Raw genomic sequence first — 60948 nt, forward strand, 5'->3', positions numbered from 1 at the left:
TACAAAGGTTTTGGGATGAGGTTTGGTTCGATATGGGTTTAATACTAGTATTTGGTTGGTTTTGGAGTAGTCACTGTGGTCAGGAATGGTGCTATGAGCATGCGAGTTGTGTAATATGTTAGGTGATTATGTCCATGGTTATGGTTATGGTTATGGCTTGATACAGCTTGTTCAAACACATACAAGGTATAAATATAAGATTCGTGTCTTGAACGAAATTCTTAAGGTTGGAAATTAAATTCTAAGGTTTATGGGCTAAAGTTAAATCAATGATTTCAGTTGTATTGAGTTGTCAAACTCATATGGAATAGGGTGACATGGGTTCACCCCCGGGTACGTGTGTGGTAAGATGGAATAGAGATTTGAAGGTTAAGAACAACTCTTGGCACATTCGAGGACGAACGCATGTTTGAGTGGGGGAGAATGTAACGACCCGACCGGTCGTTTTGCGTATCACAGCCCCATTTTCCCCATTTACTGCTCAATTTATGCCTTACAATTGATTTATAACTTATTGGGTTAGTTGGTTCGGGCCCGAAAGGATTTCGGAGTGAAATGAGACACTTAATCTCATAATTGAAAACTTAAGTTGAAAAAGTTGACCGGATATTCACTTATGTGTAAACGACCTCGGAATTTAATTCTGATGATTCCAATAGCTCTGTATGGTGATTTTAGACTTAGGAGCATGTCCGAAAAATTATTTGGAGGTCCGTAGTAGAATTAGGCTTGAAATGACGAAAGTTGAATTTTTGGACAGTTTGACTGGTGAGTTGACTTTTTGATATCTGGGTCGAAATCCGATTTTAAAAATTTTAATAGGTCTGTTATGTAATTTATGACTTGTGTGCAAAATTTGAGGCCAATCGGACGTGATTTGATAGATTTCGGCATTGTTTGTGGAAACTTGAAATTTCAAAGTTCATTAGGCTTGAATTGGGGTATGATTCGTATTTTTAGTGTTGTTGGATGTGATTTGAAGAGTCTACTAAGTTCGTATGATGTTTTAAGACTTCTTGGTATATTTGGTTGAGGTCCCGAGGGGCTCGGGCATGTTTCGGATGGTATTCGGATTATTTTTCCTTCATTTTTGCACTGCTGGTAGCTGCTAATTTCTGGTGTTCCAAACCTTCTTTGCGATCGCAAAGATTGGGACGCGATCGCGTAAGCTTATTTGGGGCAGGGGTATATTTGTTCTATGCGTTCGCAGAGAAAGGAACGCGATCACGTAAGTGTATTAAGCCGTGCTTCGCGAACACGTGGATGAGGTCGCGTTCGCGTAGAAGGATTTGATCAGTAGATGAAGGGAGGCAATTGCTCTACGCGATCGCATGGGGCTGAACGTGTTCGCGTAGGTTTAAGAGGCACTGATCCGCGTTCGCGTGAGTGATTTTGCGTTCGCGTTCGCGTTCGCGTAGGGTAAAATGTATGGGCAGTCTGCTTTGTGCTTCGCGATCGCGAGGTCATTTCCGCGATCGCGATTAAGAAAATCTGGTCAGTGGAAAACTATTCTTCGCGATCGCGTGGGGATGTTCGCGATCGCGTAAAGCAAATGATTGGGCAGAGAGTTTAAGTTCTGAAAATGGGACTTTGTCCCATTTTCCATTTTTGACGGATTGAAGCTCGAGAAGAGGCGATTTTTGATAGATTTTTAGAGAAAACAACGGGGTCAATGTTCTTAACTCAATATTAGTTAAATTACCCGAATCCATGGTTGTTTTTAACATTTAATTGGTGAATTAAGTTGAAAAATTGCGAAAACCTCTTGGTTTAATTTGGAGATTTGAGGGTCGAGTTGATGTCGGATCATTACATATGCCAGCTTTTAGCATCTAAACAACAACATACCCAATATAATCCCATATAATGGGGTCTGGAGAGGATAGTGTATACGCAGACTTTACCACTACCTTTGTGGAGGTAGAGAAGGTGTTTCCAATAGACCCTCAGCTTAGACAAGTATAGGTACCACAATAATAACAAGAAACAAGACGTGACAACACCGAAAAACCATGTAAAAGCAGCATACACAACAAGATAGTAAGATGATCAAAATGTAAAAAAACCCGACATGTATTCAAATAAGACTACTACCAACCAAATGCGAGAGTACGCACTAACACTACCGGTCTGAATAATCTAGACTACCTAACCTACTATCCTAATCTTTGACCTCCACACTTTCCTATCACAGGTCATGTCCTTGGTCAGCTGTAGCTGCGCCATGTCATGCCTAATCATCTCACCCCAACTCTTCTTAGGCCTACCTCTACCTCTCCTAAGGCCCTCCAATGTCAACCTCTCAGACCTCTTTACCGGAGCATCTGTGCTTCTCCTCCTCACATGTCCAAACTATCTAAGTCGTGTTTCTTGCATCTTTTCCTCAATAGGGGCCACACCTACCTTGTCCCGAATAACTTCATTCCGAATCTTATCTAATCTGGTGTGCCCGCACATCCATCTCAACATCCTCATCTCTGCTACCTTTATCTTTTGGACGTGAGAGCTATTGACTGGCCAACACTCAACCCCATACAACATAGCCGGTCTGACCACCGCTCTATAAAACATGCCTTTAAGTTTTGGTAGTACCTTTTTGTCACACAAAACACCGGAAGCAAGTCTTCATTTCATCCATCCCGCCCCAATACGATGTGTGACATATTCATAAATCTCCCCATCCCCTGTAAAATAGACCCAAGGTACTTAAAACTCTCCCTCATAGGGATGACTTCTGAATCCAGCCTCACCTCTCCTTCCACTCCCTAAGTAGCACCGCTAAACTTGCACTCCAAGTATTCTATCTTGGTTTTGCTCAACATGAAACTTTTAGACTCCAGGGTCTGTCTCCACACCTATAACCTCGCATTAATACCGTCTCGCATCTCGCCAATCAAAACAATGTCATCTACAAATAACATGCACCACGACACCTCCCCTTGGATATAGCGAGTCAGTACGTCTATTGCCAGGGGAAACAAAAAAGGGCTGAGTACCGACCCCTGATGCAACCCCATCATGATCGGAAAATGGTCCGAGACCCCTCCCACTGTCCACACACAGATCTTCTCTCTCTCATACATGTCCTTAATAACCCTAATGTAGGCCACAGGTACCCCTCTAGCCTCCAAACATCTCCACAGAACCTCCCTCGGGACTTTAGCGTAAGCTTTTTCTAAATCGATGAACACCATATGCAAGTCACTCTTCCTCTCCCTATATTGTTCCATTAATGTCCTAACAAGGTAAATGGCTTCCGTAGTCAAACGTCCTGGCATAAACCCAAACTGGTTCTCGAAAATAAACATTCTTCTCCTCACCCTTAGCTCCACCACCCTCTCCCATACCTTCATAGTATGACTAAGCAGCTTAATACCCCGATAGTTGTTGTAATTTTGGATATCATCCTTATTCTTATACACATGAACCATCGTGCTCCATCTCCACTTTTCGGGCATCTTTTTCGTCCTAAAAATGACATTACATAACCTAGTAAGCCATTCCAAGCCCGCCCTGCCCACACTCTTCCTAAACTCCACCGGGATCTCATTTGGTCTGGTAGTCCTGCCCCTGCTCATCTTACGTATAGCCCCCACAACCCCCTCAACTCTAATCTGCCTGCAATACCCAAAGTCGCAACGACTCTCGGAGGATCCCAAATCACCTAGAACAATGTCTCTGTTCCCATCTTCGGTTAGGGGCGTATCTATGTTAGCAAATGTGGGGCACATGTACCCATCCTCTTACCAAGTAAAAGCGGATTTTATGTACACATTTTCAATAGTTTAGCCATATAGAGTAGATGGCACCCATGCTCAAATTCTGGCATTGGTGCCTCAGGTCGAGACCCCATGGACACACATTAATATAATACTACGTATTTAGTTTGTACCTCGTAGCGCCTTTTTTGTTTTAGTTCTATTTTTTTTTCCTTCTTATCATTTTTTCCTTTTTTATCTCCTTCTCCAAGTTTTCATGGTAAACAACAACTTAAGGAGTCGGAAATTAAACTACTTATTACTTCCATTGAAATTTGTCTTATCTTGAACCACTATAAATTGGTTTTATTATAAATAATTTATGTGACAATAAGATCTAAGTCTATAATGAGACTTGTTTAAATATTTTTATCCCAAATTATTGCTTAAACATATTTGAATTTCAATCAAATTATTAAAATTCTTTTTCAAAATTTATAGGATAAAATTTACTTTTCTTATTTTGGATAAGCAAGTCATGTACGTCATATGCTCTAAGAGCTTTTTGATATTTCCATTTTCTTTTAGCTATAAAATTTGCAAAGTTTCAATTTTTACGGTATTAAATTTTCATTAGTATTCTACTTTTCCTTTTTAATTTGAATTATATGCTAAAGCCTGAACATGTTTTAAGATAAACATTATGCAATGATTGTCGAATTATAATTGATAATATTAATGACAAACACAGATTTAGAATAGTAAGATTATAGCTTATCTCGTTGAATAATGTGCAAAATTATAAATATGTCATAAAACACTAAAAAAAATAAACATCACTTAATATTATGACAAGTATCATGGTGCACCCATGGTCTTAAAATCGTGGACCCGCCTCTCTGTCCTCGTTCAAGAGACTATGGAAGTAAGTTTGCCATCTCCGACGATATGCGTCTCATCCAACAAAACTCTACCTTCTTCGTCATTGATGCACTTCACTTCGTCCAAGTCACGGGTCTTTCTCTCTCTCACCTTGGCTAGCCTAAACAGCCTCTTATCCCCGCCTTGACCCTCAAGTTCTTCGTATAAACGACTAAATATTGCAGTCTTAGCCGCCGTAACCGCTAACTTCGCCTCCTTCCTAGCCAGCTTCCAGCATCTATTTTTTCAAAATTACCAAGAACCTTAAATGAACAAAAGCTAAAAGCAACTACGCGAATGAATCAAAGGACAGAGCAAAACGATCCACAAAGTCGCTTCTATTTAAAATGTAGACTCTAAATCACAGACAAGAGTGGGTTGCTCTAGCGGTGAGCATCCTTCACTTCCAAACAATAGGTGTAAGTTCCAGTCACCCCAAGAGTAAGGTGTGGAGTTTTTGGAGGGAGGGAGCCGAGGGTCTATCAAAAATAACCTCGCTACCCTGCGTACACACTACCCTCCCCATACCCCACTAGTGAGATTATACTGGATCGTTGTTGTTGTACTCTAAACTACAGAAGAGAGCTGACTCCCACATCATAAAAGAAAGAGTAATCCCAAACTTCTTGTTAGATATAAAAGGTTACTTAAGCACAATGCAAAACTCATGCAACTAACGCAGTGAGCACAAAGCAACTTTTCTTTCGCCTTTTACTAAAGAATACCGTGTGCGCGCTGCATTCGGTGGCGTACGTCAATTTTTGGAGGGGTTCTCAAGTTGAGTACCACTACAATTCCAGTTCTAATCTTTGATTTTTAATAGGGATATAAGTGGAATTAACTGGTAGACTTTGTGGGTTTTTCTATGTTAATCTTTCTGAATGAAAATGATAATTTGTTACTGCAGTTGGGAGTAACTTTCCTTTATTTATCTTTTGGAAACATATACACAACGTCCGAAGCTATAAATTCTTCCCATTTGATAATAATATGAGCCTACTGATATTTATAAGTTTGAATAGAACAATAAAAACCGAGTAAGATTATCCAGCGGAATGCCCCTGCTCATCTTACGTCTAGCCCCCCCAACCTCCTCAACTCTAATCCACCTGCAATACCCAAAGTCGCAACGGCTCTCGGAGGATCCCAAATCACCCAAAACAATGTCTTTGTTCCCATCCTCTTTCAGGGGCGTATCTATGTTAGCAAATGTGGGGCACATGCACCCATCCTCTTGCCAAGTAAAAGCAGATTTTATGTACAAATTTTCAATGGTTTAGCCATAGAGAGTAGATGGCACCCATGCTCAAATTTTGGCATTGGTGCCTCCGGTCGAGACCCTATGGACACACATTAATATAATACTACGTATTTAGTTTGCACCTCGTAGATCTTTTTTTGTTTTAGTTCTATTTTTTTCCTTCTTATCATTTTTTCCTTTTTTATCTCCTTCTCCAAGTCTTCAGGGTAAACAACAATTTAAGGAGTCAGAAATTAAACTACTTATTACTTGTATTGAGATTTGTCTTATCTTGATCCACTATAAATTAATTTTATTATAAATAATTTATGTGACAATAAGATCTAAGTCCATGATGAGACTTGTTTTAAATATTTTTATCCAAAATTATTGCATAAACATATTTGAATTTCAATCAAATTATTTAAAAAAAATTCAAAATTTATAGGATAAAATATACTTTTCTTTTTTTGGATAAGCAAGTCACATATAAAGAACTTGTCATATGCTTTAAGAGCTTTTTGATAATTTCATTTTCTTTTAGACTTTAAAGCACAGAGTAATTGAACAAAACAATGAAGAGACTAAAGCGGAAGAAGAGAGCTGACTCCCACATCATAAAAGAAGAAGTTGATATAAAAGGTTACTTAAGCAAAGTGCAAAACTCACGCAGCCATGTAGTGAGCACAAAGTGAACTATTCTTTCGCCTTTTACTAAAGAATACCGTGTGCGATGTGCATTTAGTGGCATACCGCGGAAATTCTTCCCATTTGATAATAATATGAGCCTACTGATATTGATAAGTTTGAACAGAACAATAAAAACCGAGTAAGATTATCCAGCGAAATGCACATTGTATTTCTATAGTTGATTATATCACACTTTGTTCTTCGTTAGGAGGTTTGGAGATTTTGAAGTTCAGTGACTTTTTGCAGTAATCATACGTTTTTGTTTTCTTCTTGTTATTCCCACCAATATTGCTGTATTTATAAATAATAATTCTGCAAAATATAAGTTAACGTAATGAAACAATAATAAATTCGAGCCCACTGAATTCACAGTGTTTCCTTAAGGAATTTAATCCCCTCCTGGTATCCAAGGTAATGGATTATTTCCTCCCAGGATAGAACGAATAACACACTGGTGTAGCGGTACTTCAAACCCCAGTGTTTCAGCGAACACAAAGTTCGGTAGCAAATCACACTTACAGTTGCTTTGTTTGAAGTTAAAAACAATGCAGAACGAAGGAGTAGATACTCAGAAAATCGTATGGAAATGCTGAGAGGAAGGAGTGCAATGTATAGCCAAATCTGTTAAGCGAATTGTGTGTTGTATGTTGAGTGTCTTTCTTCAACATCTGCTGCACATATATATAGCAGCAAAATGTTGAAGAAGACCAAACGTCCACCCTCCATGGTGGAGCAAGCATTACATGTTTGTGGAGCAAGCACTTCATGTTTGTGGAGCAAGCACTTCATGGTGGGAAGAGCATTAGGCGGCTGCCAAATAGTCAATACACGGATTGGAAAATATCCATTATAAATGCGGATAATCTTACGTTAATATTTACTATTAACAAATAAATTTGGTCCAAAACATTAATCAATCAATCGATCATTTGACCAAATCCAAATCCAAAGCCGAAGCCGAAGCCGAAGCTGTAGCCGAAGCCGAGCCGAGCGAGCGACGACGGCGACGGCGCGAGGCTTGCTTTCTTCTTAACTCTTTAAGAGCTACAAGAAGAGCAATTATATATATACCCACCAAAAATGTCTTCCTCTTCCAATATGGGACAATGTCTCATTGTCAAGAGGGGAAACTTAAAATTTTACTCAAAATTTTATTTTCCCTCCATTTCCCTTTCACCCTCATTTTAAGAATATTTCATCTTAAAAACAAAACCTCAACAATCCCCCACATGAATGGGGAATGGCTATATCACGGAAGTATGCATGGAAAAAACTGTGTGATTTACAAGTAAGGATTAATCGCATCTGGATAAGTAGGTTTCCCTTTGAACTTTCCGTAGTAAACTTATGTCGGATATACTCGGTCAATCGGTAGATTTGATATCTTTGAACCGTCGATCTTTGGTGTATACCTAGACAACCATAAGTCACACAATCAACCCTTAACCGTCTTTGGTTCTCATTGTTGTGTTCGTTTCAACCATGAACACCGCCTGGTTTCATAAGTGCGTAGAGAACTGGCCTTACAAAGTTCTCCTTGAAGCGGCTAACACTTCACACTTACATAGGTGATTCCTAAACGTGTCATCCTGTAGATACACTATTTGATATACCCCGTATCAAATTTAGAAATCATTAAAAAGCCTTAATGCCTTATCCTTGGTACTGAACATTGTCTCATCACGAGAACGGACTAAAATTTTATTTGACAATGTTGAACCGTCATTAATGACTTTGTTTGATCTCCTTGAACCTAGATCTTGGGAACTCCAGTCTTCTAGGTAGAGTTACCGCCACAATGACTTGTTCTCGGCCATAGCCCCATTCCCCTTGATGATTTCTTAACTACCTTTCTAGTTAGGCCTTTTGTAAGTGGATCCGACACATTATCACTTGACTTTACATAGTCAATCGTGATAATTCCTCTAGAGAGTAATTGCCTAACGGTTTTATGTCTTCGTCGTATATGACGAGATTTACCGTTATACATAACGCTCCCAGCCCTTCCAATTGCCGCTTGACTATCACAATGTATGCATATTGGTGCCAACGGTTTGGGCCAAAATGGAATGTCTTCCAAGAAATTCCGGAGCCATTCAGCTTCTTCACCGGCTTTATCTAAGGCTATGAATTCAGCCTCCATTGTAGAGCGGGCAATACATGTTTGTTTGGACGACTTCCAAGATACCGCTCCTCCACCAATAGTGAATACATATCCACTCGTGGACTTAGAATCAGTTGAACCGGTGATCCAATTTGCATCACAGTATCCCTCAATCACCGCAGGGAAATTACTGTAGTGCAATTCAAAGTTCTGGGTATGTTCTAAATATCCCAAAACTCGTTTCATTGTCATCCAATGAGATTGGCCTGGATTGCTCGTATATCGACTTAGTTTATTTATAGCACAAGCTATATCTGATCGTGTACAATTCATGATATACATTAAGCATCCCAATACACGAGCATAATCCAATTGTGATATGCTTTGGCCTTTGTTCTTTGCTAATGCAAGATTCACGTCAATTGGAGTCTTTGCAACTTTAAAGCCCAAGTGCTTGAATTTTTCAAGTACTGTCTTAATATAATGAGATTGTAACAATGCCAGACCTTGAGGAGTCTTATGGATCTTAATTCCCAGAATTAAATCAGCAACTCCCAAGTCTTTCATATCAAACTTGCTATTGAGCATACGCTTAGTAGCATTTATGTTGGCAATGTCATTACTCATTATCAGCATATCATCCACATATAGGCAAACAATGACTATGTGATTTGGAACATTTTTAATGTACACACATTTATCACATTCATTTATCTTAAAACCATTTGACAACATTGTTTGGTCAAATTTCGCATGCCATTGTTTGGGTGCTTGTTTTAGTCCGTAAAGAGACTTAACAAGTCTACATACCTTCTTTTCTTTACCTGGAACCACAAACCCTTCAGGTTGTTCCATGTAAATTTCTTCCTCCAACTCTCCATTCAAGAAGGCAGTCTTAACATCCATTTGATGAATTTCAAGACCATACACTGCAGCTAATGCTACCAACATTCGTATGGACGTAATTCTTGTAACTGGAGAGTATGTATCAAATTAGTCTAGACCTTCTCGTTGTCTATACCCTTTGACTACGAGCCTTGCCTTGAATTTATCAATAGTGCCATCATCTTTGATTTTTCTCTTAAAAATCCATTTAGAACCCAAAGGTTTATTTCCAGGAGGAAGATCAACCAATTCCCATGTATGGTTGTTCAATATGGATTCTATTTCACTATTGACTGTCTCTTTCCAAAACAATGATTCCGAAGAAGTCATAGCTTCTTTAAATGTTTGAGGCTCATTCTCCAATAAGAAAGTCACAAAATCTAGTCCAAATGAAGTAGACATTCTTTGACGTTTACTACGTCTTGGATTCTCCTGATTACATGTACTTTCTTTTGTTTCTTCCCGAGGTCGTTTAGATCCTTCATCAAACGACTCACATTCCTTTTTATACGGATATATATTTTCAAAGAACTCAGCATTATCTGATTCTATAACCGTATTATTATGAATGTCGGGATTTTCTGATTTATGAACCAGAAATCGATATGCTTTACTATTTGTCGCATATCCTATGAAAACACAATCAACGGTTTTCGGTCCTATCTTTACCCTTTTGGGTTTAGGAACTTTCACTTTTGCCAAACACCCCCACACTTTAAAGTAATTCAAGTTGGGCTTCCTTCCTTTCCATTTTTCATATGGAATGGATTGTGTTTTGCTATGGGGCACTCGATTTAATATTCGATTAGCCATAAGAATGGCTTCCCCCCACAAGTTCTATGGCAAACCAGAACTTATCAACAACGCATTCATCATCTCCTTTAATGTGCGATTCTTTCTTTCCGCAATCCCATTAGATTGGGGCATGTAAGGTGCTGTTGTTTGATGAATAATTCCATATTCTAAATATATTTCTTCAAAAGGAGAGTCATATTCACCACCCCTATCACTTCTTATCATTTTTACTTTCTTGTTAAGTTGCGTTTCAACTTCATTTTTGTATTGCCTGAATGCGTCTATTGCTTCATCTTTACTATTCAGTAAGTAAACATAGCAATATCGAGTACCATCATCAATAAAAGTTATGAAATACTTCTTTCCACCGCGAGATGGTATTGACTTCATGTCACAAATATCTGTGTGAATTAAGTCTAAAGGATTTGAATTCCTTTCAACTGACTTATAAGGATGTTTAACATACTTAGATTCCACACATGTTTGACATTTTGATTTTTCGCATTCAAACTTGGGCAGTACTTCCAAGTTAATCATTTTCCGCAAGGTTTTATAATTGACATGACCCAAACGTACATGCCATAAATCATTTGACTCAAGTAAGTAAGAAGAAGCTGAAATATTATTATTATTTTCCACAACCATTACATTTAGGTTGAAAAGGCCCTCGGTGAGGTAACCTTTTCCTACAAATATTTCATTCTTACTAATTACAACCTTGTTTGACACAAAAACGCAGTTAAAACCGTGCTTTACAAGAAGTCCAGTAGAAACTAAATTCTTTCTCATTTCGGGAACATGAAGGACATTGTTCAAAGTCATGACCTTGCCAGAAGTCATTTTCAGAAATATCTTCCCATATCCTTCAACTTTTGCTGTTGAAGCATTTCCCATATAAACTGTCTCTCCGGGTTCAGCAAGAGCATAAGAAGCAAAAGCCTCTCTAACTGCACAAACATGGCGAGTGGCTCCTGAATCAAACCACCACAGTTTGGGATTTCCCACGAAGTTACATTCAGAAAGCATGGCACACAAGTTATCAACATCATCATGGTTTACTACCATGTTTGCTTGACCTCTTTTCTTCGGAGCACGACACTCCATAGATTTGTGTCCGGTTTTCCCACAGTTGTAGCAGTTTCCACTGAACCGCTTCTTGGTTGGGTTGTATTTCGGACCAGAAGCCTTCTTCCTCTTTTTGTTAGCTTCAACAATATTTGCTCCCATTATTGTTGAATTTCCACGGCCTCTCCTTTCAGCAGCTTTATTGTCCTCTTCGATTCTCAACTGAACAATGAGATCTTCAAGGGACATTTTCTTTTGTTTGTGTTTCAAATAATTTTTGAAGTCCTTTCACAACGGAGGCAACTTCTCAATCATTGCTGCTACTTGAAATGCTTCGTTGATGACAAGACCTTCAGCAAGTAGATCATGAATAATCACTTGCAATTCCTGGACTTGGGTAATAACAGATTTGCTATCTACCATTTTGTAGTCCAAAAATTTTGCGGCAACAAATTTCTTCATCCCGGCATCTTCAGTTTTATATTTCTTTTCAAGCGTATTCCACAATTCTTTTGATGTCTCCACGCTACTGTATACATTATACAGATTATCATCCAGTCCGCTAAGAATATAATTCTTGCATAAAAAATCAGAATGCTTCCACGCTTCAATCACGAGAAAGCGTTCATTATCTGGAGTTTTATCTGGCAGATCAGGAATATCTTCCTTGATGAACTTCTGTAGACATAACGTAGTTAAGTAGAAGAACATCTTCTGCTGCCAGCGCTTGAAATCAATCCCGGAAAATTTTCCCGGTTTTTCTGCCGGTGCCAACGCCGGTGTTCGGCTTGTCGATGCGTTGGCAGTTACCATCGGAACAGCTTGGTTTTCGCTTTCAGTCGTCATTTTTTCTGTAAAAGAATAACACAAACAAACGTTTAATAAACGTTTTCAAACTGGAGTAAAAATTACGTAGATTTTAATCTTCCAACAAAACGCCATGAAGGCTTTACTCTCCAAAACGGGAGTACACAAAACCACAAAGGTTTTAGTTTGCAGAATAATAAGAATAACACAAATACAGAAATAAATATTAAATTCCTTAAGATTGTTATTCCCGCCAATATTGCTGTATTTGTAAATAATAATTCTGCAAAATATAAGTTAACGTAATGAAACAATAATAAATTCGAGCCCACTGAATTCACAGTATTTCCTTAAGGAATTTAATCCCCTCCTAGTACCCAAGGTAATGGATTATTTCCTCCCAGGATAGAACGAATAACACACTGGTGTAGCGGTACTTCAAACCCCAGTGTTTCAGCGAATACAAAGTTCGGTAGCAAATCACACTTACAGTTGCTTTGTTTGAAGTTAAAAACAATGCAGAACGAAGGAGTAGATACTCAGAAAATCGTATGGAAATGCTGAGAGGAAGGAGTGCAAATGTATAGCCAATTTGTTGAGCGAATTGTGTGTTGTGTGTTGAGTGTCTTTCTTCAACATCTGCTGCACATATATATAGCAGCAAAATGTTGAAGAAGACCAAACGTCCACCCTCCATGGTGGAGCAAGCATTACATGTTTGTGGAGCAAGCACTTCATGTTTGTGGAGCAAGCACTTCATGGTGGGAAGAGCATTAGGCGGCTGCCAAATGGTCAATACACGGATTGAAAAATATCCGTTACAAATGCGGATAATCTTACGTTAATATTTACTATTAACAAATAAATTTGGTCCAAAAAATTAATCAATCAATCGATCATTTGACCAAATCCAAATCCAAATCCAAATCCTCCAAAGCCGAAGCCGAAGCCGAAGCGTAGCCGAGCGAGCGACGACGACGACGGCGCGAGGCTTGCTTTCTTCTTAACTCTTTAAGAGCTACAAGAAGAGCAATTATATATATACCCACCAAAAATGTCTTCCTCTTCCAATATGGGACAATGTCTCATTGTCAAGAGGGGGAAACTTAAAATTTTACTCAAAATTTTATTTTCCCTCCATTTCCCATTCACCCTCATTTTAAGAATATTTCATCTTAAAAACAAAACCTCAACACTTCTAATATTAGGTTGTATGTGTAAAACACCCTTAATCCAGCACTAGGGGTGACAAACGGGCAGATCGGATCAGATATGAGCGGATTGAAAATGATTAATGTAAAAATGGATAAAATATCCGACCTGCCCATATTCAATACGGATAGAAAACGTGTTAATCAGTAGATAATTATGGGTATTTATTCATGGCTTCTTGAATATGGTCACTTTTGGGAGAATTTCTAGTCCTCCAGTTTCGAGGAACCCCAATTTGAATCTTTACAAATGAAAAAGTTATACTCATTGGTGTATCTATTTTTAATCGGATAATATGGATTTTATCCTCTCATTTTTTAAAAAAACATGTTCATTATCCAATTTATTTTTTAATGAATAATATAGATGAATAATTATTTTTTTAATCCATTTTGCCACCACTATCCAGCACAGTACCACTCATTTGACTTTGTCATTGAAGATGGATCACATGATTTGTTCACATTATAATTGGGGAGAAAATTTCAACATTTTACGAAAAATGCTACCTATAAGGTGAGCGGAGAAGAGAAAAGATAGTTAATTTTAAGATGGCTAGAATTTTAATACTTTTCTTGTATCTATCTATCTATATTATTATAAAAGCACGAATAATTTATGCTAAATGATGAACGACTAAAATAACCTTGAAATATTGATAGACTTTTATGACCTTAATTATTCGTATAATTTAAGGATATAATTGTAAATTACCTGAGGTTATTTTTTCTTTCCATTTAAACTACGCATACATTAATGTTACATAGCTGACTTTGGTTCAAATTCTTTTTCTTTGCTGCATACTTCTTCTATCCTACTTTTTGTTGGACAATATATGGCCTACTTTTTGTTGGATATATGGCTGATTTGGTTTCTACATAGCTCAACTTTTTTTTGTAGCCATTTCCTTTTTTTACAACAATATTTTTTCTTATTTAATCTTCTCCCATAGAATTCAGCTAACTCACCGCCAACTTTTTTTTGGTAGCCTTTTCCTTTTTTGACAACAATATTTTTCTTTATTTAATCTTCTCCCATAGAATTCAGCTTAATTGCACGAATCCATGTAGGAAAAGAATAAGCCAGTTATTCCTATAAAAGATGATATTGTTCCATATTGTTCATTGTTCTCTAAAGGTTTTGGTGTAGAACGAAGCAATTTTCTCCAAATCCGTTTTTCGTAATTGAGTAAGTTCCCGTTTTTCGAAATTGAGTAATGCTTTAGGGTCATGTATATGAATTGGAGAGAAAAACAATGACATCTTAACTTTTATTGTAATTATTTTTGTGTCGTACTTCTTTATTTTTCGGCGTAGTTTTTAGTTTTAGATATCAAAGTCTTTTACATTGACGTAGTATTATGTTTAAATTGTATATCTTTAGAGATTATTGGTTTGTGTTATTTCAACTAATGTTAGTGTAAGAATATTAATTTTCAGGTATTACATAATATTTTGCAGCTTTTATTTATATATTACAGGTATTTCGCGCAGTTTAATGGAATCGGATTTGGACACACGTGCCAAAAGTAATAAACAAATTAATTCAAGTCAATACACAAGAAACACACGAGAAAAAAATCTAAGAAACACGCAACATAAGTTTCACATATTGACTATATGAGACCAAATATTTCTCCTCCTTCATACGGTTAAAAGACACAAAACGAAGCAAATTTTCATGATTCAATCTATTAAGTCTTCTCATGTGCATGAAAGTCTTCCTTGTCTATTTTCTCCATTTAATTAAGAAAAGTATAGTGATAAGAAAATGAATTAGCTAATAGTAGCAATCTTTTGTATCATAAGGTGCATGACATTAACACTTTCCTAGTAATCAGTATATTCACAAATTTTATGTTAGTTATTACGCACGCCTATTGTTACACGTGCGAGGCACGTACACAGAGACTAATACTATATTAAAAGCACAAAGACCCTTAGTGAAATGTCGTTCGCCTTTTTTACCCATTTAAAATAGAGTTTACACTGGACAAAATAGTCATTTGATTATTTTTCAAATATTTAGGAATAGTCATTTAATTATTTTTATTATATTTAAGAATAGTCATTTAATTATTCTCCTAATATTTAAAACATTAATTTTTCTAACTCCTTCCGATTCTGGAAATGTAGACGCTCATTATGATTTAGTTATAAGCAAATTGAAATGGAAAAACTATGCATAACTTACGTCTCTAATTTGCAATTAAAACAATATCCTCCTTTATTTAGGAGTTAATAGCTTTTTGGCAATTAACTATTTTCTAAATATTTGATTTAGGTTAGAGATCCTAATATTAAGAAATCTAAATTACAAATCTCTTGCTTAATATTTTTAAAACGTTAAAATTAACTAAGATTTTAAGGACAATTTCATAAAGATATGTAATTGTAGATTCTGTGTTTGCAAAGGTGAAGAAGTGTTTGATTAAAGGGTAATGGACATACCTCTGTATGCGAGACAATCAACATATTTTTTTTAATAAAAAGTCTTTCTCTGCTATCCTTTGTATTATTACTTAAATAATTTAATCTTGTAGAGTTAATTGATTTTAATTTCATGACAAGATATAAATCTATAATCTAAGTAGGAAACTATAACTAATTCGTTGACACGCCTTTGATTTTATTATTGTTAGTTAAAACATTTATAGCCGATCATAAATTTAAATCCAATTAATTCAATACAATTAAATTAAATTATCTTAGTAAAAGTAAAAATAAAATAAAATGACTTTTTGTGAAAAATTGTGTTTGATTCTCTACGTATCCAATAGTATGTCCATTACCCTTTAATTAAATATATATTTTATAAAATTTATGTACCAAAATATAAAAACACATTCTAATAAATACTAATTATCATTCACTATTATGATATTCTTTAACTCAATAGCAAATGTTAGAAATACTTTCAAAATGATATTTAACAATTGCATGTTAGATATACATAATTTAATAATGTTATTATAATTTTTAAAAGTTTTATACTTTTTGATATGGGGACACGCGCTTCTAAAACTAGTTTGTTTAACAGTAGGAAAGTATAGAGAAGCAACAAGAGTTAAAATAGGCTTTCGTATGCAATATTAAGTATTAGTAGAATACGTTCTACTAATACTTACAATAAGTTTTCTTTTAAAGTTAACTTCTACCTATAAACAAAACCAGATTAATCTCCAACTAAAATGTTTCGGAGAGAAATAAACAACATTCAGTAGCAATAAAATGTTTCGGAGAGAATATAAGAGGGATAGATTAAGCACTGGATTTCCCTCATCGGCTGGCACAAAGAAAAACAAGGAGTTGGAGGGGTATAGAAGCATGGCAAGGAGCTACATGAAACATACTTACCTGGACGGGGTCAATGGGTTATCAATAAGACCCATGGCCTAGGTTGGTAACTTCCATTGCACTTTGGAGGGATGCCCGCCTAAGGTCGATCCAAGTGGTCGAGCCTATGTCATAATTTGTGGCAGTGGAGGCCTGCGTTCGCGCGGCCCTTACCCAATTCTAAACCTAAAATTTTCTAGTCATTTGGTTTTATTTTGTCTAATGGCCTGAAATTCTCACAATGAGTTTTTTTTTTTGCTACACGAAAGAAAGCTATCTTAATATAACTATAAAGGATGCCACTCAAACAACCTGCAACTGCTCTGTTTTCTGCAATTCAATCACAAGAAAGACAAAACCTTCATTGGAAGTTCAAAATATTTAGTCGAACACATTCTATGCAACATTCTACTCAGCTTTCTCGATTCCTATTCCGGATACAACCAAATTCGGATGGACCCGGACGACCAAGAATAGACTTTCTTTATCACTAAATTTGGCGCCTACTATTATAATGTAATGCCATTTGGATTAAAGAACGCTGGTTCCACCTATAAATGCATAGTAAATCGGATGTTCGAAGAACAAATAGGAAATTCAATGGAAGTTTATATTGACGACATGTTAGTTAAGTCCCTGCGAGCAGAGGACCATTTAAAACATTTGTAGGAAACCTTCGACGTATTGAAAAAATATAATATGAAGCTGAATCCGGAGAAGTGCGCATTCAGGGTCGAATCGGGAAATTTCCTCGGATTCATGGTATCCAATCAGGGGATCGAGATTAATCTGACAAGATCAAGGCCATAGAAGACATCATCATGGTGGACAGCGTCAAGGTCGTTCAGAGGCTGACCTGGTGTATAGCCGCCCTGTGCCGGTTCATATCAAGGTCCTCGGACAAAAGCCATCGGTTCTTCTCACTGTTGAAAAACAAGAATATTTTTTCCTGGACCCCGGAATTCCAATAAGCTTTGGAAGAACTCAAACGATACCTTTCGAGTCCGCCACTGCTCCACACTCTGAAGACGGATGAGCAACTGTACCTCTACTTGGCAGTGTCCGAGGTGGCGGTAAGTGGATTTTTGGTCCTGGTAGAGGAAAGTACGTAATTTCCTATTTACTATGTCAGTAAAACTCTAGGTGAGGCTGAAACAAGGTATCCTCACCTGAAAAAATTGGCGCTCGCTTTGCTAAGCGCCTCCAGAAAACTAAAACCGTACTTTCAATGTCACCCTATATATGTCGTAACCTTTTACCCACTGAGGAACATCATGCACAAGCCCGAGCTCTCGGGCCTATTGGCCAAATGGGCATATCGAGTATTGACCCCGAACTGCCATAAAATCTCAAATTTTGGATGACTTTGTGGCCGACTTTACGCCGGCCTTAGTGCCCGAAGTTAAAAGAGAATTATTGTTAGCCTCGGGGGCTACCTCGAGAATTTGGACCCATTTTATGAACGACGCCTGTTATAGCTATCAACTCTCAATTACCCACTCAATACCTCTCGGTCAGAGTTGTTTTGTCCAATTTAGCTCCAACATCCAGCATTCCTGCAATTTTGCATATTTCATTAGTTTCGGGAACATAATTCAATGCTTTTAGACTAAAACAAAAGCTAAAAGGCGCTAATAAGTAGTCAAAATCCCCACTTATCAGCGCCTCAAACACAAAAGGGTCCAAGCTCGGCATCGTGCTGAAGCCTCCTACGGGTAATATAGTTAGGCAGTCTATTAGAACTGTGAAATTGACTAAAATGAGGTAGAGTATGAGGCCATGATTGCAGGTCTCAAATTGGCTAAAAGCCTTGGTGTAACGACCTGACCGATCGTTTTGAGCTCTAGTACAATGTTCAACAGTTTGAGGTCTTGATTAGCTTCACTTCGGGTATTATGACTTGTACGTGTGGTCGGAATTGATCTTCGGGAAGTTCGGAGTTGATTGGAAAGAAAAATCTAAATACGGAAGCTTTAAGTTGGAAGAATTGGCTAAGGTTTGACTTTTTGAGTAAACGACCTCGAAATTAGGATTTCAAGGTTCCAATAGGTTCGTATGATTATTCGAACTTGGACGTATTTTCGGGTTGAGTATCGGATCACCCTGGAGCATTTCGGCGTTTATTATGGAAAGTTAACATTTTAAAAGTTTAAGAATTTTATAAGTTTGGTTTGAAGTGGATTTTTATATTATCAATGTCTGTTTAGGGTTCCGAGCCTTGGAGTAGATTTGCTATGTCAATTATGACTTGTGTGTAAAATTTGAGGTCAATCGGACTTGATTAGATAGACTTCGGCGTCGAATGTAGAACTTTGAAGTTCTAAAGTTCATTAAGCTTGAATTGGGGAGCGATTCGTGGTTTTAGCATTTTTTGATGTGATTTGAAGGCTCGACTAAGTTCGTATTGTATTTTGGGACATGTTGGTATATTTGGTTAAGGTCCCAAGGGCCTCCGCGTGATTTCTGGATGGTTAACGGATTAATTTTTGGACTTGAGAAATGCTGAAGCTGGGCAGCAGTTGGTGTGATCGCTTCTGCGGTGTCTTGGTCACAGAAGCAGGGTCGAGCTCGCAAAAGCGAAATGGAAAGGGCCAGGGCATTGGCCGCAGATGCGAAGAAATTTCCGCACCTGCGGAATCGCAGAAGCAAGAATGAAGACGCAGAAGCGGCTGGTCCACAGATGCGCGATTGGCCATCGCAGAAGACCTGCGCAGAAGCGAAAATAATTCCACAGATGCAAGATCTCAGCCGGGCAGTGTACTTCATAGATGCGCATCTTGGGTCATAAAAGCGAGGCAGCAGATGCACAAATATGTCCGCAAAAGCGGAAACTGGGCAGAACATAAGGGGATCGAACTTGGTCATTTCATCATTTTCATTTGTGATTTTTGGAGCTCGGTTCTTGGGCGACTCTGAAGAGTTTTCATCATGTAACACAAGATAAGTAATTTTCCACTTATAGTGAGATTAATGTAAGGTTTATATGTGGATTCAAGGGGGGAAATTTAGGAAAATTTTGGAATTTTGGTAGAAAACCTAGAATTTGGTATTTTTGAATTTTGACCCCAAAATAGAACATGGAATTGAGAATAAATTATATATTTAAGTTCGTGGTGTTATGGGTAAAGATTATCTTCAAAATATTTTGGAATCCGGGCAAGTGGTCCCGGGGGTTGGCTTCGTCGACTTTTCGAGCGGAGTTGAGAATTGCTTAAATTGATTAATTATGGGTATTAGAGTATCTTTTGATTGGTTTGCACATTGTTTGAATAGTTTTGGATCGACGAGCTTTGGTTTGAGGTGTTAGAGAGGCCTTGGAGCCAGTTTTGGAACTTCGGAGCGAGGTAAGTCTCCTGTCTAACCTTATGAGGGAGAAACTACTCCCTAGGTGATATTTATTGTTATGTGCAACTAGTTGTGGGTGCTACGTACGCACGAGGTGACGAGAGTCCGTATGTAGCAAAAGCATGTTTATGTACTGGTAGACTTAGGATCTTATTTTGTAATATTTGAATTATTTAAACCCATGTTGCTAGCTTAATTTATTAAAGTTATAAATGAAATTGATTTGGAAATAAATATATGTATACTAGGCCAAGCCTTAACACTTTGAGTTGTGGGTGAGTTATTTGAGAAACGGTAAAGATTATATTCATTTTGTACCCATGTACGGTATTGTAAATACGTGCCTCGTAATTAGGTAACTTCCTTCCTTTTCTTGTAGAGCGGGCCGAATGCTTCGGCAGTGTACACATTATTCTGGATCACGACGAACGACCTCGGCAGGAAATTGTGCGTTATAACGCTATTAGTCTGAATATTCACGAGATAAACTTTCCAATAATGCTCGGCGTTTTATATGGTAATCCTTATTTATTTGGTAATGGCACTTGACATTTTCTGAGCTGTTAAGGTAGAATACAAGATTTAGAAATTCATGCTTTAAAAGAGGTAATTGGGAGATTATGTAACTTATAGATTCATCCCACCATTGTCGTATGCTTCATATCTGTTCATGTTTTATTACATTATTTTATTGGACCTTTAGTAAGTGTCGATGTCGACCCCTCGTCACTATTTATTCGGGTTTAGGCTAGATACTTAATGGGTACGAGCTGATTTACGTACTCATGCTACACTTCTGCACTAAATGTGCAGGAACTGACAGGTTCATTGGATGATCATCTTGGCACATAGGCGCATCTATTGAGGAGACTTTACGTGAGCTGCAACCCAGGCTACGCATCGCAGTCCACCGAGTCTCCATCGTACTAATTATTTATTCCTGTCTTATTTATATTCTGGACAGATGTTGTACTGTTGTTGTGCTTCTTAGAAAAATGCTTATGCACTTGTGACACCGGGTTTTGGGGGTTCCTTCAGGTTATTCATTATTGTGGATCGTGTAAATATTTTTATTTACTCTGTAAATTCTCTTTTTTACTATTCAATTAAGGAAAATTATGATTTTAAAATACTAAAATGAGTAATTAAATTGGTAAATCGACGTTAGCTTGCCTGACGGCGGCGTTAGGCGCCATCACGACCTATAGTGGATTTTGGGTCGTGACACTTGGGGTCAAGGTGGTCGAAGCTAAGTGTGATTCCCTCCTTTTGGTAAATCAAGTCAATGGGGCTTTCGAAGTAAAAGAGGAACGAATGCGAAGGTATTTAGACAAGTTACAGAAAACGCTGCATCAATTCAAGGAATGGACCCTACAGCACGTGCCCCAAGATCAGAACAGTGAGGCCGATGCTATGGCTAACTTGGGGTCCTCGGTTGATGACGATGAGTTCAGCTCGGGGACAGTAGTACAACTCATGAAGTCGGTAGTAGAAGAAGGTCACGCCGAAGTAAACTCCCCGTGTTTAACTTGGGATTGGAGGAACAAGTACATAGATTACTTGAAGACTGGAAAATTGCCCACTGGCCATATGCTTGGGGCCGGGAGATATCGAATATTTCTTGAGAGAAGTTCACGAAGGCACTTGCGGGAACCATTCGGGAGCGGAATCTTTGGTTCGAAAATTAATCAGGGCCGGCTACTACTGGATTGACATGGAGAAAGATATTGGCTCCGAACTGAGGGTTCGATTGAGGGCAAAACTATTGTCCAACCCAAGTTCTAGCTAGGCCATAGCATTACAACTGGTTTGATTATTCGTTTTATCTTTTATTTATTTATCTAACATCTTCAATTTCTTGTATTGAATCAATCCATATATCCTTAAAATCACGTATAAATTTAATTATTATCCATTTTAAGGGTAAATACCGTCCAAAAATAGTACTTCCTTTTTTAGAAGAAAGTATAACATTACTTAATATAGATGTTTGCACATTAACAATTTACTAAATGTAAAGTGTAAACATCTGTACAAAAGAAAACTAGAAACATGTTATAAAATAAAAACTGTAAAGTAAATAAACCGAAAACAACTATAGAGAGAGATTGATATATTATTCAACTTCAAACTGATCTATATAATGAACTGAAATCTCTTCTATTTATAGAAAAAAGGAAGCAGCTGCGAGGCTTTTCTTGAGCTACTTCTAAGCTGTCTGCATGAGCTGCTCGCACAATATACTGTTCAACAACAAGAAACTAACACGAGTCAAATAATTCCAAATAAGAGCAAGTCCACTAAGGCATAGGATATCTAAGCTTCTTTTAAGTTTGGACAATTACGGAAGAGATACAACCAATTCAAATAAAAGTGGGCAGCGAAAAAATCACCATAACCTCAATTAAGGGTGAACATTTACAAAAAGGGACAACTACAACTTCAAATAAAGATACGTAGTTAGGAAAAAGATAACATGGCAATGGAAGAGATAATAATTTCAATTAAGGTACATATGAATCAATTAAACAGTAAGAGTGGATCATGAAGCAATTGATTCTAATTAAGCAGGTAAAGGTGAAACTAGTAATTAAAGAACGTAATCATAACAAGTACAACTGCATATTCAGTGAATACAAGGACCTAGGAACCCTAAAAGGCCAACTTCAACAAATAAGTCTGAGCACGTACTCGTCACCTCGCGTGCACGGACTACAATCAACATAGAAGACTCAAATCCTAAGGGGGTAGTTCCCCCACATAAGGTAAGGCAAGATACTTACCTCAAAGAAGACAAACCGATACTCTAAAATAAACTTCTCGGGTGAAATGACCTCCGGACGGCTCAAATCTAACCAAAATAACTTCAAAGCACAAATAAAACTCATAAGAAACTATTCCGGATCATAAAGACTCAATCTTTATCAAAATCTAAAAATCGACCCAAAAGTCGACCCCCAGGCCCGCACCTCGGAACCCGACAAATTTCATAAAACTTGAACACACATTCCAATACGAGTTCAACCATACTAAAATTATCAAATTTCGATACCATTTCGTCCCTCAAATCATGATTTTTCATTTTGAAAACTTTCTTCAAACACCATAATTTTCCTCAACTCAAAACACAAATTAAATGATAAAAATAAATATAAAATCATGGAATATATTAAATTCTAGGTGAAGAACACTTACCTAATCGATTTGCTTGAAAACCCCACAAAGAATCGCTCAAAACTGAGCTCTACAAGACAAAATATGATGAAAAATGGCATAACCCTCGATTTAGAAAACTTATATTCTGCCCAGGTCTGAAAGCATCGCGAACGCGGAGAAAGGCTCGCGTTCGCGAAGAAGGAAAGTAAGGCTGTCCAGAAAAACCCTTTGCGAATACGAGGGAAGGAGTGCGAACGCGAAGAACAAGGGACGGAACCTACGCGAACGCGAAACGGCGAACGCGAACGTGGAGAAGAAGTATGAGGCTGCCAGAAAGAGCTTCGCGAACGCGGGTGGCTAATCGCGAACGCGATGAAGGGGAAAGGCAAACCTTCGCGAACGCGAGAGGTTGAACGCGAACGTGAAGAAGGATCTCGAGGTGGTCAGCAGTAACACTTCGCGAATGCGAAAAGGTGCTTCGCGATCGCGAAGAAGGACACCACAAACCAGGAACAGCAATTCAAAAATAGGGGAAAAGGATCCGTAGCCCACCCGAAACACACCCGAGGCCCCCGGGACCCAGTCTAAACCTACCAACAAGTCCCATAACTTAACACGGACTCGATCGAGATCTCAAATCTCATCAAACAACGTCGAAACTACGAATCGCACCATGAATCGAACTTATGAACTTTCAAATCTTCCAACTTCTAAAACTCGTGCCAAAACCTATCAAATCAACCCGAAATGACGTCAAATTTTGCAGGCAAGTCCCAAATAACATAACGGAGCTGTTCCAACTCTTGGAATCGTATTTCAACCCTGATATCACCAAAGTCAACTATTGGTCAAACCTCTCCACTTTCCAAACTTTCACTTTTTCAACTTTCCCTGAAATGCTTCAAATCACCCTATGGACCTTCAAATCCAAATCCGGATGCACGCCTAAGTCCAAAATCACCATACAAAGCTGTTGAAATCATCCAAAACCCATTCAGGAGCCGTTTACACAAAAGTCAAATTTTCGGTCAACTCTTACCACTTAAGCTTCCAAAACTTGAATCCTTCTTCCGGTTTGATTCTGAATCATCCGGTAACTGAATTCAACCACGCACGGAAGTCAATACACATAATACGAAGCTGCTCAGGACCTTATGCTGCTGAACGAGACTTAAATTCTCAAAACGACCGGCCGGGTCGATACAAAATGTTATGTCGTATCATGTTGATCGTTTGCTCCTATCCTTCTCAAGGATTGCTACATTTGGAACCGATTAGTCTACCATGCTTCATGCGTGCATTAAACTTTTTCCTTCAAGGACTTTAATTTTAATAAGAGCATTTGCAGCTGAAATATAATATTTAATTTTGGATCAACAAATGCTTATGCATTTGACTTGATGATCATACTATTTGCTAGCTGCTTATTACATCCCCTAATGTTAGAAAAACTAACATATATTCCCAATCTTCTTTGGAGAACCTATCTTTGTGCGTTGTGGTAGATAGTAAAAATATTTAATTTTTGATCCGGAACTAATTGTGAGGAGAGGATTTATCATATCTTGTTGGTTTGATGCATACAAGTGTTAATATATGCAATATAGAAAATATTAGACCAATACAGAAAACATTATTCTCGTAAGCAATAGTTTACTCATTAATAATAGGTATTCAATGCTAAACCGGCTTGGATATAAACCAGCTTTATCAAGATGAACTGTCTTGATTACATAATCCAAAAATTATGCTCTTAATTGAGAAAAGCAATTTCAAATGCCAAATTGCAGATTGACAATAAACATACATGTAACCATCTAATATATGCATCTATAAGTGGTTCATATGATAGGTGAATGTGCCCACATTCACCTTTTATATCTTCCAGAATTCAAGGGATTGTCCCAACTTTAGCTGGTATAATCAATTTATTATAAGAACAAGCAACCCAAGAGAATTTTTGAAGAATATTCTAGTTCTTCAATATATGCTTATCATAATTCTCAATTAGCTCATCACACTTAAATCGGCTGGCAATATCGGTTATACCGACTAATAACTTATTTGCACTTGAAAACTTCAAGTTGAGCATGGCATGTGCTATATTTTAGTAAGCTTCTGGTTTACTGTAGCTACTTTTGCCTCAGTAAAACTTCTAGTTTACTGTGACTGCTTTTGCATTAGTAAACTTCTGATTTACTGTGACACGTGATGTAGTACAAATTGAAGAATAAGGCGGGTAACTTCTCACATACATATTATTTTAACTCCTATGATTGTGGAAATATGAAGATGTTCAATCTTTCAATCATTTGTAGTCTCAGTATGATAATCATTTGTATTAGTAAACTTCGGATTTACTACAACATATGCTTTGACCACAATCATATAATATGAATGACATATTTGTATATAAGCTCTTCGAGAGCTTTCATTTATTATCCACAATTTAACATTATTCAGACACTACTAGTGTCATGTGTCTTTTAGAAAAATAGTTAGCTCTTAAGAACTTTTTGATATATTTTGTACTATTCAATATTGTTCATACACTTCTAGTATCATGAGAGAAAATATAATCAAATGAACAATATAAAGACAATTCTAAATTTATAAATGACAAAAATTAAGAATTTCAGCATTTTTACCGCCAACTTTGTGACAGATGTCTCCTTAAATCAAATATAAGCAAAAAGCTCAAATTACTTTACACAAATTTGGCCACTCCAAACGTAAGTGATATCTGCATTACTATTGTCAAGAAGAAAAGCTCACCACTTCAAGGATACAATCTACCTTACGATACTTGGAATAAACAAGATCTAACCACGAACATAAGAGTGTCGCCTTACATCAAAGGTGGACACTGAAATAGAAATTAAATTCGAAGTAAGTGCTCAAAATGTGTCACGACCCAAAATCCAACTAGTCGTGATGGAACCTAACCCAACCCGCTAGGTAAGCCAACTTTGAACTATCCAATTCCAATAACAATTATTAAAGCAATTTAGGTAAATAAAGATCTTAATCTTATACAATCCCCAAGAACTGGTAGTCTAATCATGAGCTTCTAAGAATGGAGTATACAAAGAGGAAATGAAATAATTACATAGTCTATTTGAATAATACATAAACAAAGCTTTTATAAATCTAAGGCTACCATGAACAAGAGGCAGCTACAACAGGAACGCAGGTACATCTTCAAATCCCGCAACCATCGAGCACAGCAGCCAACATCTGCACACAATGTACAGAAGTGTAGTATCAGTACAACCGACCCCATGTACTGAGTAAGTAACAAACCTAGCCTTAGGTTGAAAGTAGTGACGAGCTTCTACCAAGGTCGGGTCCAAACCCACTAGTCCACAACAGTCCATAACAACATAAAGCAAATAATACCAAAAGTAACTCAGAGATAAAATGCTCAGCCAAATCATAATTTCAAAAATAATAGTTCTTCCTTTCAAGTACATCAGTGAAAACCCAAATCGTTTGCCGAAGTTGTCAAAAAAATGAATAAGTTTGAAAACAAAAAAATTTCCCAAAAATCCTTTCAATAATAAATGAGGTGTTTCATTTTTCTTCCAGATAACCCGTGTAAAAACAAATGCATCACTATTCCCATCTATCAAAATGTGTGAGAAATCATGAAAGATGTGATGTTGTACAGCATGAGGAAAATACATCTCTATGCATGTATGTCATGTGTGCATACTAATACGATGCAACTCAGTGATAAAATCATAAACAGCCCCTCGGGCTTACCTCATAATCACTCGTAAACAGCCATTTGGGCATACGTCATAATCACTCGTAAACAGCCCTTCGGGCATACCTCACAATCACTCGTAAATAGCCCATCAAGCATACCTCACAATCACCCATGCCTCCCAGTCACTCAACACTCGAAACACGCACTCCGTAGGTACCTGCGCTCACTGGAGGTGTGTACAGACTCCGAATGGGGTCCTACAGCCCAAGCGCTATAATCTGCACGGAAAACTCACGTGCTGCACAGACAACTCACATGAAATAATATCATATCAGAATCCGCACGGACAACTCACGTGCCATAATAAGCCATTAAGGCCTGCTGCAGGCGAGCAGCCCCGATCCATATAATAGTAATAATATATATATAAAGCCAACATGGTCTGTTGCGGCGTGCAGCTCGATCCCAAAAATATCCTCACAATCAGGCCCTCGGCCTCCCACAGTCATCAATCTCTCCAGTCTCTCTCTCATGGGCTCACAATGTCATGAGAATAGCCCAAAAATGATGATATGATGTATCAATAAATAACAACAGAGACTGAGATATGATATGCAATGAAATGAATATGACTGAGTTTGAATTTTCAATTAAAACAAATAATTCACAGTAATATGACCTTCGTGGGTCCCAATAATACTGGCACATAGCCTCAACATGATTTTTAATATGCTTTTCATCTCAATTTCTTTAACACATAAAACTGCATGGAAAATGCCAAGATTATTGAACTACAAAATTCCACAGAAACAATTATGTCACAATTTTTATAGTGCATGTCCACACGCCCGTCACCTAGCATGTGCGTCACCTCCCAACGATTTACATAATATATATATTCAGGGTTCATACCCTCAGCTCCAAGATTAGAAGAGTTACTTACCTCGAACAAGCCGAATCCAATGTCGAGCAAGCTAAACAATGCTCCAGAAATTCCATTCTGCGCGTAACAACTTCCGAACGGCTCGAATCTAGTCACAATTAATTTGATTCAGTCAACCCAAATTATAGGAATTTATTCCATATCAAAATACTAATTTTTCCACAAAATCCGAAATTACACTCAAAAATCGCCCATGGGGCCCATATCTTGGAACCTGACAAAAGTTACAAAATATGAACGCCCATTCAACCACGAGTCCAACCATACAAATTTTACTCAAATCCGACATCAACTCAACCCTCAAATCTCCAAATTAAACCAAGAGGTTTTCACAATTTTTTAACTTAATTCACCAATTAAATATTAAAAACAACCATGGATTCGGGTAATTTAACTAATATTGAGTTAAGAACACTTACCCCGTTGTTTTCTCTGAAAATCTCCCAAAAATCGCCTCTTCCCGAGCTCCAATCCGTCAAAAATGGAAAATGGGACGAAGTCCCATTTTCAGAACTTAAACTCTTTGCCTAGTCATTTGCTTTACGCGATCGCGAACATCCCCACATGATCGCAAAGAATATTTTTCCACTGACCAGATTTTTTTAATCGCAATCGCGGAAATGGCCTCGCGATCATGAAGCACAAAGTAAACTGTCCATACATTTTACCCTACGCGAACGCAAAATCACTCACGCGATCGCGGATCACTACCTCTCAAGCCTACGCGAACACGTTCAGCCACATGCGATCGCGTAGAGCAATTGCCTCCCTTCATCTACTGATCAAATCCTTCTACGCGAACGCGACCTCATCCACGCGTTCGTGAAGCACAACTTAATACACTTACGCGATCGCGTTCCTTTCTCTGCGACCGCATAGAACAAAAATACCCCTACTCCAAATAAGCTTACGCGATCGCATCCCAATCTTCGCGATCACAAAGAAAGTTTGGAACACCAGAAATCAGCAGCTACCAGCAGTGCAAAAATGAAGGAAAAATAATCCGAATACCATCTGAAACACGCCCGAGCCCCTCAGGACCTCAACCAAATATACCAACAAGTCTTAAAACATCATATAAACTTAGTCGAGTCTTCAAATCACATCCAACAACACTAAAAATACGAATCATACCCCAATTCAAGCCTAATGAACTTTGAAATTTCAAGTTTCCCCAAACAACGCCGAAACCTATCAAATCACGTCCGATTGGCCTCAAATTTTGCACACAAGTCATAAATTACATAACAGACCTATTAAAATATTCAAAATTGAATTTCGACCCTGATATCAAAAAGTCAACTCCCCGGTCAAACTGTCCAAAAATTCAACTTTCGTCATTTCAAGCCTAATTCTACTATGGACCTCCAAATAATTTTTCGGACACGCTCCTAAGTCCAAAATCACCATACAGAGCTATTGGAATCATCAAAATTAAATTCCGAGGTTGTTTACACATAAGTGAATATCCGGTCAACTTTTTTAACTTAAGTTTTCAGTTATGAGACTGTCTCATTTCACTCCGAAATCCTTCCGGGCTCAAACCAACTAACCTAATAAGTTATAAATCAATTGTAAGGAATAAATTGAGCAGTAAATGGGGAAAACGGGGTTGTGATATGCATAACGACCGGGCGGGTCATTAAATTCTTCCCCACTCAAACATACGTTCGTCCTCGAACGTGCCAAGAGTTGTTCTTAACCTTCAAAACCTTCAAATCTCTATTCCATCTTACCACACACGTACCCGGGGGTGAACCCATGTCACCCTATTCCATATGAGCTTGACAACTCAATACAACTGAAATCATTGATTTAACTTTAGCCCATAAACCTTAGAATTTAATTTCCAACCTTAAGAATTTTGTTCAAGACACGAATCTTACATTTACACCCTGTATGTGTTTGAACAAGTTGTATCAAGCCATAACCATAACCATAACCACAGACATAATCACCTAACATATTACACAACTCGCATGCTCATAGCACCATTCCTGACCACAGTGACTACTCCAAAACTAACCAAATACTAGTATTAAACCCATATCGAACCAAACCTCATCCCAAAACCTTCTTACACTGTTGATAATAAAAGAAACATGCAAAATTTCATGACCACTTACCAGATCAACAAGTCACGGAGCTCTCTCACCCCAACTAGAACCATAATCACTTTCTGAGCCGACTCTCAATATTATACTCCCGAATATACCGAAATCAAACCTGATACTACCCATTCTAGGTCCAATGACCTTATATTACTAAACACAATTGTTCCATAGACATGCCGCAGCAATATAACATTAGAGCCACAACTCGTGCTATCCGTGCACTAATACGCAGCAATTCAAATGTACCCAGTCATGGAAAATGACTCAAATGAGAGAACTGCCCCGCCATATTAACAAGTACCGCCACAACAAAACGCTGAAAATTCATCATACACTGTGGAACCATCACCCGATTCTAACACAAGGTTCATACCTTAACATAACTCCGCTGCAATGCGTGACCCCATCCAAACGCTGGTCCATAATATATACCTCGAGCCACCCCGCTCAAAATCAATAACCACAGAGAGACAAATGACAAAAAATGCCACACAAAACTTGAAAGAACATAACTATTACGCAATCGATCATGCAATACCCAAATACTCATCACGCTCAAATTCCGCTATAAAGCTCAAATAGAACCGCACCATCTATGCACATAACCAATGAATCATAACTCCTTGTAGCATAAAGGAGTAACTCACAGATCATTTCAGAACACGAATAAGTTCAACATCAACCGAATGACACATCCCTCAACAATAGCAGTATGGAGCCAACCATTCCGGCTCAGTGTAGAATACACATCTTAATTGGGCCTACCAATGGACCCCCAAATCAACTTGGGTTACCCAAAAATAGATAAAACAATCCCTCCGAAAATCCATAATGATTGAATCATAACACATTCTATCATCTGGTTAGCTCCGACCACAACTTCACAGTCCAAAACCATGAAACAATCTGCTCCTGAGAACTCCCAATCTCCAAATCCATAAAACACGTGAATCACCATATTGGATTCTATCTCCACCGCCCGAATGCCTAACACCTCTCTCATACACGATCATCCCACGAGAAATACTTTAAAAGTTCTTTCATGCCACTTGGAAAAATTTGAATATCAGCAGTCTATCAACCATGTGAGTACCGTAATACTAATTAAACATCCGTAAGTCAAAATACAATGTGCCTTCTGAAATATGCACCCTTCTCATACAACACCAAGTAGTAATCGTATTCATCTAGTCATTTGGAACTGCCCATGTTGTCTAAGAATTCATGACCATTCAGTCCAGACTTCGTTACCTTCCTTCAAGACTGAACTGCCACGTTGTACATGTAAATCTAACTTCCGCACAACACATAACATCTATCTTACCATCATGTAAAAAGCACAAGAATCTCATTATCATCTCTGGTCACCGGCAAATTACATATCCGGTTAGTTAGAAACCTTCCTCTTGCTTCCTTTCAGGAGGAAATCACAATACACAACACGTTTCCCACACTATTAGAAAATATCTGGTTCGAACCATGGTAGAAACCATCAAAACATCTTTAGAGTCTCACCACATCATAATTACCCATATAAATACCACAACCGAAACAGTCACTTTAAGAATACCTTATTTGAGTCTAAGGCCATTTCATTCACCTTCCTGATACCATAATATAAAATCCATAATGATATACAAAAATGACACAAGTCTCGACATCATCCAACTTAAATCTCAAATTTTAGCCACAAACAAATCCGCCAAAAATTCTCAATTGTTACATATAAATCTCGAATCCATTAGAACTTTCTCGAGAATCACCCCCTTTGTTCACATCCACATTACACCGCCCAAATGGGCCAAAAGACATGTGCCCCATTAGCACAATAACTCTCAAAGAAGTAACTCTACTTTAATACCACCTACCAAATTCATACTCCGTGCGCACTACATCATTCACAAATAATAACTCACTCATCCCACGATTTTCATATATTCATAAGTGCAATACAACCCGTATCCAGGAATTTCCTTATTCGAGTCATCATCGATCTCAACTTTTGCAAGTCATAACTAACCCACCAGTATGCCTCAGCCCAAAACTAAACCTTTACATATAATCATGAAATTGAATTATCAATAGCAGGCTCCCCCACTTGGCTCAAAGCCATAGATTAAAATATTCCATAACTCACAATAACAATACTCTAATACTACCATAATGCCACAGTCAGTTCAACGAAACTTCTTCTCAAACTTGTGCAACGCCAACCATAAAAATACCCCAAATCAGTTGTTAAGCTCGCAATCATTCTCTTGACACTCAAGTCAACTTCCTCAGCCAGATTCAAATTCAAATCTCCACACATACGCCGTGTTGGCAGAAAAGAAACCCTTCATTCACGTTACAAGGAACACACCTACGTAGATTACTCTCCAGGAGATAACCCACCTCCCTAGCCTCCAATTGGCATCTTGTTATATCTTTTCGCAGCCACAATTTCTACGCAATCACTAAATCTTTCTGAGTCCAAACTCATTAAGTAGACATAAGAGTTTAATTTGTCCCAAAATTTAAACACGTGAAAGATCTTTCAAAACATTCACATTCGAGACTGTACGTCACATCAAAACGAAAATAAAGCACCCAATGGCCTTTCCTTTACATTTCACAGAAACACTTCTGGTCATATTCAAATCGTCTTAACACATCCCGTAGTTACATCGTACTCATCACAAGGCCATTCCATTACTCATCGAGCCACAAATTCCACTCATAGGGACATTACCGGACATACGAGTCCAAATGTACAAGTTCTCACAACAGAAACTACCGAGCCTAAGCTACGGTCTAACCCCGGCCTCAAGTCCTCCAGACTGACCAATCACCAAAACACAGAATACTCATCTCGAACTTCATTCATGGAATCACAAGCCGGCGATGCACAGCTGATACCGAGCGCTCATGTGCGCATACGAATACATGGAAGGAATTCAAAGAGTTATGTCCCAAGCCGAATCAATCTCATACGATAAGGAAAGAAAGATGGGAAGTATATATCCTAAATGCCCTGTAGCCTCTCGAAGATAAGTATGGACGTCATCATACCGATCCGCAAGACTCTACTAGACACTTGCTCATGACTTATAGAACCTATGAACCTAGAGCTCTGATACCACCTTGTCACGACCCAAAATCTAACTAGTCGTGATGGCACCTAACCCAACCCGCTAGGTAAGCCAATTTTCAACTATCCAATTCCAATAACAATTATTAAAGCAATTTAAGTAAATAAAGATCTTAATCTTATACAATCCCCAAGAACTGGTAGTACAAATCACGAGCTTCTAAGAATAGAGTATACAAAGCGAAATGAAATAATTACATAGTCTGTTTGAATAATACATAAACAAAGCTTTTATAAATCTAAGGCTACCATGAACAAGAGGCAGCTACAACAGGAACACAGGTACATCTTCAAATCCCGCAACCATCGAGCACATCAACCAATATCTGCACGCAATGTGCAGAAGTGTAGTATCAGTACAACCGACCCCATGTACTGAGTAAGTAACAAACCTAGCCTTAGGTTGAAAGTAGTGACGAGCTTCTACCAAGGTCGGGTCCAAACCCACTAGTCCACAACAGTCCATAACAACATAAAGCAAATAATACCAGAAGTAACTCAGAGATAAAATGCTCAGCCAAATCATGATTTCAAAACTAATAGTTTTTCCTTTCAAGTACATCAGTGAAAACCCAAATCGTTTGCCAAAGTTGTCGAAAAAATGAATAAGTTTGAAAACAATAATTTTTCCCAAAATTCCATTCAATAATAAATGAGATGTTTCATTTTCCTTCCAGATAACACGTGTAAAAACAAATGCATCACTATGCCCATCTGTCAAAATGTGTGAGAAATCATGAATGATGTGATGCTGTACAGCATGAGGAAAATACATCTTTATGCATGTATATCATGTGTGCATGCCAATGCGATGCAACTCAGTGATAAAATCATAAACAGCCCCTCGAGCTTACCTCACAATCACTCGTAAATAGCCCCTCGAACACACCTCACAATCACTTGTAAACAGCCCCTCGGGCATACCTCACAATCACTCGTAAACAGCTTCTCGGGCATACCTCATAATCACTCATGCCTCCCAGTTACTCAGCACTCGGCACTCAACACTCGGCACTCGCACTCAGTAGGTACTTGCGCTCACTGGAGGTGTGTACAGACTCTGGAGGGGCACCTACAGCCCAAGCACTATAATCTGCACGGGTAACTAACGTGCTGCACGGATAACTCACGTGCAATAATATCATATCGGAATCTGCACGGATAACTCACGTGCCATAATAAGCCATTAAGGCCTACTGCAGGCGAGCAACCCTGATCCATATAATAGTATAATATATATAAAGCCAATATGGCCCGCTGCGGCGTGCAGCCCGATCCCAAATATATCCTCACAATCAGGCCCTCGGCCTCCCTCAGTCATCAATCTCTCTAGTCTCTCTCTCATGGGCTCACAATGTCATGAGAATAGCCCAAAAATGATGATATGATGTATCAATAAATAACAACAGAGACTGAGATATGATATGCAATGAAATGAATATGACTGAGTATGAATTTTCAATATAAACAAATAATTCACAGCAATATGACCTTCGTGGGTCTCAATAATACTGGCACATAGCCTCAACATGATTTTTAATATGCTTTTCATCTCAATTTCTTTAACACATAAAACTGCATGGAAAATGCCAAGATTATTTAACTACAAAATTCCACAGAAACAATTATGTCATAATTTTTATAATGCACGCCCACACGCCCGTCACCTAGCATGTGTGTCACCTCCCAACGATTTACATAATACATATATTCAGGGTTCATACCCTCAACTCCAAGATTAGAAGAGTTACTTACCTCGAACAAGACGAATCCAATGTCGAGCAAGCTAAACAATGCTCCAAAAATTCCATTCTGCGCGTAACAACTTCCGAACAGCTCAAATCTAGTCACAATTAATTTGATTCAGTCAACCCAAATTATAGGAATTTATTCCATATCAAAATACTAATTTTTCCACAAAATCTTAAATTACACTCAAAAATCGCTCGTGGGGCCCACATCTTGGAACCAGACAAAAGTTACAAAATATGAACGCTCATTCAACCACGAGTCCAACCATATAAATTTTACTCAAATCCGACATCAACTCGACCATCAAATCTCCAAATTAAACCAAGAAGGTTTTCACAATTTTTCAACTTAATGCACCAATTAAATGTTAAAAACAACCATGGATTCGGGTAATTTAACTAATATTGAGTTAAGTACACTTACCCCATTGTTTCTTCTGAAAATCTCCCAAAAATCGCCTCTTCCCCAGCTCCAATCCGTAAAAAATGCAAAATGGGACGAAGTCCCATTTTCAGAACTTAAACTCTCTGCCCAGTCATTTGCTTTACGCGATCGCGAACATCCCCACGCGATCGTGAAGAATAGTTTTCCACTGCCCACACATTTTACCCTACGCAAACGCGAAATCACTCACGCGATCGCGGATCACTGCCTCTCAAACCTACGCGAATGCGTTCAACCCCATGCAATCGCGTATAGCAATTGCCTCCCTCCATCTCCGATCAAATCCTTCTACGCGAACGTGACCTCATCCACGCATTCGCGAAGCATGGCTTAATACACTTACGCGATCGCATTCCTTTCTCTGCGACCACATAGAACAAAAATACCACTACACCAAATAAGCTTATGCGATCCCGTCCCAATCTTCGCGATCACGAGGAAGGTTTGGAACACCAGAAATCAGCTGCTACCAACAGTGCAAAAATGAAGGAAAAATAATCCGAATACCATACAAAACACCCCCGAGCCCCTCGGGACCTCAACCAAATATACCAACAAGTCTTAAAACATCATACGAATTTAATTGAGTCTTCAAATCACATCCAACAACACTAAAAACATGAATCATTCCTCAATTCAAGCCAAATGAACTTTGAAATTTCAAGTTTGCACAAACAACGCCGAAACCTACCAATCACGTCCGATTGACCTCAAAATTTGCACACAAGTCATAAATGATATCACAGACCTATTAAAATTTTTAGAATCGGATTTCAACCCCGATATCAGAAGTTCAACTCCCCGATCAAACTTTCCAAAAATACAACTTTCGCCATTTCAAGCCTAATTCTGCTACGGACCTCCAAATAATTTTCCAGACACGCTCCTAAGTCCAAAATAACCATACGGAGCTATTGAAATCATCAGAATTAAATTTCGAGGTCGTTTACACATAAGTGAATGTCCAGTCAACTTTTCCACTTAAGTTTTCAATTATGAGACTAAGTGTCTCATTTCACTCCGAAATCCTTCCAGGCCCGAACCAACTAACCCAATAAGTCATAAATCAATTGTAAGGCATAAATTGAGCAGAAAATGGGGAAAACGGGGCTGTGATACGCAAAATGACCGGTTGGGTCGTTACAAAATGGCAGAGTCTCATGCTGATAACGTGTTATAAAATAAAAACTGTAAAGTAAATAAATTGAAGACAAGTATGGAGAGAGACTGATATATTATTCGACTTCAAACTGATCTAATGGTGAACTGAAATCTCCTCTATTTTAGAAAAAAGGAAGCGACTGCGAGGCTTTTCGGGAAGCATCGGCGGGGTTTTTCTTGAGTTGCTTCTAAGCTGTCTGCATGAGCTGCTCGCAACCTACCTGATTAATAAGAAGCTGTTGCAAATCATTTCATTGAGTTGCTTGCAACCTACCTGCATCAGCTGCTTGGAGATAAAATTCAATTGAGTACTAAATAGATTCAAGAAGATTATCTACAGCGGATTAATAAATGGATATCCACAATAATATTTTCATAACAAAGCAAAGAAAATTTTGTGGATGTAGGAATCATCTTTCCTTTGTGATTTTCTTCTGAGAACAATATCTTTAGAAAAATGCTTGTGAGAAAATAAGTATGTTGGTTGTTTGAATATACTTTTGAAGGAAACCATTAGCTATAAAAATTTCGTCAATTGCCATACTGAAATCAACAGTTGAATTCACATTATCGATTAATCTATTGAGCCATTTTACTAATAGTAGAATATTCTTCTTCTGGGCTGGGGCATCATTCATTTTACTTGGATTTCAAGGTCATAGTTCCAGTTATACAAGTTCCCTTAACACTACTCAATTCCATTGTTGAGCCAACCTAAAGATGGTAAAAGGGGTGAAATGTATTTTTTTTCTATAACCATGGTGTCCAAACCAGTTTGAGCATCTTGACTAAATAATTGCCAGCTGCTTTGTTTTCGGATTGTCTTAATTGGGTCCTCCATTATACACTTAAAAACAAACCTGCATTGGAAACTCAAGATATTAGCATACATTTGTTACACCCTGTGCGTCCCAAGGTGACGTAATGAATATGAGATAGAATATTCTTCTTCTGGGCTGGGGCATCATTCATTTTACTTGGATTTTAAGGTCATAGCTCCAGTTATACAAGTTCCCTTAACACTACTCAATTCCATTGTTGAGCCAACCTAAAGATGGTAAAAGGGATGCAATGTATTTTTTTCTATAACCATGGTGTACAAACCAGTTTGAGCATCTTGACTAAATAATTGCCAGCTGCTTTGTTTTCGGATTGTCTTAATTGGGTCCTCCATTATACACTTAAAAACAAACCTGCATTGGAAACTCAAGATATTAGCATACATTTGTTACACCCTATGCGTCCCAAGGTGACGTAATGAATATGAGACAGAATATTCTTCTTCTGGGCTGGGGCATCATTCATTTTACTTGGATTTTAAGGTCATAGCTCCAGTTATACAAGTTCCCTTAACACTACTCAATTCCATTGTTGAGCCAACCTAAAGATGGTAAAAGGGATGCAATGTATTTTTTTCTATAACCATGGTGTACAAACCAGTTTGAGCATCTTGACTAAATAATTGCCAGCTGCTTTGTTTTCGGATTGTCTTAATTGGGTCCTCCATTATACACTTAAAAACAAACCTGCATTGGAAACTCAAGATATTAGCATACATTTGTTACACCCTATGCGTCCCAAGGTGACGTAATGAATATGAGACAGAATATTCTTCTTCTGGGCTGGGGCATCATTCATTTTACTTGGATTTTAAGGTCATAGCTCCAGTTATACAAGTTCCCTTAACACTACTCAATTCCATTGTTGAGCCAACCTAAAGATGGTAAAAGGGATGCAATGTATTTTTTTCTATGACCATGGTATCCAAACCAGTTTGAGCATCTTGACTAAATAATTGCTAGCTGATTTGTTTTCGAATTGTCTCAATTGGGTCCTCCATTATACACTTAAAAACAAACCTGCATTGGAAACTCAAGATATTAGCATACATTTGTTACACCCTGTGCATCCCAAAGTGACGTAATGAATATGAGACTTATTTATCATGATTTAAATGAGTTTAAAGTCATAATATATCTATAGATGATGTTTGGATAGAAAATATAAAGTTTGGGAAAAATCGGATTAAAGTTGCGAAAAAACCAACTAAGGATTTGCCTTGTAATGGAGCTTTTTGAGCAATAAATTTCTTGTGATATATGAGGTCTTTTTGGGACATATTATATACCAAATTAAAAGTCTACGAGTCTATTTTAAAACTCATTAAACTTTTCATCAATACGACATAGGAGTAGAGAGATATCCGTATTTTTGCGAGACTGTGCAAGCAGCTCGGTTGGGACCGACTTGAGATGGCCACCGACCCTACGTCTTTTAAAAGATGTTTCAGCCTCATTTCGGGTCATTTCTCACCCAAATTTCATCCAAAAGCTCTCCAAAACCCTCCCTAACATATCCCAAGATACCAAGAACCAAACTCAAGGAAAATCAACTCAAATCATCATCAAAGGTCTTAAAGACTATAAGAGAATGCTTCTATGATATTGTGGTGTGATTGAGGGCTATTGTGAGCTAAGTTGAGATACGGTTTCGAGTTGTAGCTGATGTCTAAGGTTAATATTGTGTTGGTTGTGTTGTTTGAGTGAAAAACTATAAGATAGCACTTGAAAGAACATGGGATATGATTGTCTTTTTTGTTGGACTATTTTGTGGCTAAATATATGCTTTGTGGTGGCTGGAAATTGTGAGAAATAATTTGATAATGTTGTGGCTGCTGTTGTTAAGTTTTTTCTAGGAGTTAATTAAGTTGATTGAAGAAGAAAATATGAAAAATAAGTAATTGGCGATAAACATTAAGGTGCTAGACGTGTGAGGCTGTTTTGGAAGATATTTTGTGGATGTTTTGAAATAGAAATAATATCGTACATATAAGTATGATGTTATGAAGGTTGTAAATTAATTTAAGGAATAAGAGTTGGATTCAATTTATATCTTGCTATGAGTAAAAATGAGCTTGCCGCTCAATATGATTATTAAGATAATCGGAGAAACTCATATTGGATTATATTGTTGTTCTTGTTATTGTTGGTTATAGTTGTTGTTGGGTTGTTGATGACCCTTAGTGGTCTTTGCGATGTATTAAAAATAGGGGAGTTTCTGCCCGATTTTCCTTAAGCCATACGACTAGCCAAATACGATGGTACGACATTATATGTTAACGGCAATATCATTTCACTTGTTGTAGATGCAAGAAGTTGTGTTAAGCTTGGTTGAGTAATAAGGAAGAGATCATACATGTATGTTAAGGCTATCCTTTCTTTCCTTTTGGCATGATCCATATGATACAACGAAAAGAGCAAGCATGCCACTTTCACGAATGATTCTATTCCTAGAAGTACTACCGTTACCTATGTTCTTGATTCCCCATATGTCCTACTATCATATCGTCTGTTCATGTGTCTCATGACATTCCGAGAGATCTTATTGACTTATTTTATTATGAACTGCATTCATTTATATGTGTATATTGACCCATGACCAGATGGCATTATATACGCGTATAGTATATGTATATGGGGTATGGGGGAAAGGTTATGGCGTTATATACGCACCACCACCTGATCAGCTAGTATACGTTTATTATTTCGCCCACAGAGGCTGAGATGATATGATAGGATGCCCTCAGGGGTTTGATGATGTTATGTACGCATATACCTATGCATGATATGACATTTATACACATACGCATGACATTATAAATATTTTCATGATTCACAGAGCTATTCAGACTTAGAGGTTGAATTCTTTACTCTATGTTTCTTTCATGCCTTTTATATATTGATTTTTATGCCTTACATACTCGGTACATTATTCGTACTGACGCCCCTATTGCCTGGGGGCCTGTGTTTCATGCCCGTAGGTGCCGGTAGACAGGCTGACGTTTCCCCTCCTTAGGATCCTAGCTCAGCGAGAGTTGGTGTGCTCCATTCGATTCGGAGCTGCTATTGTGTTTTCGTACGATACTTTCGTATACATATAAGGGTATGACGGGGTCCAATCCCATCCTTTATACAGTTTTACACTCTATTAGAGGTCTGTAGACAGTCATCTATAGTTGGATAGTATGAATAGTATGTGGCCTTGTCGGCTCGCCCTACTGTATTTCGCATGTATATGTATATATGTCTTTCGAGTATGTCTCATCACGTAAGTTATTCACATGATTCAGTAGTTTAGGGGCAGATGTTATGCATGACCTACACTTATTTCATGTTTATATATTAGACGTATGCTTAAGGGTGTTCGGTAGGTAGAACTCGGGCACTCATCAAAGTCCATTAGTTTGGGTCGTGACAATAGTGGTATCAGAGCAGTTCCATCCTAGGGTTGTCTACAGACCATGTCTAGTAGAGTCTTGTTTATGAGTGTGTTGTGCACCACACTTATAAATAGGAGGCTGCAGGACATATAGGATTTTACCCTCCCTTCTTATCTTAGATCGTGCGATATAAGAATTCATTTTCCTAACGTTATGTTATGTTTTCAGCGATGCCCAAGAAGGCTACAACTGCCCAGAAGGGCAAGTCCGTGGATGATGAGACTACAAGCCAAGTGCCACCAGTTACCAGGGCTCGGGGAGAGTCACATACTGAGAATCCATCTCAGACTTCACATACCCTACCTTCTCCGGAAGAGATCCGAGGGGCACCAACTCCAGCGCCAACCCCAGTACCCCCAGTTCCTCAGCCAGAGGCACAGGGTCCAGAGATGAGAGATGTTATTCAGCTATTGACTCGACTAGTGGCCGCACATGCTCGACGCCAGGAGGTAGGTATCGGTCATGCAGATAGGGCCATCAGTGCGAGGGTTCACGATATCATTAATTTAGACCCTCACATATTCACTGGAGCAGATCCAAATGAGGACCTTCAGGTATTTATTGATAGGTTGCAGAGAACTTTGAGGGTAATGAAGGCCACTACAACTGAGTCAGTTGAGCTAGCTTAATTGGTACTTCGGGATGTTGCAGTTAATTGGTACGAGTCTTGGGAGTTGTCCAGAGGTAAGGATGCCCCTCCAGCAGTATGGCAAGAGTTTACAGAGGCTTTTATTCGTCATTATTTGCCACCAGAGCTTAGACATGCCAGAGTTGATAGGTTCTTGACCCTTCGGCAGGGTAATATGAGTGTTCGGGAGTACAACCTTCAGTTAGATTATTTGGCTAGGTATACTCCTACTATTGTAGCTAAGATGGAGGATCGGGTTCACCGGTTCGTGATGGGGTTGGAGCCGCACCTGCTTAATGACTGTATGTCAGTCTCACTTCAGCCAGGCATAGATATTTCTCGTATTCAGGCATACGCTCAGGGTGTAGAGGAGCGTAATTAGAAGCAGAGGGACGATTGTGAGCATGATAGGGGCCAGAGTAGGAGAGCGAGATCTTCAGGTCCTTCTAGTGAGTTTCGAGGTTGTCAGCGATAGCAGTATCCGAGGTATCCAGCCCAACCATCGGCTTGTGCACCCCCTCAGTTTACCGGTAAGAGATTGGATAGTTCCACATATTCAGGGCCTAGTTAGAGTTTCAGGGCCTCTAGTTCTCAGTATAGGGGTGAGTTAAGTCAGATGAGGCCACCCTTGCCACGATGTGCTCAGTGTGGTAAGCAACATGCCGGGTAGTGCATTGTAGGTTTGGGTGTTTGTTATACTTGTGGTTATCCAGGCCACGTTATGAGAGATTGTCTGACGAGAGGTGGTGTAAGTATAGCTCAGACAGTGAGATATGTAGCCAGTTCGTCATCATCAGTACGGCCCCCTGGGCAAGGTTCACAGGCACCAGCTGGTCGTGGTAGAGGCAGAAGTGGAGCATCTAGCTCGAATGGTCCTCAGAACTGTATTTATGCATTAACGGGTCGACAGGATCAAGAGTCATAACCTAATGTTATTACATGTATATTATCAGTCTCCTCATATGATGTATATGCATTGATTGATCCAGGTTTCACCTTATCGTACATCACTCTGTTGGTTGCTAGTAAGTTTGGGATATAACTTGAGTTGATTGAACCTTTTGAGGTGTCTACGCCTATTGGAGATCTAGTGATAGCTAGACGGGTATATAAAGACTATATAGTAGTAGTTCATAGTCATTCTACAGTAGCAGGCCTGATTGAGTTAGATATGGTGGAATTTGATGTTATAATGGGTATGGATTGGTTGGCTTCTTGTTATGCTAATGTTGATTGTAGATCAAAGACGGTTCGGTTCCAGTTTCCTGGGAGCCAATTCTAAAGTGGAAAGGTAATATTGCATCACCAAGAGTTAGGTTTATTTCCTATCTCAAGGCAAGGAAGATGATCAAAAAGGGCTATATTTATCACTTAGTTCGGGTACAGGATGTGAAAGCAGAGTCACCGACCCTTCAGTCTATCCCGGTGGTTAATGAGTTTCCCGATGAGCTTCCAAGCCTTCCGCCAGAGTGGGAGATTGAGTTTTCTATTGACACATTACCAGATACCCAGCCGATATCTATTCCTCCATATAGAATGGCACCTGCAGAGCTGAGAGAGTTGAAAGAACAACTGAGGGATTTGCTTGAAAAAGGCTTTATCAGACCTAGTACATCACCGTGGGGAGCACCTGTGTTATTTGTAAGAAAGAAAGATGGTTCCTTGCAGATGTGTATTGATTACAGGCAGTTGAATAAGGCGACGATCAAGAATAAGTACTCACTCCAGAGAATTGATGATTTATTTGATCTGTTACAGGGTGCCAGATGTTTCTCGAAGATAGACTTGAGGTCTGGGTACCATCAGGTAAGGGTTAAAGAGAAAGATATTCCGAAGATAGCATTCAGGAGCAGATACGGGCACTTTGAGTTTTGAGTTATGTCATTCGGGTTGACCAATGCCCTAGCAATATTCATGGACTTGATGAACCGTGTGTTCAGACCCTTTCTAGATCAGTTCGTGATTGTATTTATAGATGATATTTTGGTTTACTCCCGTTCAGAGGCTGAGCATGCAGATTATTTTACTGTACTCAGAGTTCTACAAGAAAGGAAATTGTATGCAAAATTCTCTAAATGTGAATTCTGTAGCCTTCCTTGGTCATATTATTTCAGGTGAGGGTATCCGGGTTGATACACAGAAGATTGAGGCAGTGAAGACTTGTCCTATACCCATGACACCGACGGAGGTTTGTAGCTTCCTAGGTTTGGCAGGTTATTACAAGAGATTTGTCGAGGGTTTTTCTTCTCTTTCAGCACCATTGACAAAGTTGACTCAGAAGGCAACTAAGTTTCAACAGACTGATACTTGTAAGCGGAGTTTCCAGGCATTGAAGGACAGATTGACTTCAGCACCGGTTCTAACACTTCCATAAGGAAACAATGGTTATGCTATCTATTGTGACGCTTCAGGCGTTGGATTGGGTTGTGTATTGATGCAGCATGGTAAGGTTGCCGCTTACGCTTCTAGACAACTAAGAAACCATGAGAAGAATTACCCGACCCACGATTTAGAGTTAGCCGCGGTGATTCATGCACTAAAGATGTGGAGGCACTATTTGTATGGCATTCATGTTGATATTTATACAGACCATAAGAGCCTTCAGTATATATTCAAGCAAAAGGAATTGAATTTACGTCAGAGGCGATGGTTGGAGCTACTGAAAGATTATGATGTTGATATTTTATACCATCCACGAAAGGCGAATGTAGTAGTCGACACCCTCAGCCATAGATCTATGGGTAGCCTATCATAGTTACAGCCAGAAAAGAGTGAGATAACTCGTGAGATTCATCAGCTAGCTAATCTTGGAGTTCGATTACTAGATTTATGTGGTACTAGAGTTACTACTCAGGACACGACAACATCCTCTCTAGTAAATAAAGTAAAGGAATGCCAGTATGAAGATCCTGTGCTAGCTCACTATAGAGATACAACCCCTCAAAAGGAGAAGACACCATTTGAGATTACAGGAGATGGAGTCCTCAGATATCTAGGTCGACTATGTGTTCCTAAAGTGGCAGGGTTGCGCCAGTAGGTTATGGGAGAAGCTCACTATTCTCGTTATTCTATTCATCCAGGAGCGACAAAGATGTATCATGATATTGGGGGAATATACTGGTGGGATGGAATGAAGAAGGATATGCAGAGCTTGTTGCTTAATGCCCTAATTGTTAGCAGGTTAAGATTGAGCATCAGAAACCCGGTGGATTATTGCAGGCTATAGAGATTCCGACTTGGAAATAGGAAGTGATTAATATGGATTTCATCATAGACTTACCTCATACCCAGTGTATGTTCGATTTTATACGGGTTATTGTTGATAGACTTACAAAATTAGCTCATTTTTTGTATGTCATGACTAGGTATTTAGCAGAAGAATATGCAAGGCTTTACATTAAGGACATAGTACGACTTCATGGTGTCCCTGTATCTATTATCTCAGATAGAGGTACTCAGTTTACAACTAATTTTTGGAGGTCCTTCCAAAAAGGATTGGGGACTCAAGTAAGTCTTAGTACAACATTTCATCCCTAGACAGACGGTCAGGCTGAGCGTTCTATTCAGACACTGGAAGATATGTTACAGGCTTGTGTGATGGACTTCAGGGGTAGCTGGGATGATCATCTTCCACTTATTGAGTTCGCATATAATAATAGTTATCATTCCAACATTCAGATGGCTCCATACGAAGCTCTTTACGGACGAAAGTGTAGGTCTCCTATAAATGGTTAGAGATTGGGGAAACTAAGTTAGTAGGACCAGAGTTGGTACAGCAGGCAGTTAAGAAGATTAAGCTTATAAGTGAAAGGCTATTAGCAGCTCAGATTCGTCAGGAGTCCTATGCAGATATTCAACGACGAGACTTGGAGTTTCAGGTAGACGACCGGGTATTCATAACGGTATCACCGATGAAAGGCGTTATGAGATTCAGTAAGAAAGGAAAGCTTAGCCCTCGGTACATCGGACATTGTAAGATTAGACGCAGAGTAGGCCAAGTATCATATGAGTTAGACTTGCCTTCCAACTTGGAGTTTGTACATCCAGTATTTCATGTGTTTATGCTCCGTAAGTGTATTGGAGATCAATATAAAGTCATTCCAGTTGATGATGTTCAAGTTACAAATCAGCTATCATATGAGGAAGCTCCTATTGCTATACTAGATAGACAAGTTCGGAGATTGAGAACTAAGGATGTAGCTTCGGTTAAAGTACTTTGGAGAAATAATAACGTGGAGGAGATGATTTGGGAAGCTGGAGAAGAAATGAAGACTAGGTATCCTCACCTGTTTCCGCTTCCGGAGGAGGATCGGACTGAGACATCATAACCTTTAGGTACGTATATGATACTTGACTCTTATGTTAGTTATTATTATTGGTCGTGTGAGGCTATTGGTGTTATTGATGATTGTGGCCCTGTGTGGCTTTGTATTGTTGGGTTTGCTGTCTGACAGGTTGGTAGTAGTACCGTTACAGAGGAAACTCTGCCAAAATTTTTATAGATTTCTGGGAGTTTAACATTCGAGGATGAATGTTTCTAGGGGGGAAGATTGTTACACCCTGTGTGCCCCAAGGTAATGTAATGAATATGAGACTTGTTAATCATGATTTAAATGAGTTTAAAGTCATAATATGTCTATATATGATGTTTGGATAGAAAATATAAAGTTTGGGAAAAATCAGATTAAACCGTTCATCGATACGACATCGAAGTAGAGAGATATCCGCATTGTCGCGAGACTATGCAAGAAACTCGGTTGGGACCCACTTGAGATGGCCACCGACCCTACGTCTTTTAAAAGATGTTTCAGCCTCATTTCAGGCTATTTCTCACCCAAATTTCGTCCAAAATCTCTCCAAAACCCTACCTAACATATTCCAAGATCCCAAGAACCAAACTCAAGGGAAATCAACTCAAATCATCATCAAAGGTGTTAAAGACTACAAGAGAATGCTTCTATGATGTTGTGGTGTGATTAAGGGCTATTGTGAGCTAAGTTGAGATGGGGTTTCGAGTTATAGCTGTTGTCCAAGGTATGTATAACATCTTCTTGATTTTACTTAAGGTTAATCTTGTGTTGGTTGTGTTGTTTGAGTGAAAAACCATAAGATAGCACTTGAAAGAACATGGGATAATGTTGTGGCTGCTGTTGTTAAGTTTTTTCTAGGTGTTAATTAAGTTGATTGAAGAAGAAAAGATGAAAAACAAGTGATTGACAATAAAAAATAAAGTGCTAGACATATGGGGCTGTTTTGGAAGGCATTTTGTGGATGTTTTGAACTAGATATACTATAGTACATATAAGTATGATGTTCTGAAGGTTGTAAACTAATTTATGGAATAAGAGTTGGATTCAATTTATATCTTGTTATGAATAAAAACGAGATTGCCACTCAATATGATTGTTAAGATAATCGGAGAAACTCATATTGGATAATATTGTTATTGTTGCTATTGTTGGTTATAGTTGTTGTTTTTGTTGTTAGGTTGTTGATGACCCTTAGTAGTCTTTGGGATGTATTAAAAATTGGGGAGTTGCTGCCCGATTTTCCTTAAGCCATACGACTAGCCAAATACGATGGTACGACATTATATGTTAACGACAATATCATTTCACTTGTTGTAGATGCAAGAAGTTATGTTGAGCTTGGTTGAGTAATAAGTAAGAGATCATACAGGTATGTTAAGGCTATCCCTTCTTTCCTTTTGATATGATCCATATGATACAACGAAACGAGCAAGCACGCCACGTTCACGAATGATTCTATTCATAGAAGTACTAGGGTTACCTATGTTCTTGATTGCCCATATGTCCTACTATCATATCGTCTGTTCATGGGTCTCATGACATTCCGAGAGATCTTATTGACTTATTTCATTATGCACTGCATTCATTTATAAATGTATATTGTCCCATGACCAGATGGCATTATATACGCACCACCACTTGATCAGCTGGTATACGTTTATGATTTCGCCCACAAAGGCTGAGATGATATGATGGGATGCCCTCAAGAGCATGATGATGTTATGTACGCATATACCTATGCATGATATGACATTTATACGCATACGCATGACATTATAAATATTTTTATGATTCACATAGTTATTCAGACTTACTGGTTGAGTTCTTTACTCAATGTTTCTTTCATGCCTTTTATATATTGATTTTTATGCCTTACATACTCGGTATATTATTCTTACTGACTCCCCTATTGCCTGAGGGCCTGCATTTCATGCCTGCAGGTGTAGGTAGACAGGCTGACGGTCCCCCTCCTTAGGATCCTAGTTCAGTGAGAGTTGATGTGCTCCATTTGATCCGGAGCTGCTATTGGATTTTGGTACGATACATTTGTATATTTATAAGGGTAGTTTTACACTCTATTAGAGGTCTGTAAACAGTCATCTATAATTGGATAGTATGTGTCCTTGTCGGCTTGCCCTTCTATATTCCACATGTATATGTATATATGTCTTTCGAGTATGTCTCCTCACGTATGTTATTCACATGATTCAGCAGTTTAGGGGTAGATGTTATGCATGACCTACACTTATTTCATGTTTATATCTTAAACATATGCTTAAGGGTGTTCGGTAGGTAGAACTCAGGCGCTCGTCAAAGTCCATCAGTTTGGGTCGTGACGACATTCCATGTGACCAGGGGCGCATTTGCCATACGACATATGAGTACAAATGAACCCAGTAACTTTTGCCTAGATAGTGTGTATGTCTTAAAAATTTCACTAAATATCTATAGATATTTAATTGTGAACCGAGTTATTATTATAAATTTACTTAAATTTATCATAGGAACTCATAAAATTCAAATCTTGAATCTCTATCTGCATGCGACATTACATATGCCAGCTTTTAGCATCTAAACAACAACATACCCAATATAATCCCATATAATGGGGTCTGGAGAGGATAGTATATACGCAGACTTTACCACTACCTTTGTGGAGGTAGAGAAGGTGTTTCCAATAGACCCTCAGCTTAGACAAGCATAGGTACCACAATAATAACAAGAAACAAGACGGGACAACACTGAAAAACTATGTAAAAGCAGCATACACAACAAGATAGTAAGATGATCAAAATGTAAAAAAACCCGACATGTATTCAAATAAGACTACTACCAACCAAATGCGAGAGTACGCACTAACACTACCGGTCTGAATAATCTAGACTACCTAACCTACTATCCTAATCTTTGACCTCCACACCTTCCTATCACAGGTCATGTCCTTGGTCAGTTGTAGCTGCGCCATGTCATGCCTAATCATCTCACCCCAACTCTTCTTCGGCCTATCTCTACCTCTCCTAAGGCCCTCCAATGTCAACCTCTCAGACCTCTTTACCGGAGCATCTGTGCTTCTCCTCCTCACATGTCCAAACTATCTAAGTCGTGTTTCTTGCATCTTTTCCTCAATAGGGGCCACACCTACCTTGTCCCGAATAACTTCATTCCGAATCTTATCTAATCTGGTGTGCCCGCACATCCATCTCAACATCCTCATCTCTGCTACTTTTATCTTTTGGACGTAAGAGCTATTGACTGGCCAACACTCAACCCCATACAACATAGCCGGTCTGACCACCGCTCTATAAAACATGCCTTTAAGTTTTGGTAGTACCTTTTTGTCACACAAAACACCGGAAGCAAGTCTTCATTTCATCCATCCCGCCCCAATACGATGTGTGACATATTCATAAATCTCCCCATCCCCTGTAAAATAGACCCAAGGTACTTAAAACTCTCCCTCATAGGGATGACTTCTGAATCCAGCCTCACCTCTCCTTCCACTCCCTAAGTAGCACCGCTAAACTTGCACTCCAAGTATTCTATCTTGGTTTTGCTCAACATGAAACCTTTAGACTCCAGGGTCTGTCTCCACACCTATAACCTCGCATTAATACCGTCTCGCATCTCGCCAATCAAAACAATGTCATCTACAAATAACATGCACCACGACACCTCCCCTTGGATATAGCGAGTCAGTACGTCCATTGCCAGGAGAAACAAAAAAGGGCTGGGTACCGACCCCTGATGCAACCCCATCATGATCGGAAAATGGTCTGAGACCCCTCCCACTGTCCACACACAGATCTTCTCTCTCTCATACATGTCCTTAATAACCCTAATGTAGGCCACAGGTACCCCTCTAGCCTCCAAACATCTCCACAGAACCTCCCTCGAGACTTTAGCATAAGCTTTTTCTAAATCGATGAACACCATATGCAAGTCACTCTTCCTCTCCCTATATTGTTCCATCAATGTCCTAACAAGGTGAATAGCTTCCGTAGTCAAACGTCCTGGCATAAATCCAAACTGGTTCTCGAAAATAAACATTCTTCTCCTCACCCTTAGCTCCACCACCCTCTCCCATACCTTCATACTATGACTAAGCAGCTTCATACCCCGATAGTTGTTGTAATTTTGGATATCATCCTTATTCTTGTACACATGAACCATCGTGCTCCATCTCCACTTTTTGGGCATCTTTTTCGATCTAAAAATGACATTAAATAACCTAGTAAGCCACTCCAAGCCCGCCCTGCCCACACTCTTCCTAAACTCCATCGGGATCTCATTTGGTCTGGTAGTCCTGCCCCTGCTCATCTTACGCATAGCCCCCACAACCTCCTCAACTCTAATCTGCCTGCAATACCCAAAGTCGCAACGACTCTCGGAGGATCCCAAATCACCTAGAACAATGTCTCTGTTCCCATCTTCGGTTAGGGGCGTATCTATGTTAGCAAATGTGGGGCACATGTACCCATCCTCTTACCAAGTAAAAGCGGCTTTTATGTACAAATTTTCAATAGTTTAGCCATATAGAGTAGATGGCACCCATGCTCAAATTCTGGCATTGGTGCCTCAGGTCGAGACCCCATGGACACACATTAATATAATACTACGTATTTAGTTTGTACCTCGTAGCGCCTTTTTTGTTTTAGTTCTATTTTTTTTTCCTTCTTATCATTTTTTCCTTTTTTATCTCCTTCTCCAAGTTTTCATGGTAAACAACAACTTAAGGAGTCGGAAATTAAACTACTTATTACTTCCATTGAAATTTGTCTTATCTTGAACCACTATAAATTGGTTTTATTATAAATAATTTATGTGACAATAAGATCTAAGTCTATAATGAGACTTGTTTAAATATTTTTATCCCAAATTATTGCTTAAACATATTTGAATTTCAATCAAATTATTAAAATTCTTTTTCAAAATTTATAGGATAAAATTTACTTTTCTTTTTTTGGATAAGCAAGTCACATATAAAGAACTTGTCATATGCTCTAAGAGCTTTTTGATATTTCCATTTTCTTTTAGCTATAAAATTTGCAAAGTTTCAATTTTTACGGTATTAAATTTTCATTAGTATTCTACTTTTCCTTTTTAATTTGAATTATATGCTAAAGCCTGAACATGTTTTAAGATAAACATTATGCAATGATTGTCGAATTATAATTGATAATATTAATGACAAACACAGATTTAGAATAGTAAGATTATAGCTTATCTCGTTGAATAATGTGCAAAATTATAAATATGTCATAAAACACTAAAAAAAATAAACATCACTTAATATTATGACAAGTATCATGGTGCACCCATGGTCTTAAAATCGTGGACCCGCCTCTCTGTCCTCGTTCAAGAGACTATGGAAGTAAGTTTGCCATCTCCGACGATATGCGCCTCATCCAACAAAAGTCTACCTTCTTCGTCATTGATGCACTTCACTTCGTCCAAGTCGCGGGTCTTTCTCTCTCTCACCTTGGCTAGCCTAAACAGCCTCTTATCCCCGCTTTACCTTCAAGTTCTTCGTATAAACGACTAAATGTTGCAGTCTTAGCCGCCGTAACCGCTAACTTCGCCTCCTTCCTAGCCAGCTTCCAGCATCTATTTTTTCAAAATTACCAAGTACCTTAAATGAACAAAAGCTAAAAGCAACTACGCGAATGAATCAAAGGACAGAGCAAAACGATCCACAAAGTCGCTTCTATTTAAAATGTAGACTCTAAACCACAGACAAGAGTGGGTTGCTCTAGCGGTGAGCATCCTTCACTTCCAAACAATAGGTGTGAGTTCCAGTCACCCCAAGAGCAAGGTGTGGAGTTTTTGGAGGGAGGGAGCCGAGGGTCTATCAGGAAATAACCTCGCTACCCTGCGTACACACTACCCTCCCCATACCCCACTAGTGAGATTATACTGGATCGTTGTTGTTGTACTCTAAACTACAGAAGAGAGCTGACTCCCACATCATAAAAGAAAGAGTAATCCCAAACTTCTTGTTAGATATAAAAGGTTACTTAAGCACAATGCAAAACTCATGCAACTAACGCAGTGAGCACAAAGCAACTTTTCTTTCGCCTTTTACTAAAGAATACCGTGTGCGCGCTGCATTCGGTGGCGTACGTCAATTTTTGGAGGGGTTCTCAAGTTGAGTACCACTACAATTCCAGTTCTAATCTTTGATTTTTAATAGGGATATAAGTGGAATTAACTGGTAGACTTTGTGGGTTTTTCTATGTTAATCTTTCTGAATGAAAATGATAATTTGTTACTGCAGTTGGGAGTAACTTTCCTTTATTTATCTTTTGGAAACATATACACAACGTCCGAAGCTATAAATTCTTCCCATTTGATAATAATATGAGCCTACTGATATTTATAAGTTTGAATAGAACAATAAAAACCGAGTAAGATTTTCCAGCGGAATGCCCTGCTCATCTTACGTCTAGCCCCCCCAACCTCCTCAACTCTAATCCACCTGCAATACCCAAAGTCGCAACGGCTCTCGGAGGATCCCAAATCACCCAGAACAATGTCTTTGTTCCCATCCTCTTTCAGGGGCGTATCTATGTTAGCAAATGTGGGGCACATGCACCCATCCTCTTGCCAAGTAAAAGCAGATTTTATGTACAAATTTTCAATGGTTTAGCCATAGAGAGTAGATGGCACCCATGCTCAAATTTTGGCATTGGTGCCTCCGGTCGAGACCCTATGGATACACATTAATATAATACTACGTATTTAGTTTGTACCTCGTAGATCTTTTTTTGTTTTAGTTTTATTTTTTTCCTTCTTATCATTTTTTCCTTTTTTGTCTCCTTCTCCGAGTCTTCAGGGTAAACAATAATTTAAGGAGTCAGAAATTAAACTACTTATTACTTGCATTGAGATTTGTCTTATCTTGATCCACTATAAATTAATTTTATTATAAATAATTTATGTGACAATAAGATCTAAGTCCATGATGAGACTTGTTTTAAATATTTTTATCCAAAATTATTGCATAAACATATTTGAATTTCAATCAAATTATTTAAAAAAAATTCAAAATTTATAGGATAAAATATACTTTTCTTTTTTTGGATAAGCAAGTCACATATAAAGAACTTGTCATATGCTTTAAGAGCTTTTTGATAATTTCATTTTCTTTTAGCTATAAAATTTGCAAAGTTTCAATTTTTACAGTATTAAATTTTCATTAGTATTCTACTTTTTCTTTTTATTTTGAATTATATGCTAAAGCCTGAACATGTGTTTAAGATAAATAATTTGCAATGATTGTCGGATTATAATTGATAATATTAATGACAAACACATATTTAGAATAGTAAGATTGTAGCTTATCTCGTTGAATAATGTGCAAAATTATTAATATGTCATAAAACACTAAAAAAAATATATATCACTTAATATTATGACAAGTATCGTGTTGCACCCATGGTCTTAAAATCCCGGATCCGCCTCTTTGTCCTCGTTCAAGAGACTATGGAAGTAAGTCTGCCATCTCCGACGGATATGCGCCTCATCCAACAAAACTCTACCTTCTTCGTCCTTGATGCACTTCACTTGGTTCAAGTCACGGGCCTTTCTCTCTCTCGCCTTGGCTAGCCTAAACAAACTCTTATCCCCGCCTTTACCCTCAAGTTCATCGTATAAATGACTAAATGCTGCAGTCTTAGCCGCTATAACCGCTAACTTCGCCTCCTTCCTAGCCAACTTTCAGCATATTTTTTTTTTCAAAATCACCAAGAACCATAAATGAATAAAAGCTAAAAGCAACTACGCGAATGAATCAAAGGACAGAGCAGAACATTCCACAAAGTGGCTTCTATTTAAAATGTAGACTTTAAAGCACAGAGTAATTGAACAAAACAGTGAAGAGACTAAAGCGGAAGAAGAGAGCTGACTCCCACATCATAAAAGAAAGAGTAAGCCCAAACTTCTTGTTGATATAAAAGGTTACTTAAGCAAAGTGCAAAACTCACGCAGCCATGTAGTGAGCACAAAGTGAACTATTCTTTCGCCTTTTACTAAAGAATACCGTGTGCGATGTGCATTTAGTTGCATACCGCTGAAATTCTTCCCATTTGATAATAATATGAGCCTACTGATATTGATAAGTTTGAACAGAACAATAAAAACCGAGTAAGATTATCCAGCGAAATGCACATTGTATTTCTATAGTTGATTATATCACACTTTGTTCTTCGTTAGGAGGTTTGGAGATTTTGAAGTTCAGTGACTTTTTGCAGTAATCATATGTTTTTGTTTTCTTCTAATATTAGGTTGTATGTGTAAAACACCCTTAATCCAGCACTAGGGGTGACAAACGGGCAGATCGGATCAGATATGAGCGGATTGAAAACGATTAATGTAAAAATGGATAAAATATCCGACCTGCCCATATTCAATACGGATAGAAAATGTGTTAATCAGGAGATAATTATGGGTATTTATTCATGGCTTCTTGAATATGGTCACTTTTGGGAGAATTTTTAGTCCTCCAGTTTCGAGGAACCCCAATTTGAGTCTTTACAAATGAAAAAGTTATGCTCATTGGTGTATCTATTTTTAATTGGATAATATGGATTTTATCCTCTCATTTTTTTAAAAAACATGTTCATTATCCAATTTATTTTTTAATGAATAATATAGATGAATAATTATTTTTTTAATCCATTTTACCACCACTATCCAGCACAGTACCAGTCATTTGACTTTGTCATTGAAGATGGATCACATGATTTGTTCACATTATAATTGGGGAGAAAATTTCAACATTTTACGAAAAATGCTACCTATAAGAGGAGCGGAGAAGAGAAAAGATAGTTAATTTTAAGATGGCTAGAATTTTAATACTTTTCTTGTATCTATCTATCTATATTATTATAAAAGCACGAATAATTTATGCTAAATGATGAACGACTAAAATAACCTTGAAATATTGATAGACTCTTATGACCTTAATTATTCGTATAATTTAAGGATATAATTGTAAATTATCTGAGGCTGTTTTTTCTTTCTATTTAAACTACGCATACATTAATGTTACATAGCTGACTTTGGGTCAAATTCTTTTTCTTTGCTGCATACTTCTTCTATCCTATTTTTTGTTGGACAATATATGGCCTACTTTTTGTTGGATATATGGCTGATTTGGTTTCTACATAGCTCAACTTTTTTTTGTAGCCATTTCCTTTTTTTACAACAATATTTTTTCTTATTTAATCTTCTCCCATAGAATTCAGCTAACTCACCGCCAACTTTTTTTTGGTAGCCTTTTCCTTTTTTGACAACAATATTTTTCTTTATTTAATCTTCTCCCATAGAATTCAGCTTAATTGCACGAATCCATGTAGGAAAAGAATAAGCCAGTTATTCCTATAAAAGATGATATTGTTCCACATTGTTCATTGTTCTCTAAAGGTTTTGGTGTAGAACGAAGTAATTTTCTCCAAATCCGTTTTTCGTAATTGAGTAAGTTCCCGTTTTTCGAAATTGAGTAATGCTTTAGGGTCATGTATATGAATTGGAGAGAAAAACAATGACATCTTAACTTTTATTGTAATTATTTTTGTGTCGTACTTCTTTATTTTTCGGCGTAGTTTTTAGTTTTAGATATCAAAGTCTTTTACATTGACGTAGTATTATGTTTAAATTGTATATCTTTAGAGATTATTGGTTTGTGTTATTTCAACTAATGTTAGTGTAAGAATATTAATTTTCAGGTATTACATAATATTTTGCAGCTTTTATTTATATATTACAGGTATTTCGCGCAGTTTAATGGAATCGGATTTGGACACACGTGCCAAAAGTAATAAACAAATTAATTCAAGTCAATACACAAGAAACACACGAGAAAAAAATCTAAGAAACACGCAACATAAGTTTCACATATTGACTATATGAGACCAAATATTTCTCCTCCTTCATACGGTTAAAAGACACAAAACGAAGCAAATTTTCATGATTCAATCTATTAAGTCTTCTCATGTGCATGAAAGTCTTCCTTGTCTATTTTCTCCATTTAATTAAGAAAAGTATAGTGATAAGAAAATGAATTAGCTAATAGTAGCAATCTTTTGTATCATAAGGTGCATGACATTAACACTTTCCTAGTAATCAGTATATTCACAAATTTTATGTTAGTTATTACGCACGCCTATTGTTACACGTGCGAGGCACGTACACAGAGACTAATACTATATTAAAAGCACGAAGACCCTTAGTGAAATGTCGTTCGCCTTTTTTACCCATTTAAAATAGAGTTTACACTGGACAAAATAGTCATTTGATTATTTTTCTAATATTTAGGAATAGTCATTTAATTATTTTCATTATATTTAAGAATAGTCATTTAATTATTCTCCTAATATTTAAAACTTTAATTTTTCTAACTCCTTCCGATTCTGGAAATGTAGACGCTCATTATGATTTAGTTATAAGCAAATTGAAATGGAAAAACTATGCATAACTTACGTCTCTAATTTGCAATTAAAACAATATCCTCCTTTATTTAGGAGTTAATAGCTTTTTGGCAATTAACTATTTTCTAAATATTTGATTTAGGTTAGAGATCCTTATATTAAGAAATCTAAATTACAAATCTCTTGCTTAATATTTTTAAAACGTTAAAATTAACTAAGATTTTAAGGACAATTTCATAAAGGTATGTAATTGTAGATTCTGTGTTTGCAAAGGTGAAGAAGTGTTTGATTAAAGGGTAATGGACATACCTCTGTATGCGAGACAATCAACATATTTTTTTTAATAAAAAGTCTTTCTCTGCTATCCTTTGTATTATTACTTAAATAATTTAATCTTGTAGAGTTAATTGATTTTAATTTCATGACAAGATATAAATCTATAATCTAAGTAGGAAACTATAACTAATTCGTTGACACGCCTTTGATTTTATTATTGTTAGTTAAAACATTTATAGCCGATCATAAATTTAAATCCAATTAATTCAATACAATTAAATTAAATTATCTTAGTAAAAGTAAAAATAAAATAAAATGACTTTTTGTGAAAAATTGTGTTTGATTCTCTACGTATCCAATAGTATGTCCATTACCCTTTAATTAAATATATATTTTATAAAATTTATGTACCAAAATATAAAAACACATTCTAATAAATACTAATTATCATTCACTATTATGATATTCTTTAACTCAATAGCAAATGTTAGAAATACTTTCAAAATGATATTTAACAATTGCATGTTAGATATACATAATTTAATAATGTTATTATAATTTTTAAAAGTTTTATACTTTTTGATATGGGGACACGCGCTTCTAAAACTAGTTTGTTTAACAGTAGGAAAGTATAGAGAAGCAACAAGAGTTAAAATAGGCTTTCGTATGCAATATTAAGTATTAGTAGAATACGTTCTACTAATACTTACAATAAGTTTTCTTTTAAAGTTAACTTCTACCTATAAACAAAACCAGATTAATCTCCAACTAATTTCATTCTGCCCTATTTCAAATCATGGTGTGACATTAAATTGAAGGGGAAAAAGGAAAGAAAGGGGTTTATATATTTGTACATAAAATTATTATATGGATAGGCATCTTAATTATACTTGAAATAAACAACATTCAGTAGCAATAAAATGTTTCGGAGAGAATATAAGAGGGATAGATTAAGCACTGGATTTCCCTCATCGGCTGGCACAAAGAAAAAAAAGGAGTTGGAGGGGGTATAGAAGCATGGCAAGGAGCTACATGAAACATACTTACCTGGACGGGGTCAATGGGTTATCAATAAGACCCATGGCCTAGGTTGGTGACTTCCATTGCACTTTGGAGGGATGCCCGCCTAAGATTGATCCAAGTGGTCGAGCCTATGTCATAATTTGTGGTAGTGGAGGCCTGCGTTCGCGCGGCCCCTACCCAATTCTAAACCTAAAATTTTTTAGTCATTTGGTTTTATTTTGTCTAATGGCCTGAAATTCCCACAATGAGTTTTTTTTTTGCTACACGAAAGAAAGCTATCTTAATATAACTATAAAGGATGCAACTCAAACAACCTGCAACTGCTCTGTTTTCTGCAATTCAATCACAAGAAAGACAAAACCTTCATTGGAAGTTCAAAATATTTAGTCGAACACATTCTATGCAACATTCTACTCAGCTTTCTCGATTCCTATTCCGGATACAACCAAATTCGGATGGACCCGGGCGACCAAGAATAGACTTTCTTTATCGCTAAATTTGGCGCCTACTATTATAATGTAATGCCATTTGGATTAAAGAACGCTGGTTCCACCTATAAATGCATAGTAAATCAGATGTTCGAAGAACAAATAGGAAATTCAATGGAAGTTTATATTGACGACATGTTAGTTAAGTCCCTGCGAGCAGAGGACCATTTAAAACATTTGTAGGAAACCTTCGACGTATTGAAAAAATATAATATGAAGCTAAATCCGGAGAAGTGCGCATTCAGGGTCGAATCGGGAAATTTTCTCGGATTCATGGTATCCAATCGGGGGATCGAGATTAATCTGACAAGATCAAGGCCATAGAAGACATCATCGTGGTGGACAGCGTCAAGGTCGTTCAGAGGCTGACCTGGTGTATAGTCGCCCTGCGCCGGTTCATATCAAGGTCCTCGGACAAAAGCCATCGGTTCTTCTCACTGTTGAAAAACAAGAATAATTTTTCCTGGACCCTGGAATTCCAATAAGCTTTGGAAGAACTCAAACGATACCTTTCGAGTCCGCCACTGCTCCACACTCTGAAGACGGATGAGCAACTGTACCTCTACTTGGCAGTGTCCGAGGTGGCAGTAAGTGGATTTTTGGTCCTGGTAGAGGAAAGTACGTAATTTCCTATTTACTATGTCAGTAAAACTCTAGGTGAGGCTGAAACAAGGTATCCTCACCTGAAAAAATTGGCGCTCGCTTTGCTAAGCGCCTCCAGAAAACTAAAACCGTACTTTCAATGTCACCCTATATATGTCGTAACCTTTTACCCACTGAGGAACATCATGCACAAGCCCGAGCTCTCGGGCCTATTGGCCAAATGAGCATATCGAGTATTGACCCCGAACTGCCATAAAATCTCAAATTTTGGATGACTTTGTGGCCGACTTTACGCCGGCCTTAGTGCCCGAAGTTAAAAGAGAATTATTGTTAGCCTCGGGGGCTACCTCGAGAATTTGGACCCATTTTACGAACGACGCCTGTTATAGCTATCAACTCTCAATTACCCACTCAATACCTCTCGGTCAGAGTTGTTTTGTCCAATTTAGCTCCAACATCCAGCATTCCTACAATTTTACACATTTCATTAGTTTCGGGAACATAATTCAATGCTTTTAGACTAAAACAAAAGCTAAAAGGCGCTAATAAGTAGTCAAAATCCCCACTTATCAGCGCCTCAAACACAAAAGGGTCCAAGCTCGGCATCGTGCTGAAGCCTCCTACGGGTAATATAGTTAGGCAGTCTATTAGAACTGTGAAATTGACTAAAATGAGGTAGAGTATGAGGCCATGATTGCAGGTCTCAAATTGGCTAAAAGCCTTGGTGTAACGACCTGGCCGATCGTTTTGAGCTCTAGTACAATGTTCAGCAGTTTGAGATCTTGATTAGCTTCACTTCGGGTATTATGACTTGTACGTGTGGTCGGAATTGAACTTCGGGAAGTTCGGAGTTGATTGGAAAGAAAAATCTAAATACGGAAGCTTTAAGTTGGAAGAATTGGCTAAGGTTTGACTTTTTGAGTAAACGACCTCGGAATTGAGATTTCAAGGTTCCAATAGGTTCGTATGATTATTCGAACTTGGATGTATTTTCGGGTTGAGTATCGGATCACCCTGGAGCATTTCGGCATTTATTATGGAAAGTTAACATTTTGAAAGTTTAAGAATTTCATAAGTATGGTTTGAAGTGGATTTTTATATTATCAATGTCTGTTTGGGGTTTCGAGCTTTGGAGTAGATTTGCTATATCAATTATGACTTGTGTGTAAAATTTGAGGCCAATCGGACTTGATTAGATAGACTTCGGCGACGAATGTAGAACTTTGAAGTTCTAAAGTTCATTAAGCTTGAATTGGGGAGCGATTCGTGGTTTTAGCATTTTTTGATGTGATTTGAAGGCTCGACTAAGTTCGTATTGTATTTTGGGACATGTTAGTATATTTGGTTAAGGTCCCAAGGGCCTCCGGGTGATTTCTGGATGGTTAACGGATTAATTTTTGGACTTGAGAAATGCTGAAGCTGGGCAGCAGTTGGTGTGATCGCTTCTGCGGTGTCTTGGTCACTGAAGCGGGGTCGAGCTCACAGAAGCGAAATGGAAAGGGCCAAGGCATTGGCCGCAGATGCGAAGAAATTTCCGCACCTGCGGAATCGCAGAAGCAAGAATGAAGACGCTGAAGCGGCTGGTCCATAGATGCGCGATTGGCCATCGCAGAAGCGCCTGCGCAGAAGCGAAAATGCTTCCACAGATGCAAGATCTCAGCCGGGCAGTGTACTTCACAGATGCGCATCTTGGGTCGTAAAAGCGAGGCTGCAGATGCACAAATATGTCCGCAAAAGTGGAAACTGGGCAGAACATAAGGGGATCGAACTTGGTCATTTCGTCATTTTCATTTGTGATTTTTGGAGCTCGGTTCTTGGGCGACTCTGAAGAGTTTTCATCATGTAACACAAGATAAGTAATTTTCCACTTGTAGTGAGATTAATGTAAGGTTTATATGTGAATTCAGGGGGGAAATTTAGGAAAATTTTGGAATTTTGGTAGAAAATCTAGAATTTGATATTTTTGGATTTTGACCCCAAAATAGAACATGGAATTGAGAATAAATTATATATGTAAGTTCGTGGTGTTATGGGTAAAGATTATCTTCAAAATATTTTGGAATCCGGGCAAGTGGTCCCGGGGGTTGGCTTCGTCGACTTTTCGAGCGGAGTTGAGAATTGTTTAAATTGATTAATTATGGGTATTAGAGTATCTTTTGATTGGTTTGCACGTTGTTTGAATAGTTTTGGATCGACGAGCTTTGGTTTGAGGTGTTAGAGAGGCTTTGGAGCCAGTTTTGGAACTTCGGAGCGAGGTAAGTCTCCTGTCTAACCTTATGAGGGGGAAACTACTCCCTAGGTGATATTTATTGTTATGTGCAACTAGTTGTGGGTGCTACGTACGCACGAGGTGACGAGAGTCCGTATGTAGCAAAAGCATGTTTATGTACTGGTAGACTTAGGAT

At 38.0% G+C, this 60948-nt stretch overlaps 6 non-coding genes across 6 annotated transcripts; all 6 read left to right on the forward strand.

The window, feature by feature from the left end:
- The first annotated feature begins 5290 nt into the window (after positions 1-5290).
- LOC142177706 (U5 spliceosomal RNA) lies at positions 5291-5406 on the forward strand. The gene has a single exon (XR_012706271.1). It is a non-coding gene; the product is annotated as a U5 spliceosomal RNA (small nuclear RNA).
- A 1123-nt stretch (positions 5407-6529) lies between these two features.
- LOC142177708 (U5 spliceosomal RNA) lies at positions 6530-6646 on the forward strand. Its single transcript, XR_012706273.1, has one exon. It is a non-coding gene; the product is annotated as a U5 spliceosomal RNA (small nuclear RNA).
- A 10119-nt stretch (positions 6647-16765) lies between these two features.
- Positions 16766-16926, forward strand: LOC142177875 (U1 spliceosomal RNA). Its single transcript, XR_012706417.1, has one exon. It is a non-coding gene; the product is annotated as a U1 spliceosomal RNA (small nuclear RNA).
- A 34838-nt stretch (positions 16927-51764) lies between these two features.
- Positions 51765-51880, forward strand: LOC142177707 (U5 spliceosomal RNA). Its single transcript, XR_012706272.1, has one exon. It is a non-coding gene; the product is annotated as a U5 spliceosomal RNA (small nuclear RNA).
- Positions 51881-53709: 1829 nt separating this feature from the next.
- Positions 53710-53826, forward strand: LOC142177711 (U5 spliceosomal RNA). Its single transcript, XR_012706275.1, has one exon. It is a non-coding gene; the product is annotated as a U5 spliceosomal RNA (small nuclear RNA).
- Positions 53827-57468: 3642 nt separating this feature from the next.
- LOC142177900 (U1 spliceosomal RNA) lies at positions 57469-57629 on the forward strand. The gene has a single exon (XR_012706434.1). It is a non-coding gene; the product is annotated as a U1 spliceosomal RNA (small nuclear RNA).
- Positions 57630-60948: the final 3319 nt, after the last annotated feature.

The sequence above is a fragment of the Nicotiana tabacum genome, chromosome 23, assembly GCF_000715075.1.
Source record: "Nicotiana tabacum cultivar K326 chromosome 23, ASM71507v2, whole genome shotgun sequence".
Classification (NCBI taxonomy): domain Eukaryota; kingdom Viridiplantae; phylum Streptophyta; class Magnoliopsida; order Solanales; family Solanaceae; genus Nicotiana; species Nicotiana tabacum.